This window comes from Antennarius striatus, chromosome 16, assembly GCF_040054535.1.
Source record: "Antennarius striatus isolate MH-2024 chromosome 16, ASM4005453v1, whole genome shotgun sequence".
NCBI lineage: Eukaryota > Metazoa > Chordata > Actinopteri > Lophiiformes > Antennariidae > Antennarius > Antennarius striatus.
Window position 1 is genome coordinate 13,640,642 of NC_090791.1, and position 72,089 is coordinate 13,712,730.

General features: G+C 40.4%; 3 protein-coding genes across 5 annotated transcripts in view; all 3 read left to right on the forward strand.

Moving 5' to 3' along the window:
- The window catches only part of usp36 (ubiquitin specific peptidase 36), a 17,574-nt gene extending 17,176 nt beyond the window's left edge, over nt 1-398 (forward strand). Inside the window, exon 19 of the mRNA XM_068337451.1 lies at nt 1-398. This exon is cut by the window's left edge and continues 322 nt beyond it. The gene's annotated coding sequence lies outside the window, so the exon portion shown is untranslated.
- Nucleotides 399-6,120: 5,722 nt separating this feature from the next.
- On the forward strand, nt 6,121-37,482 carry cyth1a (cytohesin 1a). 3 transcript variants are annotated; one of them, XM_068336153.1, is made up of 13 exons: nt 6,121-6,387; nt 24,734-24,816; nt 26,665-26,729; nt 27,729-27,795; nt 27,874-27,992; nt 29,163-29,243; nt 29,373-29,485; nt 30,337-30,485; nt 30,603-30,714; nt 34,404-34,480; nt 34,580-34,648; nt 34,980-35,134; nt 35,659-37,482. In XM_068336153.1, the coding sequence occupies exons 1-13, from the start codon at nt 6,306-6,308 to the stop codon at nt 35,735-35,737; spliced, it is 1,251 nt and encodes a 416-aa protein (XP_068192254.1). In that variant the 5' UTR covers nt 6,121-6,305; the 3' UTR covers nt 35,738-37,482. The 3 variants fall into 3 exon arrangements, with proteins under 3 accessions (XP_068192254.1, XP_068192255.1, XP_068192256.1); XM_068336154.1 differs by lacking the exon at nt 6,121-6,387 and adding an exon at nt 12,767-12,990 and having other exon boundaries at nt 30,603-30,715; nt 34,402-34,480; XM_068336155.1 differs by lacking the exon at nt 6,121-6,387 and adding an exon at nt 18,089-18,259 and having other exon boundaries at nt 30,603-30,715; nt 34,402-34,480.
- An 11,987-nt stretch (nt 37,483-49,469) lies between these two features.
- On the forward strand, nt 49,470-52,057 carry LOC137609552 (suppressor of cytokine signaling 3-like). Its single transcript, XM_068336646.1, has 2 exons — nt 49,470-49,724; nt 50,287-52,057. The coding sequence occupies exon 2, from the start codon at nt 50,446-50,448 to the stop codon at nt 51,061-51,063; it is 618 nt and encodes a 205-aa protein (XP_068192747.1). The 5' UTR covers nt 49,470-49,724; nt 50,287-50,445; the 3' UTR covers nt 51,064-52,057.
- Nucleotides 52,058-72,089: the final 20,032 nt, after the last annotated feature.

A 72,089-nucleotide genomic window follows, 5' to 3' on the forward strand; every position in this document is an offset into this window, starting at 1 on the left:
TAGACTTAAATGTTATAAATACATAATTTAAGCAAGAAAAGACAGATATTGATGTGCTACAAATAATAGGATCGGTTGACAGATATCAACTGGAGAATTAATCTGAAAATGTGTGTGGTCATTTGTGTTTAAGAGAGTTGTCTGTTCATTCAAGACCCCTCCCTACGTCACTGTAACGTGTGAAGAGAGGCCAATTTCCATAGGGTGTGTTTGTCGACTGAAATCGGCTTAGGGTGTGACTCTCAAACATTTAAAAGTATGAATGGACAGTCTACATGTTTTCAATGATGGGTCTATATTGCACACCACCTGACCAGGGAAGGGACCTTTCATACTGAAAGGAGCTCTTACCACACTATAGAAACTATAAAGGTGCAATAAAGTTGTGATTTTTGTGAGCTGATTGTTTTGTCATTTATTATTTTGAATTGTGGTTAAAAGTAATGATTATAGTTGGAGCTCTATTTTAAAAAAAACAAACAAACAGGTAAATTGGTATTTAGAAGCATTGCAGCATCTGGTTTTGCTTTTACCAACCAGAAGTTATGTTGGTTGACCTGATTGTTTATCAGTATTACTGTGTAGAAAAATAATCAGCCTCAACAAAACTTAATTGAAAAATTAAATACAAAATTTAAATGTAAAGTTGATCCTTATCCTTAATTGGGTTAAAATTAAGCATTTATAAAAAGCTGGTGTACTGTTAGTATACGGATTCTTTCAGATTCATGTTGAATATTGACGTCTTGATGCATTCTTGTGTTTATAGAAGTGGCCGTTTTTTCTGCTGCTCTGCTTTGACAAAGGGTTTCAAACCTACAACTACCATTTGGGGTTTTTTAAAAGGGTGTGAAATGTTTGTGATTTTATATAAAATATTTTGCTTAGAAATCATTTAACTACCACTTGGCTCGTGAACATGTGGAGCAGTGAGAAGGATGGTCTAAATCTACTCACGTCCTGCTCATGAAGATATTGAGCTAAAAGTAGTGCAGACCATAATCTGCTAGTCCACATATGATAATGACGCTCAGTAACTACACATCTTTGCTGATAATGCAAAACGAAGTTTGCAAGTAGCTGACCGCTGCACCAAAGTAACTGAAAATCAGTTCAGACAAGCAAATGAAGTAGATATAAGTGGTGGTGGTGGCTGATGACGCTGTTGAGACTGACATGGTCAAATGTATGTGAAGCTGGGAAAATGTGGGTTTGATGAGTAGGTGGTGGTCAGAGAGGGTTAAACAATCACATTTTACAGCTCAAGGCAATGGTAGCTATATAAAATGGGTAGCTTAGTAGCTTTATTTAAAAAAAAAAATATATATATATATATAACTGAGGCTGTGTGGTGAGAATGACAGGAAGGAGAGAAATAAACTACAGGCCCATGTCGAACTTCATTTATTTCTTGATTTTTCTCTAAAGTTTTCTACATTATAGAGCAAAAATGTAGGAAACCATTACTGTAATTTGCAGCGTGACCCCCCCCCCCCCACACACACACACACACCTTTAATATAAAGTCTAGGCGGGTCCCACAAACCGCCACACTGTCGCAAACGACACAAGCGTTCAGTAAAGTTGTTGGCTGAAGTTAGAGTGTGATTTCATCCGGGGCGGGAGGAGCGGCCAGGCGCTCACCCGTCTCAGGATGCAAATCAGTAGACGGATCGGCCCACGCCAGGTTTAAAAGGCTGCCGGAGACGAACAGAACAAGAGACCGAAAAGTGCCGCTGTACGTGTGAGATATTTGGAGAACCTGCCACCAAGTTCAAACGTGGGAGGCGAGGGGAGAGGAGACGAGAAACGGAAGAAGGTATCCGGATCGCTGCGGGCGCACGGCGCGAGACAAGCCCAGATAGAGACACCCTCAGCAGCATCAGGACCACCGGGATGGACCGGGACACGTACGGTATGTCTCCATCTCTCTCCGTGATAAACTGTTGGCTTTTGTCGGACGTTTTGAGCCGACCTTCTAAATGCATCAGGGCACGCTTTGGTGTTGACGCTCTGTGGAAATAAGCATCCTGACATAGACAGTTTTTTGTGTGTGTGTGTGTGTGTGTCTGAGGGTACTGGATGCACGCAAGGTTTGTTCAAGTCAAAAAGGAACTAATGACACGCAAAAAGGAAGTAGCTGTTGGAATTCTATAGGCCTTCCTAGAAACAGGTGGCATCTGCAGCATGCACAGCTAAAATGGATTAAAACAAAGGAGCTGTATGATGAATAAGCATCACACTGTAGAAATTCACACATTTACACCTCTAAGTTTGTGCAATAAAAATATAAAATTGAATTCGCAAGATGCAAACTTATTTATGTAAACCAGCTTGGTTCAGATTCTACTTTTGTAAAACTGCCAAAACTTAAGTTGAGGGTTTTTTTTTATAGGATATTCAGCAAAGTGACATCAGGTAAGGTGATGATCTCAGGCATGAGCCAAAGTGGATGACTCAGTTTAAACCACGATAGCGGCTTCATCTCAATTATTTAGCAGTTCGGTTTTTCTGTTAGCTTAATGCATCTGAAAATAGAACGACCAGCAGTGGCCTCATTGCAGGATTTCAACTGATGCTCATTAAAAAAGAGGGAAGGCTGCATCCCTCAATTGACAATGAAGAGATCCTCTCCAAATTGAATTTTAACTTTTAAATGATTATTTTGCACCCTGGTGCAGATTTCTTGAAAATTACATCGAAGGAAGGCCAGACATTGAGCATTTCCTGCCTTTTGACAGGGTTGTCAACCCACACACTGTCCAGTTGGAATTTCTGCATAACCCATTTAGTGTTTTTGTTTCTAAGAAGGTTCATCTCATTTTTTTGCAGTCATCCTCCTTCACTTTTAGTAATTCTACCATTTGCAAGTCAGCTGAAACATTTCTCAACGATTATATAATTTTGTGTTAAAGCATAGAGCGCAACAGAAAGGATGTGACGAAGCCTCCAACGCACTCAAATAACACTGACTGTCCCTGACACCTCCTTCATCAGAACAGCTGCTAGTGGTCTTGAATGAGTAAGAGTCACATCATCTCTTCTGTCCCTCAGTACTGTGACTTTTAAGGATATCATAGAATAAAGTATGATGGGATAAAGTAATCAACATTACTTCGTTTTTATTTTCATCCAACAAAAATAGTCCATTTTGAAATGTGAGCTGAGCCCAAGAGTAATGATTGAACAATTTATTTTGCAGCTTTGCAGTGACCTAATTTGAGTTTCATTACAGGGTCACCAAAATGTTTTTTTGTGCTGTTTCTGTGACGTTGCTTGGTGCTGCTGCCGTACACAATCTATTTCAACATTCATTTGGTGCTTCTATGTCTCCAGACTTCAAAAGCTGCAGGTTGTCAAAATATCTTTGTTTTATTATTTTTTTACTGTGCTTTTTTCCCATCTACCTGTCAGTGCAGCTCAGTTTCCCTTTGCATATGAAGACTGCATAAAAAGGAAATGATGTGCTAGTTTACAGGCGTGGTGCACTGTATCATCAGACACATGTGGTTGCTGTGTATTTGGGTGCCCCCTCCCCCCTACCTGGGTGATTGATGGTAACATGCTGTTGTTCCTTCGACCCACTTGAAATTAGTTGTTTTTCTAGATGTGTGTGCAGCCACTCTCTGCTTGTGGGATAAGAGATAAGCTCCTCTTATGTGCCGTACATACTAAAAGAAAAACTGTCAAAGCAGCAGCAGAATCTCAGTGGACCTATGCAGACTTATTCCTTAAAAAATAAAAGATGAAAAGGCAGGAAGTTCAAATCTGGCACCCCAAAGTCACTCTAACTTGTACTGCAGCCAGTTTTCTTATTTAATCATGCAGAAGGTGATCCATGAAACAAGTTGTATCACCCTCATCGTCCTCACACAGCAGTGTGGAGCATACAAAAGGCAGGATAGTGAAGGGGACACTGGGCAGTGGTAATTTGGGTTATGTTGCATGCTAAGTGTGTTTTTCCACTTTTTAGCTTTGTTGTAGAAGAGATTCTTTATCTGCTGCTTCCCAGTCAGTTGCTGGAGGTGATCTTTGCTTTGTAAGAGATTCACCACCAGCCAGAATCAAGGTACTGTCAACATTCATAAAAATGATCAACATTCATGAAAATAATCATCATCATCATAATCATCATCATTATTAAAGACAACATATTTCTTAAAGAATGTTCCAACTTTTCTTTTTTTTTACAACTTAATTAAAGCTCTGTAAATCTTCATGTAGTGTGAGACTGAAAGCCCCTGGTTTGTTTAGTTCATTTAAAGACATAGGTGTTGTTCCGAGCTACGGCCACCTGGTGGCGTCTGTGCACAAGTTCAAGGCTAGAATCATATACAGGAGCACAAATCAAGGATGATCTGGAAACGAAATGATGATGTTAGTGTAATGGCAGGAACACATTTTTAATTACTTGCATGAATGTATTGGTTTTAGGGAATTTCTTCTTTCAGTGACTGAAAGAAGAGGCTGCAGGATCAGCTTCAGCAAACAAGACCTCCCATTAGAATGTGTGGTGGCTGTGTTTGAGGAGTTAGAGCGCTGATCCATTCTAATCCCCTGCTCCTACAGTCTTCTGGTCCTGAAACTGAGATGGAGAAAAGAAAACAACAAACTGAAAACTGCTCCATAACTCCACCAGGGGTCACAAACACCTCCTTTGTTGATGAGTTAGGTCTCTGTTACATTTCACATAGCGTAACCCTTAAAACATTATGAAACTATAATAAACATAATGAATTGAAATTTACTGCCAATGCCATGGATAATTTGCCTTTAACGCTTGCATTAGGACAGTTAACACTGCTATGTAGACTCCAGCTACCCACCAAACCAAACCCACTTAACAACCCACTCATCCGTCTCCACCTGTTTATGCTGCCGGCAGGTGCTCAGGGAATTGCTGACACATACTTATTCATGGAACCAGATTGAAAAATATGCATGATAAAAATGAGAAGAGAATCATTCCTGCTGACTTTACTGAGTGCTGCGCTATCGTTCCTGTTGTGACAGTCCTGCTCCCTTGGGGGATGTGCAGTTGCAGCATTTTAAAGTGGTCAGGACTGACTTTGCAGTTCATTCTAGGGTCATTCTGAGGCTCTCGGGCCCCTGGCGGTGAACTGGCCCATGACAGTTAAGGCAGAGTTGATGTTAAACTGAAGAAATGCAGCATGTGTCACATCTGTTTTGTTAAAATATGCCACCCTTGCTAAAGTGACCACAGTTGACAACAAACTGCAAGATAAGGTAGAGCTGAAAAACAAGTAAATGACCGACACTGAATGAGTGACAGGAAGGCTAATCCAGGGTGGCGTCGGCTCAATGGACAAGGTGAACAGTTTCACTTTGCTCCACAAGAGGAAGTGAGATCAGTTGATGCTCAATATGAGCATCCGGGGAAGAAGCAGGTGAGTTTATATTGTTGTGTTTTATATCACTCCAGGACCCCAAAATGTATCACCGTTCATCCGCCAAGTAAAAACAACCCAATCAAAACAAATGGCTCACGGCATTTTGCCCAGGAGCAGGTTGCCAAGCAACAATGAAATCTTGATATTTTTCTTTTAAAGTGGTGCTTTTGAAGCCAAAAATTATTAGTGATGAAATTATAGAATTAACAAAGTGTAGACACAAATGTCAGACTGTAGCCCACAATACAAAGTGGTTCACTGCTGATAATTAGGCATAATTCCACTGAAAAGTGACACCTCTTTGATCATATATGCAATTGATTTTTCCCTCTGATGATTTGTTTCTGCATTTTATGAGTTGCAGCAAAAGTAACAAAAAAACAGTCATCTGCCCCAAAGGCATGTAATATGATCTCCAAAACACAAACCGGCTTTCTCATTTGTGTGTGCAAATGTTCAGTCTAAGAATATCTGCTTGGATTAGAATGGAGAGTAACAAGAGAGTGCAAGTGGAAGAGAGAGAGAGAAAGAGAGAGAGAGAGGTAGCAAGGCAGATTTAAGGGAGGCTGAGACACCAGCCCGAAAAGAGGAACGGGGACAAAGCAGAAGTGATATCAGCATCTTAGCAAGATGCACATTCTAAAAAAGGGGGAAGAGAAAGTAGGTGAGTCCTTTTCAAAGGGAGGAGCCCAAAATATATCCAACTGGCGGGATTAGGAGGAGCACAGTGACACGAGGCGGACCTAACGGCTGGAGTCTCTTCATGGACTGAAGGACCGGCGACTCAGAGAAACTCGACAGCTCAGGTGGGAAGCCAAGGCCCTTCCCATCTTCCTCAGCGGCCACCGACGGACACACACCTTCACTCAGACTAACACAGTACGCTCTGATACAATGGGGACAGTGAACGAACTTTGCGTGTCCAGCCTCCAGACTTTCTTGTGTCCAGCTGTGAAGCCACTTGAAGAACCTCCAGGTAAAGTCACACTTGGGAGAGTCTTACAATGCGCTGTTGTAGCCTGATGACTTTGTTTATTAATCACATTAACTGATGTGACACTGAACTTTGTGACATTTTAATCATCATCATTTCTCTCAAAATAGATTTCATGTTTGGCAATGAAAAAACAAAAACTGTTTGTGTGTCTAAAAACACACGTCTCTACCAGAGATGATGACAGTCAGACAGGAATAAAGTGAGTGTCTCATGGCTAAGGAGGCTCTCTCAGTAAATACAAGTTAAAGCTCTGAGTATACACACACACACACATGCCACAAGAGGAAGCGAGCTAATGTTATTACTTACTGAGCAGATTTAATCTCCAGCAGGTCTCACATTCATTCGCCACTATAAGGAACCCTCAGGTGAAAACACAACCTGACAGTCACGGTGTGTTTCCATCTTGCTCATCCGCACAAGAATGCCTCTTCTTGTCCTTTAAATAATAGGATTTTATTTGTGTCCCTTCAAACCGTGATAAACAAACTCATTTCCTTGTTAAGTAGTAAGTAGAACAGGTACAGGCTTACTGTCACCAGCTGTCATAGTGTTCCCACGATTGTCCTCCCACGCTGGTCTTGTAACATGATGCGAATTGTAATGCAGTGGTTGTGTGTTGTGCAGGATTAAGCCTTGCAATTCTCTGCATTACACTATGTTTCGGGTCCATATGCACATGCACCTTCACATTTACACTGGGAATGTTAAAACACTGTCGACATGAGTGAAGCTCCTCTGCTGGGTCGTTCGGTTGTGGTGAATCAGCTGACAGCTGATGGTGTGGAAGGGGAAGCGGTGCTGTCTCAGTCATTTCAAAACACCTGAATCAGCATCCATGGACTGTGTGGGAAAAAAAGGGATGAAAGGGGGAAGTGGAGGTCATGCATAACTGCACTATGAATTAATTAGAGGTACAGAGACAATGCTATTTTAAAATATAGCACTGAGATGGCAGTGTAGCACACAACAGTAGTACAGTGTCTGTGAGCTATTGGATAGAGGTGACATCAGCCTCAACAATGACAGCAGGAAGGAGTTCGACTGAGTTTACTAAGAATTAATTTTCCTTACTGAATTAACAAAAAATTCTACTTAAATAGAAAATATGATAGTAGCTTGAGATAGGATGGTGTTCCTGTAGGAGTTAGTGCTTCTGTTTGTTTTTTATCCATGAATCATAAAAGTGATTCATGTGTGACTCAGCTAATGCTTGTCCAACAAGACTGTATCAGGAGAATATTGAGTTTCTTCCCAAAATATGACCAAATGCTTGTTGACATGAGTTACTGAGAAAAAAAAACACACAGTGCAAACACGAGTGAGAATCTTAAAATACCGGTTGACATCGTGTTGACTTTGTGTGTCCCTAAAGGCATATTATTTTTTAACAGTTTGCTTCATTAATATCATAGTTTCACTAATACTGTATCACGTGCTGCTATTTAGTTTCATGCATGGACTAGATCAGTTTGTCCTCTAGGGACAGCGCAGGACAGAGTGAAACCTTCAGAAACAAACAATCCCATCCAGGACTGGAGCGCCAATCCGGTTTGAGAACATTTGTTAAACTAGGTTGTTGTAAAAGTGCTCATGGTGCAGGACTGAGTCTGGATGAAGATGTTGTCATTATTGTTTTTATTCACATTCTTATGAGTCTTTCTAATACCAATTTATTGCTGACTTAGCATTGTTTATTCATCTTGACTCTAACTTTTGTATTCCAATTTTATGAACTTTGCACAAAAACATCATTTGTTTGGCATCTCAGACACCAAAGAATATTCATGTTCTCTTCATGCGTGATTGAAAGAGTTTGATCTTTTTTGTGGTTCCAAAATAAATAATTTTTATGTCCGACAGAGGTAAAACTACTCCACAGTATTTCCACATCAGCACTTGATTGGAGCTGATTAAAAAGCTGGAATGGATTGGACATTAAAATTTCTAACTCCTAACTTTAAATTAAACAATGAATTAAAGTATGCTGATTATATGGCTATACTATTGGTCAGCTCTTTTGCACTCTTACATGAAAGAAGATCCTGATGTCAGCATCTTATTGGACAAATTTTATGCCCTCTCCTGTTTGCAGTAAGACAGATCTTTATTCTAATGATTACAGACAGCTTGAAGTTTTTTTTTGCATATTGCATGAGACAAACTGCCAAAAAGCTCCTTCAAAGAGGAGCGCGTGGGAAACCAAACAGATCCAGATCAAATCCACATCGCGTTGTAAGCCAAATAATATCTTTCTGGTGGCATGGGCGGATTTGTTTTTGAGTTCTTTGTTTTTAGTTTGATAAAATAACATGAAATATAGAGAGGAGGTGGAAAGTATTTTTTTTAGGCCACCTCTGTTATACCACAGTGCTCATCCTGTTGCTTCAATGTAAATGTGGCGACGCTGTGGCTTCATTAAGCTTCTGTGCCCGCAGACAAAAATCAAGCGATGAGCAGCAGGGGTTTTATTTTCTCATTTCTTAAAATGAATAATTAATTATGGATGAACAAATGCTTTGTCAGACTGTAGTTTAAGACAGTAATGCCTGCATGATTAGGTTAGTAGCAGAAGTGTAGTGCAGTGCAGATATGTGTGATTTCAGCCTGGGGAAGAGTGACTTGTAGCTGCCCTATTTCACACACTACATTTCACATCCTGGTATTTTTCTAAAACTGTCACAGCTCTTGACACCACTATTTCTCAATGTCTATTTGTGGAAGTGCAGGTAAGTATTTTTCAAGATTAGAAAGTAAAACAGAGTCATTCTGAGTCTTTCTGCTCAGGATAAATTGAGAGCATTTTAATTGAAATAGACCTTTTTGTTTGCAACTGACCACCAATATATTACTTTTTGGCTCATATCCATATTATAAAAGCAACAGGAGAGCATGTCAGTAATTTGTCATTGGGGTCACCGCAGCCTCACCCCTGGAAAATTATACGATGGTTTGAAAGGTCTAATTACCGCTTCCTGGTCCTGTATCGAGTCACACATAAAGCGACAGAACTCCTTTCTGTCATGCATGCAGCAATCATCCCTCGTTTGTCATGGCTGGTGTTTTATTAGTTCAGACTGGGGTTAAAAAGAAATGTCCAGTTTCTCTTTAAATCTATTTTTTTTGGAAAGAATTGCAAAGAGGTGGGAAATAAATATTTAATTTAGCAGTAACGCAGCAGCTACAAACAGTGCATTTCCATGAAGCTAAATATGTACAAAGCATCTGAGACAATGTCTTGCCATGAGAGGTCATTTCTGTTTTAATAGTGTGTGTCTCATTTAGGGAACTTGGTTATACGTAGCTTAACTTAGCGCTCGAAGAAAGGACACCTCCTCTAAGACTTAAACCTAACGAAAGGGAGAAAAGATTCCATTTTCTCCTCGGAACCGAGCTATTCCTAAATTTAACTGAAATCTATTCAAAATATTTCCTAGTTTTCCTACTTATGAGCACACAAACACACAAATGCCATGAATTTTTTTTTTTTTAGAGAACGGTAATTACTTCTGATGATTATTAGCAAACGTCTCTTTTGGCATCACTTTTTATCGGATTAAATATAATTATCTCACTAAGAACAATTGCACCTTTCTATCAATAAGTCAGAAACCATGACTTATTGTTATTGAAGTCTGGATAATAATAGAGAGCCTTGTGGTTTATGGAGTAGTCCTGCATGCTGTGCAGTTACAGAGTTACAGACAATACATGACACAGCTGATATTAGAAAACACTGGGAGAGCACCACTGTACCTTCATCAATGCCTTTGTGACTAAAACCTGAACAACCAGTAACAACTATTTGTTAAAGTTATTGTCAGGGATTGAAAACCTGATGACCCTTGAAAGCATTATAGAATCACACGTTTGTTATCATTTATCAGAGATATAGTTTCCACATTGGTGGATCTGTGTCTGTTTTTCACCTAGACTTGAACAAATGAGGTCAAATTAGAGTTTCACCTACATCTGTTATGTTTACATTTAGAAAGATTTTGAAGTTTATCTGTAGTACACTTTGGGCCAGAGTTACAATAAAATGGACAGTTATTGCTGTTGTTAAGAGTGGCATGCATGAAATTGGAATGCATGAACCAAAACCAATAAATGCAAACAGAACTGCATGAATAAAACAGGGGGAAACTTTGCCCTTCTGAGGAATGTCTAGTCTCAATGAAATGAATAATGAGCTGCATGCTTAAACATGTAACAACAAAACCCTCGGTCTGCTAAATATCAGTATGACGCTGATGTTGTCTACGTAAACTCTACCCTAATGGCATGCGCACCAGATAATTACTTCTGAAAGTCTGCAGATCTGTGTTGCTATCTGTTCTTTTTTCTTCTTCTTTTTTTTTTAAGGTCAAATGGCTGCTTGGCCTCATTTGTTCTGGCCCTTTAGTACAGATTTACAGCAGTGCTTGAGGGCCTGTATGAACTCTTAAAGAATTGAAACTTTGTGAGCGAGCTTCACTTCACACAGGGCACATTGTCAGTTGTTGAGCTGGGCGGCACAACTGACCCATTCATGGGTGTCAGCTTGAAGAAGAGCCCCTCGAAAGAAGTGGATATGCAGTCTAGGAAGCCCATGAAGCCTTTAATGAGGAGAACATATTCACAATAAAAGAAAGCACAATGGGATTTGTGAGTGAATGTGGTCAAAGTTTCGTTATTTTACTGTTTAAATCACCTCTTTTTTGAACAGAAAAGGGGTGATTCCTAGTAATTGGTTTTGATTCCTGATTTACTGATTGCATTATATCACTGAGTTAAAATGCATCCTAGCATACAGCATTTTCCCCAGTTTCTCCTGTGTTCCTTTTTCCATGTTCCTCCATCAGAGACGATTCAAGTCGTGAAAACAGGAGGCGTTACTCTGAAAGCGCTGAGAGCAGCATTCCTTTCGGCCGTCTGTGTTCTTCAGCTGACAGGAACAGGCATGGACCTTTCCTATCTGACAGCAGCACAGTTGAACAGGTGCGATTCGAGCAGCGGGCTGTTATATTCACATTTGCGTTGAAAACTTGGTAGTTCCTCCGTCTGCCTTCACAGTTTTCCCTAAAATATGCAGCAAAGAAATATCTCCCTGCTGCAAGAAAGAGAACTCCACACACCTTTGATCAAAGGCAGTGGAATCAGTGGTGAGAACTGTTGTCATATGGTGGGAGGACAGTTCTCTGCAGCTGAATGTGAGAAATATAAAGGAGCTGCCTGTTGTTTTCAGCAGGAAACATCACTGGTGACCCACTTTCCATTCAGGAGATCAGTGTGAACACTGGGGACTGTAAGCTGGCGATAGATGGGGCAGTTCTAAGTACCTTGAAGCTCTGCAGGTCAGAGCGGTATCTAATTTCTGTGGGGATGATGATGCCAGTGTTCTCCTGTATTGGAAAAGGATGCTGTCTGAGTCCGTGATATCCTGCAAAACTCCCCCCCCAACCACTCTGCAACGTGCTAGACTCATTTCACCAGGATGAACCTCAGGAGGTCATTCCTGCCAGAGGCCACTACACTCTACGACTCTACGTTTAAAAAAAGAAAAATAGAAAAATGGCTATTATGTCATTTGTGTGTGTTTGTGTGTGTGTGATAGGGGGGTTGGTTTAAATGCTCAACAGGTGTTTGACATGATCCCTCTGCTGAGACAGAGAGGGGGAGGGGGGGAGGTGCAGTGACAGAGAGGGAAGAACGTCGTGTTTACGCAGACGGCAAAAACGAGTCTCAACGCCGCACCTTCTGAGCGACGTCAAACTGTCCCGGCTGGAGACTACCGGATATGGAGCAACTCTGGTTAAATATTAAGAGCATATTTTGATAACCCGAGGCTGATTTTAACTGAAGCTGCCTAAAGTGAAGTTGGAGGACAACGTTGTTGAGGACTTTAGTTCATGATTAACGCCATTAAAATTTTGCTTTAGTGTTTTCGCACTAATCTTTGTATACATTTATTTCATTTATATATGTAGGGTTACATATCCTCATCAAAATTTTGAGAAATATCGTTTTAATGTCCTACTTGGTGAAGGTGAACCAGTCACCCGTAGTTATGCAACTCCATTATTAATTACATGTAGTATATTAAAGGATGAAATCTGGGCATGTTATCTGACAAATGTATGTTTAAAGACGAGATTTAAAAGTAGAGAGACTCAGGTCGTTCTGTATTTTCTGGGATCCTTAAACAAACGCTGTGCCGCCCCTAAATTCCAAGATGGACTATGAGTTTGAGTATGATGTAAAACGCTTGTAAACATTATGCTTTTATTTTGGAATAGCATGACCGGAAACACTTTGTGTTTTCCGCTAACTTTGACGTAGGCTCGCGCCCCGTACAGATTGGTTAAAGTCTTCTGTCTCGAGCCAAACCACTCCCTGGAGCCGAGCCGGAGCCACCCTTCAGCCATCGACGTAACGATACCCGAGTGTATTCGAGAACTAAGAAAAGTTTTTGAAAGGGTGGAATAATTATTAATACTGTTATCTGGTCGACGTTTTGTCGCTTGGAAACAGCTTGAAACTTTCTGACCTGGGAGCCACAAAGCAGAGACAGCATGGTGTTAAAATCGGAAGACGGCGTAGGTGAGTGAAATAACCGAGAGGTGTTTTGAAACCGTATTAACTCTTTGATTGTCTGTACGGGACTGCTTCCAGTCCAACACACCGATATCAGAGGTTTGAGAAGAAACGGTCAGAAATTTTGGGTTTGTGAGAAAGTGCAAAGTTTTTACGGTAAACCGTCTGGCCGTGTTGAACTGTCGTGTTGACGCTGCCATTTGTTCCGAACGCTGCTGTTCATGAGCCAACAGGGTCAGCAGATGAACCCTAAACCAACCAGTCAGATATGAAAATAAATCCTCTTGTTAGGCTGGTTATCTGAAGTCTATCAATACAAACTGTTCCTTTTTGTTTTTTAGTTTTAATATCTGTCCCGCTAGTTGAAAAGAAAACTCTTCTACGTTGTGAATTAAGATTTAGTACTATGGATTTTATTCCCCTTCTACACTTGAGTAACATTTTTATGCCTCTGCCCTTCTTGACAGACATCATTTACCAGCTTTCTGCATTAAAGACGACAATGTTGTGCCATTTTTCAGCCTAGCTTTTAATAGGCTATCATTGTTAAAGTTGCTATGTCTCTAAATAACTCATTCCAAAACATTTACAATTGTTTAAAAGTTATAAAGCCCTTTTTCTGACTGAACATGATCTCTTCCTCGTTTTCTCTCATGAAGCCTTACAGCATTAATTGGGAGTCTGGACTTATGTCACAGTTAATCATGTTGAAGAACAGCTAAAGTCTGACTAACTTATCCTGTTATGTGTTACTGATTCTTTGTTCTGCTGATGGAGAGAGGAACTTGTACGCTCTTGAAGCCTGAATGGCTTGAGCCTGGCTGCACACAGCTGCATTGTTTTAAAGGATTGTGATGGAAACTGACAATAATCTTGGTGTTCAGTTTTCTCTGCCAGTTAGAGGTGCTGGGAAGTTACAGTAGTGTCATTAATGGATTTCTAATGAACAATGCTCAGAGCTCTAATGGACCCTTCAGAACAACATACCCTGCACTAATGCCTAGTGGTTTGATCATCATCGTCATCATTATCATCCCCTCCCATGATCATATTTTAGCCTTGTTATGCATTGATTGCAGCCTTCTTCCTGTATATTCATGCAAGTTTTCATCCTGCATAGTTGTTGCTATATGATGCAATTTCACCTGTGTATATACTGAACTATAGAGGTGTTGTAGGTGTCATGTTTCGTCTTGGCTTGGCAAAGCTCAATCGGTCACATTGCCCACATTTTTTAAGGTGGCATCATTTCCAGTCAAGGGAAGGAGAAAATCAATACCATAAAGCATCTTAACCTCCACAGGCTGTTCCAGTAGTGTTTAGTTACATTTGTAACTTATATCCGTTACTGTAAATGATTTTTGTTATTGAATAAAATAAGACAAACAACAATAATACAAGCATTTACATTTGTCAAAGTGTAAAACACCTTACAAGTTTAATGAATATTATAATCACAAGAATCAACATTTGTTTAGATTTGTCAAGATCACAATGCAATATGAAAATTGAGTCTAATGGTTGAAGCTCAACAGAAAATAATTTGTCAAAAGTTTTGATAATCAGGTGATCATTTAAAAATGTCATATATTTGCCAAGTTGAACTTTTTGATCATTAGCTATTCTGTTTGACATGACTGCACTTGATTTTCTTTAAACATAAGTTGGACAAAAACACATTTCTCTTCATCTATTTAGGCTTCTTGGAGCTTGTGATATTGTTTTTAATATTTTATCAATCAGTTACAATTATTTGTTACTTGATGCCCTGCAGTTGTCTTTCAATATGCTGAGGCCAAAGTTATTTTGCTCTTGTATGTCATAAAGTTTAACCTCTTCTCGTAATCAAAGTTGCATCAGAAATTACTTTTAAGTTTACTTTTTCTGTCAGTCTTTCAGAACTTTGAAGGGTTCTTCTCTCTACTTCTCCTGCCCTGATTTGAGGGACCTTTAGGTTAAGACACAGCTAGTCAATTTCTGCATATGCAATGTCTATCCTGTTGACATACACCCATCACCATAGCAAATGCATGAAGGAAAATTATATAAATCTCAAATCAGTTTTAGTCAGACTTCTCATATTTTTTTATTGTGATTGGAAAAATAAATTATGTTATTATTTTGTATTCCATTTTACAAATAATTACTTTGTTTATGTAAGGATAGGATCAGGAATGAGTAGATCAGAGGGACAGCACATGTTAGAGGTTTTGGAGATAGTCAGAGAGGCCAGACTAAGATGGTTTGGACATGTTCAGAGGAGAGATAGTGAATATATTGGTAGAAGGATGCTGAGCTTTGAACTGCCAGGCAGGAGGCCTAGAGGAAGACCAAAGAGAAGGTTTATGGATGCAGTGAAAGAGGACATGAAGGTAGTTGGTGTGAGAGAAGAGGATGCAGAAGACAGGGTTAGATGGAGGCAACTGATTCGCTGTGGTGACCCCTGAAGGGAAAAGCCGAAAGGAAAAAAAGAAGAAGAAGAAAATGTTTTTGAGAATGATTTAAGGTTTTGGCATGGCAGAAACTTTGTCAAAGATGTAAACAATACAGACATAGTTGTAAAGCTGCTTTGTTGGAGTGAGTTTGCCACCCCTGGCATGTATAGATCAGCTAAACATGCATGCCATCATGTGTCAGAGGTTACATAAATATGCTATGAAGTAGGCGATTTTATTGTGTTTCCCACAGGAAGGGTGCGGCTTTCTCTCCTCCCCGGAGAATAGCTCGCAAACAGGAAGTGGAGAGTTTGATATTAAGTTTGTGTGTGAGGTTTTTACTCTGCTGATTAAAAAGTAGCAGAGAAAGAAATGGAGACACAAAGAGGAGAATGATTGGGAGCTCCGTGTGTGTGTGTGTGTGTGTGTGTGTGTGTGTGTGTGTGTGTATGTGTGTGTGTGTGTGCGCGCGTGCGCGTGTGCGCATGCATGCTTTGCTGGAGAGGGAGGATGTTGATAGTAATATAGCCTGATAAGAATCAAGGCCAACAGCATGACAGAACAAAAGGGTTCATTTTGGCTAGAAATAGCACTTCCGCTTTTGAGGGAAAGCAAAGAGAATCCTCCTCTTTGGCCTTTCAAAACAATGAATGTTGATAAATGACAATGAAATGGAAAGGCGATTACTTAAGAAAGCAGATCTTTTGTGGTGGTAGTGATGTGTGTGTTTGTGCAGCTGAGGGATGTTTAGGTTGTGGGTCATCTGTATGTTTGCTTTACACTGAAGTTGTGTCCTGAGGCACGCAGAGCAATAAGTTGTCTAGATCCAGTTCTCACCCAGTCACATCCTGTGGTTCCAACATTCCTTCACAGCAGCCGTAACACAACTACAAGATGGACTGAACTGTTCGGGCAAGTTCATGTACTGTACTCAGATTAGTGTGATCATCCTTTGTCTGGTTTTTTTTTTCTTATGGTTCAGACTAGCTTCTGAAAGAAAGACACAAAGATGGATAATTTGATTTTATTTGATTTCTTAAAAATATTGCTTAAGGGTCTAACAATTCTATAATGTGAACAACCTGAGAAGGGAAAGTTCACATTTGCTTGTGCTCCTCACTACACCAATTCTTGCTAAGGCTCCACCTGTAATAAGTGCACTTTATTATTAAATGGTTATAAACCAAAAAAGTTGCTGTTCCAATTGTTCCATACCTTATTATTTAGTTTCTGTCAACCCTAATCTGCTTGGATTTTAAAAATAAAAATAAATAAAAAATAGAAAATAAAAAACTATTAATGAAACTCAGAGATGCAGTGTGTGATTCTTATCTATGGCACATTTTTTAGCTGATAATAATGTGATATTGATAGAATTATAGGATTTTCCTTTCATAAACATTTTGAGATGTTTGTTGAGAGAAAAAGATGTTGAATTATGATTGTTAGTTTATGATTATTAGAATGATGTGTATTATCATTATTAGTTAAATATATAATATTATAGGTTATCATCAGTTTCATCAATTACAGATTCCTCTCTTTGCTATTGCTACTTCTCAGCTCGATGTATAAATGAGTTATAACCCTGCTAACATGTGGATCCCATGCTGGGCTACTCACAGAGAGCCCTGTCCATGTGGGACTACACAGCAGAGGACTCTGTGTTGACTCATAAACACACACAGACATGAGGCAAGTGTATACTCATGCTGTAAAAATAGGCAGCTCAGGAGGAATGCTGGGAAGCCTTCACATGAAGCATTACAGCATTACAGCATCATCCGTGTTAGAATTATTCTCATGCACCAATACATGATTGTCTTCATAACAGCCTACATTGTTCAGCTGGGAGTGACTTAGCATGACTGGTCGGATTGCTTATCATGAGAGAGAAAACCAGGCTCCAGGTGCTGACTCATTAAAAGCTTCCTTGCTGGAATTTCTGATGTTCTGTCCCTGTGGGAGTTTACCACAAGAATAAGAACTTGCATCTACCATCAGATTCACTATTCTTTGCCCCTGTCTGACTTTGTATTGTCTTGGTGTTTGTCACTACAGAGATTTTCTGATATTAGCTGCATCTGCCTTAAAACAAACATAATCAGTTTTCATCACGAGGAAGCCATTATGTTTTTTCTGTTGGTTGCTGGGTCTGAGTCACGTGACAAATCAACTGAGCTACAACCCCTTTAAAGTTGTTTTGTGTCTGTGTGTAGCAGGACAGCTGAGCGTTTGTTACACATTATAATCTTCCAATACATTTTGAGTATGGTTCACGTTCGTATGTGTTATAATTTCATGACATGACACAAATCAAGTAAAGATTTTTAAATACTCGAAGTTGATCTGATGCAGAATAAAATCCTGTTTACCGTCTAAAGGTAGGCCTACATTTTCTTTTTCATAATTCCCAGCCTGTGTTTGAGAGGAGGAGGCAGTGAAGGGCTTGACCACTGGGTGGAGCCTCCTTGTTAATGGAAGGGACAGCAAAATAGAGAGAGGGCAAGTAAAGAGAAGGGGATGGAGTGAGATGATGAGTAAGGCTTCTTCCCGAAATGGACTGTGTGTGTGTGCCAGGAGCATGCTGGGAGTGGATAACTGTGCTGCATGGTTGAGAAAACTCGGCGATATCTTGGGTGGAGGAGCAGACTTATTTGCACCATGTGGATCTCCGGCTCGTCTGTGTTAAGCAACAGGAGATGACAGAAAAAGGGAATGCATTGCTTTTTTTTTTTAAATATACATATCTGTGGGGAGACATCAGGCAAAGTAGAAAAACAAGAGGACCTCTCTGCAAAGACAGGTATCCTGACACTTTGGGAGGATTTCCCACACAGGTTAGCGCTTCAGTTTGTTCATGAGCATGTTTTTAAGTTAATTTCTTGCCTGTGTTACTTGTTGTATTTATAGCTGTGCTTATAGCTTGGTCAGTTGTCATCAGCTCTGTATTCACTCCCAACCACAGTATTAAAGACTGAATCAGTGAAGTTGAGCTGTCCTGTCATTCTACAGTTTGGTTTGTTGTGATGTTGTTATGGCTGGTGACTAGTAGCCAACTTACTAACACAGGAATAATTGAGGACTAGAGCTGTTATTATTAACAAAGTGTATCTGAGTAAGAAAAGGGAGATGATATGAACAAGAAAAGGGTTGTTGCATTGGTTGTAGAAATGTGTGTTTACAATGTATCTCATAATGAAAGAGGGTATCAGAAAACTAGGACAACCAGCAGGTCAAGGTTGAGACTGGACATGAGTGAATCCAAGGATACTGAAGTCGGCAGTCCTCGTGCTGGACCTGGTTGAGGAATGTCTTGAGAGGTCCATTGTGGACACAAAGAAAGAGCTGTGATCGTCCCACTGCTCATCCCACCATCTCTGTGTAGTCCTGCCGTTCACCGTCCTACGTATCCCTGGGCAAACACAGGGCTCATTCTCCAGTAACCTCCTCCTTCTTAGTTACCCGTCACCTCCTCCTACTATTAGGTTGCATGTTTTCTATCTTTTTGATCTATAACTGGTGGTCCATTTTACGTGGTGGCAGTCATGGATCTGAAGGGCTTTGTTATAAACTACCTCCTTCAGAAGCTGAAGGAACACGTGTAAAAGTGTGGCTTCAAAATGTATGTGGGTGAGTCCCCTCAGGATTTACTTGAGTAATGAGATTCTTAGACTGAAGATCAGTGGGTGAGACATTTACTTTTTAAAATCATCTTTTTTTTCTCTTCCATAAGCAAAAAGCAGTTAAGACTAGAATGCATGGAGTCATTTTAATAGACACTGATGTATATCTTTGTGTCTTTTTTGCCCTCCCCAGCTCTCACAATCAATATCTCTAATGTGCATCTTTGGCGCTGAATGCATTAGATCTCATTGTGAAGTAGACTGCTTCTTGTTACAGCTTTACACTCTTATTGGTTTAGGCCAGGGCTGGATCGATTAGTGCCCGCAGGGACCTTGGGGGGATGGAGGGCACATTTGAGCAAGTGAACTGTCCATGTAGCTCACAAAGATTGTACAGCTCTACCGATGGCTGTAAGGGATGGGGGAAGGGTATTTATGCTGGAAAAAACTGACAGCAGAAAGGTAATCAGGCTTAATGGAATGTATGTTTGAGGATATAGCCAGTTATGCTTCCAAAATAATCTGGCTCAAAAAAACAACAAAACCACAACAGAAGAAGAACCTATGAGTAATCCTGAATTTCATTATGGATTCAAATACAGGTATAAATACAGTATATGCTGATTATAAAATGGAGGTGTAAATTCGTACTTAAATCATCAAATGGTTGTCAAGATCAGAATTTTCATCCTGGGTTCAATGTCTCAAAGGAGAAATTCCTTTCAAAGGTGGAGTCTGTGATTCTGGAGACTGTTTTATTAGTTTTTGAGTCTTAGTGCCAGCTTGTCAGATATCATTAATTAATCACTTCATGGAGACTGAACAGTCAACTTATCTTTCTAGATTTCTTCAGAATTATTTACTTCACCTTGACTATTGTTTTCATAGATATCTTCACGGCTTTAGTGTTGTGGACTCCTCACCGTCGTCATTCTTCCTGATTTAACTTGTCTGATCTGTCTTCCCTCAATTTAAATAGACTAGACTTACAAGACTTTTGGGCCACTTCTGCTGAAAAAAACAAAACAAAAACATTTGACTTTGGTCACGCGAAATGTTATTTCACAAAATGGTGAAATAACACTAAACTGTTATTTCACCATTTATATTATTGTGGATCGTAAATTTGCTTTTGAGACAACACTATTTATGCATCTGTCCACTGAGGGGAGCTGATTCAGCAATTTTTTTTCTATATGCACTGCACTGAGAGGAAATTCCTAAATTGGGTCACTTCTGCAGAGGTGAGAGGAAGAGCTCTACCCAGCACTTATAATTTTAATTTCCTTATCTTCCAAGGAGAGTTCTTTGGTGATCTGGGTGGAAATGAGACATTTTCCTCTCCTCCTGTAATGGCAATCAGGATGTGTATTTGTGGGCTCCTGTGCTCAGGGAGAGGGAACTATTAATGCTAGTTCCCTTGAGGTCACCTCCCTTATGCAATCTGATGACCCAGCCCTGTTTAGAAAGTGCTTCGTCCATCTAGAAACTAGGAACTCTGCCATTGCTATTAGAAGCAAAACGAGTCAAACTGTCAAAAATATTGATGTTACATGAGATTCAGGAGTGATTTTTAAGATGCAAGAGATTTCTCCTGTATGTGCTTAGTTAAAAATGCTCAAGGAACACAAGTTATAAAGACAAGTTTGTGTTTTGTCAGTGAAGCTTGAACCAGGATGTAATTCATTGATCAGTGTCCTAGGTTTAGATTTAGCAAGGCAAACAAAACTGTACCAGCCCCCAAGTGTTGGTGTATGGGTTTTAAGTCATGTGTAAGGTGCATGTGACTGTACTCCTGTCTATACATTACTGCATACCTCCATGTCCATATGATTCTCCTGAATGACCTGTTTCCAAGAAGCACCAGTGTCTTCTGGAGTGACAGCTGGGCGAACCTGTGGAAATCACTCCATTAAAATTCTTCCCAATCAGATTTCTGCAGTGGCACTTTGTGAGAGATTCCTGAAGTTGCGTATAGACTGCTGAGTTCATTTCACCTCAAGAACATAGTGCATCCTTGGGATGCCCTTCAAGAAAAATGTGTGCATCCCAACATAATGTTTATGAATCCCAAAAGTAATAACAGAAAATAAAGTAGAAGCTTATGCATGGATTGAGTTTTGCCAATAGTACAATATAAAAACTAAACAAACTGTTGATTTTAATGTGTTATTAATAACATAACTGTAAAAAAGTAAAATTAAATATTTTATCAAAATGTTAGTCATTAAAAAAACAGTTTTAGAATTAAAGAAAGATTTTTCACTTTTGCTTTTCCAGTCATTCAATCTCCATTCGTCTGGCCAGTTTGTTGGTACTTTGAGGTCCTGCATACTTTTTGATTATGTCCACCTAAGTAAGTGTGGTGTATCCTTTTGACTGATGCCCATGGGTCGGTTCCCACAGCACCAATTTTCTGGCAGGCAGCTCTTGATGCCTTTTTTAGTGTCCTGCGAGTCTCATTCTTCTTACAGCAGTCTTCTCACTCGACCCTTAGCATTCCCAAATTCTATGGATATGGCAAACATTTTGGATGTATGAGTCTGTCTGGTTCACCCATGTTGGATCGTATAGGTCGTTTGATGTGAACTGTGAGAGGTCAAGCTTGAGTTCAGTTTCAGCTTAACAAAAACAAAACTGAGGTGATTGGAGCCAAAGAGAAACAAATGCAGGTTGCCATAGAGATTCAGTCTGTACGTCTTCAAACCACTGCCTAGGCCAGAGATCTGGGTCTAGTTATAGACTCAGACCTAAACTTTGAGAATCACATTAAAGCAATTACTAAATTAGCCTATTATCACCTGAAGAACATCTCAAGGATAAAATATGTGATGTCTCTGCAAGTGTGGAAAAACTAATCAATGCATTCATCTTCACTCAGCTTGATTATTGTAATAATATTTTTACTGCCTAACAAATCAGTTAGACTCCTGCAACTCATTCAGAACTCTGCTGCTCGAGTTCTCACTAAGTCCAGAAAAGTGGACCACATTAGTCCAGTTCTGAGGTCCTTGCACTGGCTGCCTGCCCGTCGGAGGATAGACTTTAAAGTTATGTTGCTGCTCCATAAAGCTTTGAATGTTTTAGGACTGAAATACTTCAGTGATCTCCTTCCCTAGGATGAACCCACCAGACTCCTCAGGTCATCTGGATCCAGTCTTCTATCAGTTCCCGGAGTCAGAACCAGACATGGAGAAGCTGCGTTCAGCTTCTATGCACCACATGTCTGGAACAAACTACCAGAAAGTCTGTCTCAGATCAGCTGAAATGATCAGTTCATTTAATTCTGGGTAAAAGATCATTAGATTCTAGTCAAAATCCGCATGTGCCCTCTTTGCTTTTAATTTTATATCATGCCTTTATTCTTTTGCTTTTACATTTTTTCTTTTATTCTAATATGAAGCAATTTTGATCGTTGTGTACATGAAATGTGTTGTACAAATACACCTTTCTTGCCTTGGCTTACACTCCTGGGAAAAAAAAAAAAAGATAGGAAGACAGTATGGCTTTGTCTGGAGCTCTTTAAAGGCCATTATAAGGCTTTTGTTTCAGACTTTCATTGTCTATTATCTCTGTATTCAATATTAGGAGACATTTCTGTCAGTGTCATGAGTGTTAACTATTTACAGAAATCAGCCACAACATTAAAACCGCCTACTTGGAGTTATGGGCCTGCACTGTACTTTTTTCAGTATATACTGAAATCTGGGGATTTACAGGCCAGTCAGCATTTCAGACTTGTGATTTTGGTCGTCAAACCGTTTTCAAGTGGACTTCGTAGTGTGGCTCTGCATATTATTTGCATGGGCAAGCCTCATCATGGAGTGGAGGGTCGTCATCACGGTGTTGTGTGTTTGGTCTATGATGCCTTGATGGTGATGCTTGTCAGGGTTACATACACATAAAAGCCAGAATGCATTGATCCCCAAATTGTGCTGTGAAAAAAGGATAAAGTTATTCACTTCATATGTCAGTAGCTTTAATGCTTTGATTGACCTGTCTGTGTCTGTCTCGAGGACAATGAAGCTTGTAATTTCTGACTGAATGACCATGTATTGTACATGGATGATGGGTGTGTCTGATGTCTTTGTATTATTGTTGTTGTTTTTTGAGTTGTATATCTCAATATTTTGCTGCAAGACCACAATGTCCATGGTTTTATTACTCCCAGTTAATCATGAACTTTACCTCTGCAGTATCAGAATATTGTCTTGGACCAATATTGAATTAATGCTTTCAATTATGCGTGTTCAGGAAGAGTTGGAAGAATATGTTCGTGTATTCATGGTGTCATAAAGGGTAATCAAATGGATTATAAGAGACCCTCCTTTTTCTTCGGCTTACACCATTACCCTTTTAACTGCTTAAAGAGATTCACGTGTCGGCTACAGCCTCCATTAACCTTTTGAACTCTGTTGCTGACGAAGACAGAGGAGAAGAGTTCACTGGTAGGAGCTCATAGTTTGCTACTGGGGGAAGAACACTCACGTCTTTCAGGCAGGCATTGTACAAGAGCGCTGACACAAATTCCCTTTACTGTAACCCATTTGGTTTGTTCAAGCAGGTCTAACCCAAGGTTTCGTAAAGCCGCTTCTGTGTGCGCTGATAGCCGAGTGGTAGCATTGTGTTTACAGTCATCAGTCATGTAAGGGTCTGACTGCTGCGCTCATAACACCTTCATTGTGTTTATATAGACCGTCGAGGCAGAAAAGAGACGCATCATGCAGGATGCAGGATGATACTGTCACAATTCAGATGTCCTCATTAACACTCATGCTAATAGCTTTAACTTTGTGAAACACCTACCAGCAAGTACTTTGTGTCAGTTATTGTGGCTGCAGAGAGCAGGATAATGGTTTGTGGCTTACGCCTCAGAGGGTCTCACTTTGTAGCTCATAGCCCAGAAACATTGTTAATGAGTTTCTGAACTGACTGTCACAATTAGATGACTGTCAGCTACTCAGAACTCATCTATTTGATAAGTAACATATTCGTTTATCAGAAATATTTTTGGTTAAGATCAAGACATTGTGGGCTGGAAGTATCAGCAGTCAAGTAAAGGATAGACCCAAAACTTCAGCAAATGAGACCTGAAAGTTTTTCTGTTAATGTTGCACATTGAGTATGTTCTAAAGTTGCTTTGACCCTTGTTATTGAGACAAACAAGACAGCATTGTTTTAATTTTTTTTTGGTAGGTGGGGATTCTAATGCCATGTCAATTGTAAATGCTGGTGTGGGGGCTAGTCACCAACTCTCGTGGTGGTCACAGGCTGTAGTAGCAGTGACAGAAGGATGGCCAGCACATTGAGATCTGCCATCCATCTTCAACTTTGTCCCAGTGTTCTTTCATTTAATCAGGTAGACGCATGAAAATTAGATCATCTTCAGTGTTCATGTAGATTTCGTGCGAAAAAGTGAGGGGAGCCAGTACTGATCTGTTCCCTTCTGTTGCCGTCAGTTGCTGCTGAGGAAAAAAAAAAAAGCATGTTAATTGTTTGTCTCTCATCTTTCTATCTTTTTAAATTGCCTTCTTTTAACAAGGAAGCCTCAGGAGCTGAAAGTTATTTCTGTGCATTGAGACCTACCTCATGGGATAGATATACTGTACATAGAGTATAGAGGTGCATCATGCTCGGGGAGCCTTTGCAGACGTGTCCCTTATCTCTCTATCTCTCTTCTCTTCACAGTGCCAGACGACCTCACCCCGGAAGAGCAGCAGGAGCTAGAGAATATTCGCCGGCGCAAACAGGAGCTGCTGGAGGATATTCAGGTAAAGCTGGAGCAAAATATGGGGAGGTTGAAATGCTGTGGAATAGCTCCACTGACAGTTGGTTTGTCTGGGAAAACAAACTTTGAGTAAATCCGTTAAAAATATTCAAAAATTGGTTGTTCCAGGATTTCATATTGAAAACATGCTGATAAAGAAACTATTTTCTCTGCAAGGAAATTATTTTTTCTCTCGGTTGTAACAGATTTTACAATATTATCACTTTGACTAAAAAAACTCTGATTAAGTATGTGTCTTGGATCCTATTAAACTTTCTACTACAGCCAGCTATTCTTGATAATATGAAATGACCATTCCATCAACATGAGCAGGCTTGATGGTTTGAGGCTCAAGGGGCAAAAGGATTTTCATATTTGGTTCCCTTCCTCTTCCTTTAGCTAAAGCTGGGACAGCTTTGCTTTTTGATTAAATATTTAGCTTATATCCAGTTATACATGTTTCTCTTTTCCAAGGAATCCTTAGAACGTATCACCCCAAGTGGAATTTGACATATTTCCTTTCTGGTGCAAAACAACTCTGGTCATGATTAGAATTTTCAACAAAATTCTCAACGTATGGATTCAAGTTATTTTTTCAGTCATTTCTGTTAAATTGTAGCTTTGAATATAACTTCAGAATAAACATAAGACGAGATGAAGTAGGAAAAACCTATTTTAAGGGGAATCCTCGTGCAACTGGTTGAATATCCGTCATTACCTTTATGAGCCACGATTCAAGTCAGCTCAGCTGAATTTCGCTGAAGTGGTTTGTTTGATTGTGGTCCATGGCTTATAATAATAGTCTGGACTGTTGCCTTGACCCAGAGCCTGGAGCGCAGCTGATGATCAGAGCTGATGATCAGAGCTGATCATCAGATTTGTCCTCCTCTAACCAGCACCGTAAGTGAATGACGTGAAAGTCTCATGTCCTGGAGGAGAGTTGGCCTCCAAATATTCCCGTGGGTTCAACGTGCTTCCTTTTAAAAGACCACCATTGCTGCCCTTCCCCCTGTCCCTGGCCTCTGCTCACCCCACCCATCCTCCTCTACTCCTGTCTGGTCTGCACACTGACTCCTCTCCAACTCCCACACCCTCCTCTACTGGTGTATGAGCAGTCTTTGTTTTTGAAAGCAAGCATCTGAAGAATGTGTTGCGATTTCCCGGGCCTTGAAAACACAGATGTTCTCTTTGTGGTTTGGCCTATGGTGATTTGGTATTTCACAAATACTAATGCCAAAGTATCCATTATAACTGCAGCTGGGCAAGAATAAAGAGGTTTGATGATTTCAGCCCTCACTTGTTACTTTGAATATCTGTGTGTATGCTGACATCCCTTATGAAGCATGTCTGGAACTGGCAGGTCTGGCTTGATCAACTAAATCTGCTTCTAAAGCTGTTAATCAGTAAATCGCCACACAAAACATAATCCACTTCTACACTTTCTCTGTTTGTATTGAGGTCATTCTCCAACACTCCCTGCCAGAATAATAGTAAGAGGATTGCCTAGAAGAGCTGATATGAGATATTGAGAATTCTGTTTTTCGATTGAAGAACTGGGGAGAGTTGGAGGAGCATTGTATGAAGAGCTGACGACTGATTTGAGTATTTACTGTACTTTTTTTGACATATGTCATTTTAAAACACATTTGAAGTTAAGCTGATTTAATTTTTGTCTTCATTTTGGTCACATTTGGTTTCAGAAAGCAGGGGCACCTCTGCCATGTGTTCCAAATCTGGTAGATTGCATTTGTTTATGAGGGTCACAAACAAATGCACTCTTCCACTAGGGGGACAAGTGATGAATTAAGTCTCTGATGGCTTTTTAATCCAGATATGTTTGTCTTCTCTGCAGCGGTTAAAGGATGAGATAGCAGAAGTAACAAGTGAGATTGAGAACCTGGGCTCCACTGAGGAGAGGTAAGAAAATTAATCCTCACCTTTTTCATCCACTCGCCCACAGTTTCCACTTTGCTTAAATTGACTTGATGTTTGCTGTCTATTAACTTGGGAAATATTTTCAGTTATTCATTTTTGACGTACAAGTCAGGCCATGCCATCACGCAAATACATGCCGCTAATTGGCTTTGCTTTTAAGGTAGTTTAAATGTTTCATCAGGTAACCCCTCCCCCTCCAATATGAACCTCCTCCCTGAATAATGCAGTGGGTGTTTTGGCAAAAGCAGACAATGTGTTGTCCCAAGGGAGAGAGTGCTGTGTTTGGTCTACTCATGTGGATAGGGAGCCTATCAGCTACCACATAATCATGAAGCACTCTCCTGGATTTAAAAGCCATTAATGGTTACAGCATCTTATTGTGATCTAAGTTTCCTGCAGTCCATTTATTGAAGAAAGTCCATGATAGTCTGCATTAGCATTCATGTCTGTTGAGTTGAATGCTGGACTTTGGTGAAAAGAAACTGAAAGATTGTTGGAGTAGACCAAATGTAACCACAGCGACAGCACACACTTTTGGTGCACTTTGACCCACTAGGCCTGAGGATTATTGAGAATTAAGAAAAGTCAAAGTTTTGCAAAATATACCAAAATTGTTAATGGAAGAGATATTTTAGAAACTAATACAATATACTAATTTTAATGAACAACACATAAATACAACAACCAAGAAGGAAGCAGGCCTGACTAAAATGAATCATTCTGGTGTCAAAACACAAATTTACCTGAATTACGGATTTGTCTGATTTTTTTTATTTGAGTTATTTGAGAAATTGAAGGTCTTTTGGAATTAACAACCAATTTCATTTGATATTAGCGCAGGTTATCAGAATTATGGTTGCATTACTTTTAACATTATGTGACATTTTATAAAATGAAGATTTTGTATGCATCACAGTCTCTCCATATACACTGAAATGCTCATTTTAGGATAAACTAACAACCCTCAATCTGATGTTTCAGGAAAAATATGCAAAGAAATAAACAGGTGGCCATGGGCCGAAAGAAATTCAACATGGATCCCAAAAAGGTAGGTGAATGGAACTGCTATGGTTTGTTTCAGGTTTGCTTGTGCAAGATGTGACTTAGGGCTTTGTCTCTGTTGTAGGGGATCCAGTTTCTGATTGAGAATGACTTGCTGAAGAATACCAGTGATGACATTGCTCAATTCCTCTACAAGGGCGAGGGCCTCAACAAAACAGCCATTGGAGATTATCTTGGAGAAAGGTCAGGAGGACGATTGACTCCTTCTGTCGCACCATGTCCATATTGTGTTCCCAGTCTCTCATCCATACTGTTGAAGAAAGCCTCAAATAGCAAAAGCATACATTCCATAGTTTGAGTGTCCTCTTGGTCAGACACATACCTCTACTTTCCAACACATTTTATTGGCCCCACTTTTATGTCATCCATTCAGGACTGTTGCTCAATAGTGTACAGCTGTCTTTGGTTATGTTACTCACTGGTGAGTCATGTGATCAAGAGGCTCACAGCGCACAAATGCAGTTTTAAACCTTCCTTCACACCGCCCTCTGGTCATCTTAGTTAGCGTGAAAGCATAAACCCAACTTTAATGGGACCTTATGGTATGCCACTCAGAGACTAGGAGGGTATACTATGTTACAGTCAGGGTGTGGCCCAGAGGTGGAGCCTCGGAAGCTGATGAATGCTCTCCATTTGGTTATCATCCCTCTCTGAATGTCTGTTCTCCTGGAACTCCTGCTGGTGACCCTGGAAGGAGGGTTGGGACGGGTTGGGCCTTTGAGATGCGATAAAGTCATTCATCTAGTGAGATCAGTGATGACGGGATATGACTCAGTCTATGAGAGCTGTCTAGGTCCTTTCCATTATCCCACAGGGCAGATCAATTACCGTGAGAAGCATGAAGGTTGGAAATGATAAATGAGAGGGAGGGTGGAGGATGGTTTTGTTTATATGATATGCAACACATTGCATAGCACAATAAGCCCATCAGACCAAGATTACGCCCCAAGCTGATAGAATTCAAAGACCAGAGGTTTAAGATGGTGTCGTCCCTGTCATCGTTCTAATAGTGTTAGGGCGGCAGCAGCTCTGTGGAAAAACAATTTCCGCTATGGAGGATGGAGGAAGGGTTGATTATTATTAGTTATTATAGAATGTTCCTCAAAATGCTAAATAGTTCAGATTTCAGTTTCTCATTGTGAGGATCACATGCTTTTCTTTCTTTTGTAAAAGGTATTTGACTATAGAGTTTTGGTCTGGGGCCCTGCAAAGCTAGACACAATAATAATTAAACATAACAACGTTCTTGAGTTTTAGCCCTAATATGTTATCATTCTTGCTATCCTGTTTGTATTTTGTTTGTATTTTATAATGCAAACCAGTAAGATTTGTGCCATGTTTTGTTTCCTGTAGAGATGATTTCAATATCGAAGTCCTCCATGCCTTTGTGGAGCTTCATGAGTTCACAGACCTCAACCTGGTTCAGGCCCTCAGGTAAGACGGCGTAATGTGGGCATTACCTGATCTTCTTAGCTGTGTGCAATACAGGTCTTATTGTCTGGAAAAACTATTCTGCAAATTGTGGAGTCTGTTGCTGAATTGTAAAGGTGTGTTCCCTGACAGACAGTTCCTGTGGAGCTTCCGTTTACCCGGAGAAGCACAGAAGATCGACCGCATGATGGAAGCTTTTGCCCAGCGTTACTGTAAATGCAACCCTGGCGTTTTCCAGTCCACAGGTGAGTACCGTCGTGCCATGCAGCAGTGTCAGTGATGCCTCAAAAACAAATCTGTTTAGTTGAAATTTTGTCACACTAAAAAGTTTACAGAAACTGTATTAAAAGTTTCATTGTTCAAGATGTGAACTGCGTTTAGAGTTTATTTTTATTGATTGTATTTTGTAGTGCTTGACTTCAGTTCAAGATGTAGCCATTTGTCAGCAACGTATTTTAAAATCTCTCGTTATTAATTTATAATCATGTAGACCCTGTAGCTGTAAAATAAAAACTGTTGCCTGCCTAAAGTGTTTCTTTTTCTGTATGACTGAGATCTAATTGCATGTCAGTGGAACTCCTCTCTACTTTATTGAGCAGACACAAAGTCTGGAGAAGGGAAAAGTGTGATGGAACACTGTCTTGTCTTTTGGGAAGTAATGGACATAGCAGACAGCCGATTGCCTCTAACATGAATGCAGATGGATGTGAATAATATATGGGACTTCTCAGCAGGCCAGATAAAGTGCTGCTGTGTCAGCTGTGTGCTGACCACGTTGTCTTTTAGCAAACACACACGTCAGAGGGTGCATCCACAAACACACGAGCATACTGTACTTGGCTATCCACGCACAGCCTTTCACTCCCACTCCTGCTCCTCGCTAACAAAGCTTTGGCTCCATGTTCCTCTTTGTTTGGCTGTGATTCTCTAAATGCTGTCCTTTCAGCTCAGCTACTTTACACTCATATTTAAATACCACATTGAATACTGGACACAATAATATGATTGGATGGATGATGAAAAACAAGGCTAGCTTTTGCTATTTCATGAAGTTGATCCCTTTTTCATGATGTTGTCACATGCATTTGTGTTGCAGACACCTGTTACATCCTGTCATTCGCCATCATCATGCTTAACACAAGCCTCCACAACCCAAATGTAAAGGACAAGCCTTCAGTGGAACGATTCATCTCTATGAACAGAGGAATCAATGATGGTGGAGATTTACCCGAAGACCTCCTAAGGGTTAGGATGGCTTTAAAACACCCTTGCGGTGTTATGTTTCCCTCTTTCTGAGTGATTTCACACACGGTCCTGTTTCAAATCTGCTTCATAATTCACGATTAGTTTCCTTTATTTTAGAATTTGTACGAGAGCATCAAGAACGAGCCTTTCAAAATTCCAGAGGATGACGGAAATGACCTCACACACACTTTCTTCAACCCTGACAGAGAGGGCTGGCTGCTAAAATTGGGTGAGTGACTCTGAAAACCAACGCATAGACTTTCTCCAACACAGGAATTGTCTGAATAATGTAACTCTCATTATTAAGTGCTTAAATTATGTTATCTCAGTTTATCAAGGAATCAGGGCTGAAATCTGCTTCTACAAGGTGCTAACCAATACCTCCCCAGAGATTGGTGTGTGTGCATGTGTGTTCTTTGAGCATGTGCAGATAGGTGTGTTCACACTTGACCCAAAACATCAAAAGACATCTCTGCCTGCCTTAATGCATTATGAATGTGGCTTTGAGATCAGACTATGGCGAATAGAGGACCATGAATTATTGAAGACTGTTCATATTCATACTCTGGCATGAAAGTTCAGTTTTATAACATGTAAATCTTTCTGTGGATATACAAAGAGCACATTTACAACTTACATGTATGCTTTGGTCCACTTGGATATTTAAAGTTCATAGCAAACGGCTAAGATACCTTTTTTCAGTAAATAAAGGATGTGTATTGGTGTTTCTTCATTGTATTTAAATTCTTTTGCACTGCAATCCGATTTTACACATGTTTTATGACAGGTTCAAAATCAGTCTATACGCTGAAAGACACAACCCTGGACCCTGAACTGTTTTACCTCTGTCTTTCTGAGATTTCTCTCTTGTACAGATTCACAAAAAACTGAATTTAAAAAAAAACATTAATGTGAAAGTTGAATTGTTGTGAATCTCTACAATCAGCCACTCAAAGGGAGTGGAGAATTTCTGTTTCTGACAGTATTTCAAAAGAGCAGAAAACGTTTCAGGTGGAAGGTACATTCCTGGGTACAAGGAAATGACCAAGTGGAGGGGATTTACATGCAATGCTTTACAGTTGAGAGCCCCCTTGTGGGTGGATGTAATAACAGCAGATGTGTGCAGTAAAATAATAAAATTCTAAAATTTGAAATTTGAAGCTGTAAAGCAATGCACTAAACCTCCCCTGGAATCCAATTATCACAACTATGGTGCAATGATTTCTTATCATTTAATTTGATTTTTTTTTTCTTCTTTTGTTTGTTTGTTTGTTCCCATGATTTTGGCTGTTGTCTTTCCTCAGGAGGTATGTACACCTGCTCTCTCCAAATGCTAGTTCATCTCTCAGCTCTCAGGTGCTTTTGGTGGTCGGCCATGCTTTTGTTCTCTTTCTCATTTTTTTATACGTTTGCACAGGGTAGTTTTTTGGGGGCGGGTTTCTTTCCATTGACTCATTTTAACTTCAAATGTTTGTCTGTTCAGTCCCTCATTGAGCTGGTAGTTTGTTTGCATTATTTTTTTCACTGTTGGCGGTTGACAGGCGGTCATTGGGTTGATTTGCGTCCCTACTGATCCGTCTCGGGGAGCTGATGCTTTGTGACCGGTCTACCAATCAGTGTGATCTTCTTTCTATGTATGCTGTGGTGGTCACTCTGATCCTTTTTTTTTTGTTCTTGGAAGCTGTATTATTCCTTTTTTCCATACAATGACCACAAAAAGGATTTTTGTTTGTACCTCACCAAAGTTAGCCTGAATCCATTTACTCTATACCTATGCATTACAGTTATCATAGCTCTGTGGCTGTATGGAAAAGGAATACTGCACCTTTTCAACAATATGGCTCTGCTCTTACCATCGTCTACTGTAAATGTGTCTGAAGGGTAACGGTGTGGCTGCGGTGGTGGTGCTGGACTGGACTGGACCTGACTGTGGGAGACGGGTGTGGGCAGAAGAGAGGGCCATTGCCATGCATGATTCATTTAAACCAACAGTGTACATGCTCAGTGTATTGTTAGAATTCAAGCGGATAATTCAGAAATGTTTCACTGCAATAATCCACTGATTTTATGCGATCAACATCAATTGCTAATTTAGATGTGCTGAATCAGAGGATTCATGAAGGTTTCTGCCACAATATAGGATTTCTAAGAAATCCTGTTCCCACGTAACTTCTGTCCTCCCATCGTCCCATGTGGCATGGGTACCTCCCTCCACTCAGCTCCACTCCAAGCAACGTTCTTGCAGCAGTAGGAGGCCATCTCTTTCTTGGCCTGGCAGGAACTGACATGAACCAATCACATCCTCCAGCCCAGCCCAGTCAGATCTCCGGCCGTCAGCTGTGCAACTCTGCTGTCGCGTCTGTGTTCTATGTCCGCTGTTTTTTGTTTTTTTTTTGTTGTACTGAAATGTCATGTTGTGATGAGACGCTCTCGATATTGAGACAAGTATTTTCTTGACATCTGTAGACAATAACAAACATAGACTGAAGTGTTTGACCTATCATGTGCCTGCAATGTGATGGGAGATCATATACAGCTCTGATGCTGTTATATGACTATACAAGTGTGTTCTATATATCTACCGTATATGTAAACACCTTAATAGGCTAGATGGGGCTTCTTACTAACATTGGTGGTGGGACAGCCAGGGCTAGACGAGGGTTAAGTCTTCACAGAATAGGAAATTCAAGTCTGAGATGCCTGTAGAGGCCGAGCATGAAGCCAGACACTGCAGTCTGTTGTTATTCCACCGTTCCAGAGCAACACTGCCATCTGCTACAGTGATCAGGTTCCCCCTCACAGGAAGTAGGTGTCAAACAGGGTCAAAGATTAGCAATAGATCAGCAAGTACAGAGTTAACCAAAGAGCCCCCACCGGGCGTGAAACACAACTTAATCCTGTGTCACTTGAGAGTTTCAGTAGTTTTCCTGATTGCAGTGAGTTCGACGTTTACAACAGACATTGTTTTGTGTGCTAAACTGCCAAGGTTTTCAGCCTTATTCCTTCGCGGAGAAGGGTTTCTACACTTGAACATAAAACTGTGTCTGACACATTAACTCCAGTTAACCTTAATATGGCATTTATTAACCTTTTAAATGTTAAGTGGCCAGTTGCTGTTTTAGAGGAGAAGTAGATGGTTTTCTCTCCTCTGCTGGTTCCCAGTGGTATTTTTTCACCATGGTTATCAAGACAACTGAATTACTCTCAATTTTCCTGAATTTATTCATTCATAAAGACAGGTAGCTGGAGGTAGCAGAGATGAAGATACTGAGGTACTCTCTGGGAGTGACCAGGAAGGATAGGATCAGGAATGAGTACATCAGAGGGACAGCACATGTTAGAGGTTTTTGAGATAAAGTCAGAGAGGCCAGACTGAGATAGTTTGGACATGTCCAGAGGAAAGATAGTGAATATATTGGTAGAAGATGCTGAGTTTTGAACTGCCAGGCAGGAGGCCTAGAGGAATACCAAAGAGGAGGTTTATGGATGTAGTGAAAGAGGACATGAAGGTAGTTGGTGTGAGAGAAGAGGATGCAAAGGACAGGGCTAGATGGAGGAAATTGATTCGCTGTGGCGACCCCTGAAGGGAAAAGCCGAAAGGAAAAGAAGATAAAGGCTGTGAAGGAGACTAAAGACATTCACTTCATTCTAGTAACTGAAATTGAAACTTGAATGTAGATTTGACATGAAATAATAGCAGACAAGCTAATAAAATGGTGGATCAGGGTGAATATTAGGATTTCCTCTGGAGCCGTCATCTGTCTGTGTGTTCATACATCCGTCTGTCTGTCTGCTGCTCGACCCGGTGCTTTGGTGCTCGTTACGCTCTCTATCTCTTTCTCTCACTGTCTCACTCTCTCTCTGTCTTTCGCTTTCACTCTTTCTGTGCTTGTCTAACACAGGTTGTTTATTCCACAGGGGGACGAGTTAAAACCTGGAAGAGGAGGTGGTTCATCCTAACGGACAACTGTCTATACTACTTTGAGTACACCACAGTGAGTATAATTTAGGTTCTCACAGTGAAGACGCGTCTTTCTCGGCTCCTTTTGTGCATTTGGTCCATTGTCTACAACACTTTATTTTTTACTGTCCAGGACAAAGAGCCAAGGGGAATCATCCCACTGGAAAACCTGAGCATTAAAGAGGTGGAGGATAAAAAGCCTGTGAGTGTAGCATCCTCTGCTGGTTTATTGTGAGATTACAGCAAGGCTGGGATGTGGACTGAAGACAGTCTTTTAGAAATTACATAACTGGGATTATTTCAGATGGATCTCCTCACTTCAGTCATTTCAAATACTTTAATTGAAAAGCTGTTTTAAAGTTAGTTTTATTTACATTGACCAACTGTTTTCACCTGCAGTCACATCCTCAGGGCTTTATATGACATAAGAAGAACTATTTATAGCATTTTTATTTTGCTTTTTGTGTTTTATTTAGTTGTCCTGGAGTCATCACACTTGTCTCTAACTTCTCTATCTGCTTTATCCTCTACAGAACTGCTTTGAGCTTTTCATCCCGGACAACAAGGACCAGGTGATAAAAGCTTGTAAGACCGAGGCAGACGGACGGGTTGTGGAGGGCAACCACACCTTCTACCGTATCTCCGCCCCCACTGCTGAGGAGAAAGAGGAATGGATGAACAGTATTAAGTAAATATTTGCTCACTTTTAACGGGGGTGTTTGTAGGTTGGGGGGGATAAGCCTCACACTGTCGAACAGATATAGTACATACTGCAGGTTTAAAAAGTGTTGCCTCTCGGGTGACGTCTGGAGTCCCACCTGTCCTATCATGAATTGGCAGCTGTGTTGTATCAGAGATTGTGACATGCTCAGGAATTGTGAGCCGTGCTCAGTCTAAAAATGTGTTTCATACCTATATATTCAGGTTTGACTGTGTTATGGCTACAAAAAGACATTTTTATACTAAGTTTCTCTCTCTGCCCCTCTACTTCATTGTTTCTGCCGATATCAATCCATATAATGTACAGTAAGGAGGTCAGCCGGGGATCAACACTTTTGTGGCTATAGAAAGCCAATAAAATAAAGGCTGACACATCCATATAGAACTGTCCTGAGATAAAAAGGGGTAAACTTTGGTTTACTTTCATGCAAAAGCTCTGTTTCAATTCTTATCCTTCTTTCACTTTCATTTCCCCGTTTTGTGTTTCCACAGAGCCGCCATTAGCAGGGACCCCTTTTACGAGATGTTGGCAGCCCGGAAGAAGAAGGTGTCGTCCATGAAGAGGCACTAGAGCTGCTCAGCACTTCTGATGTTGCACTTGATGGAGCAGGGGGCCCGGGGAATCTACCTGCCCTGTCGGGGGCGGTGCAAAGGCCATGGTTGCAGTCTGCCTCCGACTTCTCCAGGACTTTTCTCTGGAATGTATGCTAGCTGTGGCTTTGCCACCCAGTAGTCCAGAAAAAACAGGAAGCATTCTGGGGGTTGTAGATAAGAGTCAGGTCCTCCTCTAACCTCTTGTCTGAATGTCTGTCTTTCTCAGCTATGTATGCGCTCTCTGTCTGTGTGGCTGAACCGGAATCTCTTCATTAAACTCTGCAGAATTCCCTCTAAAGATACTTTTAAAAAAAAAAGAAAATCTTCAGAATTCCTGCGTACATTGCACATGTACAAAACATGCATGTCCTCATGCAGCCCACGACAGGACGCATCATTCAAATTCAGCAGGTCTGACTATGTGTGGCATCCCAACCAAAATATTATGAAAAACTTTTCTGATATGCTTTAATATTTTAGGGTTAAATGTGTCTATTTTTACAGCTTTTTTTGATTTCTCCAGCCTGTTAGTTTTTTTGTTAAAAAAAAAAAAAGTCATCGGAAGGTGCAGGGCAGAGGGACTTGGCCTACTCTTAGTGTTTTTTATAGAAAAGAAAAATATATAAAAACAACAAAGTTGCCACTCAGGAGATTGTTACTAAGTCTGTGTTCACAACACAGCAGCCACTTGTGGAGAGAAAGCCTCAGCCGTGTCCCAGACTAACCATCTTTTCCCTTTTGGAATCGTCAAGCTGCAGGACGAGGAACATTCTGCACATGAAAGTTTCTGTTTGTCCGGACCGGGCGTCAGTGTTGGATCTGGATCTCACTGTTCATTCCTGAATAGCCATTGTTGTGGGGGAGGGATTTGGGGGGTGCTTTGGAAATTGACAGAATTTTTCTCTCGCCCTATCTTGCAAACGAGCACTTCCTTTCTTATGTCATTAAAGAAAAGCAATGTAATTGTTGGAAGTGTTTGGTGCTGCTCTGTGCCTGGCGCTGTAGATAAAATGTGATTAGAGAAGCTGCTGGTTAGCGACAGTAATTTTTTTTCCCTCTCTGAACATTGTTTTACTATTTCTTTACCAAATGACATGCCATTTTCATCCTTCTGCCCAACCTCAGTGATCATTGTAAAATACAGTGCTTTACTTTTTTGTATGAACGAAACACAATATTTGACATATTGTTGTACAGGCTTTAAAGCAGCACAAATGAACTTGAGGTTCATCAAAGCTTCACCTGGAGCAGAATGGGTTGTCCCTATGTCCAGGTCCAAAGTGAGACACAATACATGAACAGTTGTGTGAGGAATGTGCTGCCGTGAATCAGAAGACTGAGGGAAGGGGTTTGCCATGCTGCGTCTCTGGAGTCAAGGTCTAGTTTTACATCGAGCAGTTTTCATACCACACTGGCGTACGTTCATCTCCATTTTCATTTACACCTGCTGGTTTTTATCCTCATTTAGTTCCTTGGCTTTTCTGATTCTCTTCCTGTTTGCTCATGAATCTTGGAGAAATAAGGAAAAATGCAACGCAAGAATCTAAACAGTATTGTTTTTATTTATCAGAGTTGTACATACTTTAATGTATAGTGGGTATTTTGTTTTCATTTTAGTTTATGATTAGTGGTGATATTTACTTTTTTTATTCTCTTCATGTAATGTTTAGTTTAAAATTCTATCGACATTTAACCAAGATGAAATAAAGATGGATTTCTCAACTCTGGCGCTGAGCGTCTTTAATTAACACGTGTGAATGTAGCAGCAGCTTATCTCCAGCAGGGGGCAGTATTACATAAGGACTGAAGCTGGGCGAGGTTTAACGTTTTTTTCCCCCTTAGCTTACTTAAATGTCAACACTTTTTAGTCTTACCAGTTCAGTAATTAAACAGTAATTAAATTATTGACAGACTTTTTCCCCAGCCTAGAAACGTTTCATGTCTATTCACAAGATTACCTTTAAAGTATTTATGACTCAAACGTCTGGGCATCAGAGAAAAGTCAATTTTCAAGCCAGTGGGTTTTATTTAATGATGCCTGGTAAAGAAATTCAATAGAAATGACTGTCAATGGGGCTGGTGTACAGGAAGCAATAGGACTTGATCGTAGTTACCAAAATGAAGAAATACAAAGAACACACGGAACTTAACGTGTGTCTTCATGTCTGTTCAGCATGACTGGGATCACACGGGTCAAGAGTTGTGTCATCTAGAGTTGTAATGTTTGTCCAATAACGATGAGGGACGAACCAATGGATATATACTGTAGATGACAGCATGAAGACAAATGGGAAACCTTTGTCATGGACCTTTATACCACCGAGTTCCCCAGTTTTTATCTGCGCAACAAAAGGACAAAAAAATGTCAACTTTTTTTCTTTCAGGCTTTCTGATCTAACAGAAATTAAAGTCAGCTAAACCAAAAAAATTAAAAACATTTCCAGGCTAAATGAATAGGAGCCTATTTGTATATTTTCCTGAGACATAGCCTACAGTGTTTTGGAGGATGAAGCAATTTAATCCAGATGTGCAATGAAAAAACATAAAAGTGAGACATTTTAACAAAATACATTTCCTGCAAGGCAGGAAGTGTTATTTCTTACAAAGCAAAGAAATCTCTTCATAAGAAATTAAGAGATTTTTTGAAACTAAAAAAAGAAACAAAGTTGCAATCATCTTTGCACAGCCGCAATTAATTCTATGCACATATGGAACAAGATGATAATGATGTTTTTGTGAATAATAATGCAGGGCCAAGGAGGTAAGGGCAGCTGATGGGAAATGACACGCACGTTGCCTTGGTGAGGGGAAGAAAAGCTGAGAAAAACACTTTGACGATGTGTTTTGGTTGTGTAGTAGCAGAAGCAAAAGGGAAGTTTGTCGTGGTTCTTTTTTTTTTTCACCATCTGTGTAGTTCTTCAACTCTCAGATTTCTCACTGCAAGAATCAAGAATCTATAAAGGCAACGTGCAGACGACTCATTCCTGTGATGTTGATTTTGTGCAGGAAGGGAATGCAATCTGCTGCTGTGTTTGTGTGTGTGTGTGTGTGGGGGTGGGGGGGGGCATCTCTCACTCCCTGAGGGGAACAATAGGAGGTGGTTGAACGTACTGTACACACCACGGTAAGAAGATTCCAGGAACAAAATGTATTGAGAGGGATTTATCAAGGTCAAATATTCCATCCAACAACACAATATGAGGTGACTCAACGTGCCACCTGACCCCTCTGCACTGAATCACGTCATGCTCTCTTGTCAGGTCTGCTTGGCAAATGCACTTCTTAGTGGTTATGCTGATGAAGTGGGAAAGGCCTGGCGCTCACAGCTGCTCTCATTGGCCAGGCAGCGGGATCCTCTGTCTTCTCCAGTAAGTAGAGACATGTGAGACCAGTCAGCCTCCAATTAGGCCCAGACTGCTTCCCAGAAATACTGGAGGGCCTCTCCCTGCCTCTCAGCCTGTCATGGTGGGTGAAGGGTGCACCCCACAGTGTCGGCACTGACCTCAGCTGGCATCAGAAGCACCTTTTCTCGTATGGGTTCATGCAGGCAGAAGAATGTTATATGAGGAGAGGAGTGCAGACAGTCTTGCAACGCAGCCTGGTGGATATTTATTACTTAGCTGTTCACAGCTGCACAGAATTTGCCTCAGCAGTTTTTAGTTCTGGATAGATATGTGGAGCTTTGAAGCTGGCATGTGGAGGTTAGAATCTGTCAGTCGAGGATTTCATCACAGCCTTTTGAAAACAACAAGAAAGAACCCTTAAAGGTGGTGCAGAAGTCATCTGAGCCCTGATAAAATCATCCTGTTTATGAATACACACACACACACACACACACACACACACACACACACACACACACACACACACACACACACACACACACACACAAAAGCCATGTACACACAATGCGGTGCAGCTCACACTCATACCTAGTCTTCTGACACATATTTGCACAAAAAGAGCCATGTTGATAGATGTACTTTTGTTTTACTGGAAGAACAAATCCATTATGAAACCCTTCAGGAATGTCATGTTCTGTGTTCTGTTCTTCTTCCATCCTCAGGGCAAAATTTCTGAGAAAAGGGTTGTAAAAACAGCTACAACAAAATCTTTTCCTTTGCTGTCCACTTTCTGTCCCTATCTCTCACTCTCCACCTGTAACACACTCATGTAAGTATGTAAATAACATGTTTACTGCGTCCCAGTAATGTGTGCGCACTTTATAATGGTTGCACTTTACAGTGCAACCATTATAAAGTGCATAGAGTAAAATACAGGTGGGATATGGGACTTATGACATAACATTTGTGAGTTTAAAAATCTGTAAAACATCTGTTCAGAAAAAGCAGGAAAGAATAAAGACCTGTGTTTAACTTGCTTTTACATGGATCAATGTGACTGGATCTTATCTGAGTAATAAAATGGTTAACAAAATGAGCAGACTGTTTGTACGTTAACAGTTTAATGGGCTATATTTGAAATCACATGCCTGATCTCTCCTCCTATCTGGAGCCATTTTCCCAAAGGCTTTTCTTTCCTGTAACTGCCGCAGTTCTTCTTTCTTGAGATTGTAAGAGGAGATAAAGGGTGTGAAAGCAAACAGGCTGGGTCACATCTTCAGGTACGATCGACCTACTGCAGCGACACAGAACGTAACTTTATCACACTGCAATAAACGATTACAGATCATCTATAGCTAATAACACTTTAAACGGTGAACTACTGTTATTGGATTGCAAACTTTAACTTTGAATCAAAGTACTGTATTTGTTCCTGAAAATTATCCGTTCAAGGAATTGAATTTGAACAGACAGAATCCAGTTGAGGACTAGACACCGTCTGAGCGCCACTTCAATTTGATTTACTGGAAAGGAGAATCAGCTGTTCTTTTTCTCGTATGCGTAACATTTTTGGTAGGGATCTTGCTGATGCAGGGTCTCAAGAATAACTATGTATAAAGAGGACAAAGGCTTGTTTGTCCCTGCGGAAAAATGGCATTGTGGGATGTTGAAGCACATTCATTGAACTGTGGGTGGGAAAGGTTTTCTGGGAAATGGTTTTTTAATGTGGTGTGAAAAGAATCACAATTTTTTTCTTGTTGATTTTCACCATTTCTCACATGCCTTCACGAAGCATGCTCCATGATGATTGTAGTCTACTGTAATGTAATAATTACACCCATGCAGCATTACAGAAATCTCAAATGAGGGATGCTGGAAGCTCAATAAGCTGATTAGCTTTCTGGAACAGGCAGATTGTTTGTTTACATGCCGGTCAGAGGTTGGGACAGGCTGTACCCTCTTTTTTTTTCTCCAAGATTTGTAGCCTAAAACCGGGAAAGAAGAGGAAAAAGGAGGCTGTGGTTTGGAGCATATCCAGAAGAATTTCCTGTCTACAGGGAGTGCCCAGCTACAAGGGAAATGAAATGCCTTGAAAAAGAGTGAGAAGGAGGCCTATATAGCTCCTATATGAACTCAGATCCTGGAATAGCATACTACAGAACTCTATTTTTAAGAATTGGCATAATTACCTTTTTTATTTGTGGAAAATAATGAATAGATGCCTGAGCCACCCGGCCCCGGATAAGTGGTTGAAGATGGATGGATAGATGGATGGATGGATGGAAAATAATGAAAAGCTGCATGGGTCTGAAACACTGGAGTCCAACTGAGATCCTCCATGTGACACTTGGTATAATAGTACGTACCTGATGTATCAGAGAGGCTGAGCATAGAGAGGCTACCTTGGGGAGGCTTCACTGAGACACTGAGTCATAAATCTACAAAGAATATCCACAATGAGGGTCTGATAGAGAAAACAAATGGATTATGGCAGCCAGCTAGTTTAGACAAGACAGTAATGGAGCTATGAAAGAGATACCATTGTGTACTGACCAATGTTGAAGCTGCTATTTTGCAGGAAACTAAAACCTTGAAATGGTTGAAAATGATGGTTAGAAAGATGAAAGAGCACTCAGAACAAAAAATACACCTGCAGCAGTAACAACGGCCTCTCAGTGATCCTGATCGCTGGGCATTTTATGACTTATATGACTTCATTGTTTCTGCCATGAAGGTGTTATATGCAAGGTCATACAGGGCCAAGTCATAAACACACATGGACTCATTTACAGATGGGGGGGAAATAGCTGGGATCAAAGGCGACATCTGTTTGACTCCTGGGGCAATATCGTCAAACATCTGCAGCTGGATTCGGCCCCGTCGATATCATCGGGCACACAGTATGCTTTCAGAAGAATAACAGGACAAATTCCATTCCGTAAATCCCTTTCTGTCCTCTGCCTGGCACATATCTCTGACATCCATCTCTTATCTGGACAGTAACCACAAAGCTGGTTTGTGAAGATTGCACACACGCACTAAATCCACCTGGAAATATCAGGCTTACCGGCACAGCTCAGTATCGAGTTACCACAACTGTGTTCTGGAGGAAGTGATAGCATGTGGTCATGTGTGCCACGAATACAGCTGACATATCATCCTGTGTGCATGTGTGTATTGTGCATGCATGCGCCTCATGAAAGGGGAATATGTGATGTTTCAAATCTTTTTCTTTTTTTTCTGGTTTTATTTGCATATGTGCATTCTTTTATATTTGTCTTCACCATTTTACCATTGTTTTGTTTTACATGCTTTTAGGTGGAATTATATTTTGTGCTGCAGATAAAGTCATATGGAACTAAATGACCAGCAGCTCTGTGACAGACACCATATAAGATAATGAGTGAGACTTCACCCATGTAATGTTGCCACAGCACTGACCTGGCCCATAAAGCAGAGAAGAGTCTTTTCTGGGCATGGCTGGTTACTGCAGAGATACTTCTGGCGGTTCACTAAAGTTGATGCTCCCTGAACCAGATATTAATGGTCATCATCTCATGAAGAGTCCCACAATCATGGTCTCCAGCGTGCCAGGTCCTCCAAACCAGAACTTCTCATCATCATAATGGAGACCTTTGATACAATCTGCACTACTGCTCATCTCCAGACGGCGGAAAAGCTGCAGCAATGGTGTGTATCAATAAATAGGGAATTCCTTGGCAAAACATGTTGGTTCTCACACCCTAATTCAACCAATAACATGCAAAAATGTGATTTAAGCATCTATTTCTTGCTTTTTGTTTATATACACCCAACACATTTAGGCTATATGTACCCTGGCCTTAGTGGAATTAAATGAGGTGTCTCAGTTAACAGCGTCTCCCAGCCAACCTGCTATTATGGTGTAGACAGATTTATTACCATCTGCCTTATGACATCAGTCGGCTATTCCTGGGTTTTGTGGGAATCAAAGTCCATTTAGAGGTTCCCGATTATGTCATTGGCTCCCTTAGTCTCCAAGCATTTGATACTGATAAACGGATGGTGGCGGCAGCGGCAGTCATGCTGAGATAAGTGGCGGCATCAGATCAGATCAGTCTTATTATCTGCTTCAAGGAAATCTGAATGTTTGAAGCAGCAGCCGACCACAATCTGGATACTGGCCATTTCAGGAGGGAGGGAGGACGCACATGATAGATGTTCATTCTCCAGATGAAATGTACAATGGTGGGATGACCTCATATATTGGTTTTGGTCAGAGATCAAAGATTTGCAGAATGCAACCTTGCACAATATTGTTCCATTCAGGTTGTTAATTCTTGGTTGTGCATGACTGACACGTTGTAAGTGATACCAAAAAGAAACAGCTAGCAGTTGATTAGCTCATAATAGCACAGATTACTGTACAAACATTGGGAAAGTGCTAGGCTAATAAAAACAACAACTGTTCATTTCTTCAAGACACTAGCTGTTTTGTTGTGACCAAATACAGAAATATTGTTGAATGGCCATAAATTAAATTACAGTATTTTCCGCACTATAAGGCGCACCTAAAAGCCTTTAATTTTCTGAAAAAACCGAGAGTGCGTCTTATAATCCAGTGCGCCTTATATATATATAAAGGTATTTTTAAAAAAGGCCATTCGCTGAAGAAAATAAGAAGGGAGGCCAAACATCTTCCCACATGTCCAGTAAGCATTATTCCACAGCTAGCTACAGTAAGCTAAACTAAAATACACCAAGCTAAGATACACAAAGTGCAGTGGGTTCTGTTGGCAGTCTCTCAACTATTTTATGTGACATTCTATTGGCTGTCATTTCTAAATAAATGTAAGGTTGTCACCAAATAAACCAGAAAAAAAGCAGAACATAAAACAAATCACCTTCTGCTTTTTTTTTTTTGCTTTTTTTTTTTTGCCTAAATATCGCTACATATACTCATATTTAGGGAATGATGAGGTCATAGCCTCAATCCCAAACTCAAGTTATGTTCTGGAACACACATTCCATTCATGAGATGTGTTGCTGTGACTCAGTTCAGCTTGTTTTTCCATGATGTCAAAGTCATTCTCAGGCATTTCATACTTTTAAATGTTTGTATTTTATGTAGATATTATGTAATTAATGAATAAAATGATATCATTCTCTCTGGAACAGCTGATTTGCGCAGTATAATGTCAAACATTTGATCTTCACCCTTCCAGTAAATGTTAGTTGCCATGTGTTCAGTAACCACATCTGGCACAATGTGACTAGCGGTGGGAAATAATGACACACCGGGTGCCCTGATGACGTTTGTGACATTCACTTCTTTCTTTTCCTTCTTCCTCAACACCATGTCTGTGTAGTCAAACTGACCCGTATGTTCCCACTTTACATTTCCTGTATCCATTTCCACAAGTTAGCACTAAATGTCAAAATCATCGCGGTCACATTGTGTCAGCTATACGCGATTTGGAAAGAGGGGGTTATGAAATTCCAGCGCTTGTCTTTCAGGAATTAGTCTTATGATGTCTGTCTCAATAATAGCCCCAGATGAAGCGCCAGCTTACTGTCACAAGGCTGCAATATTGGCAGCTGACCCATATGCCCTCCCAGAGGCAATTTATCACAACAGCACCAAACATTGCAATTATTGTCTCATTGACTTATGCCAGGAAAAAAAAAAACAGACTTAGTAAAATGACCAAATTTATCACAGCACTGGCGCTATTATACCAGAAGTTCTCCTCCTCTCCTCCTGCTGCTTTTATCTGAGCGGGGCAGAGCTGGCACCGACCTCATCAGTGGGACAGTGTGGCGCTATGTAAATATTGGCACCAGGCCCGGAGCTGTGAAGTCTGCAGGTCATTTTCTGGCAGGGCAGACATAAAACAATGCCAGAAAGTGTGTCATAAAATGAGAAATCAAATCATTCTCAACAGACATGATTGGAAGTTTAATAGGCAGCTGTTAAATGGAGACTACGGCTGTGAGAGAAATGGACAGATCTTTGAGAGATAATTATCTAGACTAATAGTGGAAAGTGAAGATTTATTAAAACAACTGCATTTTACGGCTTTTTAATTTCCCTTTCTCTTTCCTTAAGCTATAACATATTCTACTTTCTTCTTCTTTGCATGTACTGTAAAAGATGGATCTCAAGTCTGCTTACTATCCACATATACTGTATATACTAATAAAAAAACCTCAGATCACCTCATAATACAAACCATTATTACAGGTCAAAGTAACCAGCATTATGCTAAGTAAGAATTATTTCCATAGTAAAACATCACTGATAACAATCCCATGGAAATAATATAAATGTGACAGAGATAATGACAACATTTATTGTAGAAACTTCCAGTATGTCAAGCTATTATTATCGCTCTAACTTCCCTTCAGTGAACTTTAAATTCAGGCCTTTTATGGTGTGAGGTTGCGTCTTCTTTGTCCCACATTTATTTGACTAGTAAAATAAGAATAAATATTAACGGACATATGGTGCAATAGGACATGTATTCACAAGAACAGCTGTGAATGTCAGACATCATTGTCGTGAACTTAAAGGGTTTGCAAAGAAGAAGCTGATAGACTCGTGAGCCGCTTTCAGCTCTTCCCAGAAGGCAGCTGTGACAGTAAGGATACACGCTATAAATAGACTTGTGTGTGTGTGTGTGTGTGTGTGTGATATGCGGAGAGGAATGCTGAGAGCAGCATGTACTCGGTATGTTACGCTGTCTACTGACAATCAGGTGCCAACAATTGTTTTGTTTTTATCAGCAACCAACATCAGCGCTTGTATATGTGTGACACTTAACTGTCCGCTAACTTTTGGCCACATAATGAACTAAAGTGTAATCTTTTCACATTTTAAAACAATCCATATCAAAGGTGTGTTCAATTAATACTGATATTGACAAAGTTAAAGTTTGCCAGCAATGCGTTGGGGTTTCACAAGCATGGATGGATATTGTGCTCTTTCCTGAATTCCTGTTACTGGCGGAAAGAAAACACGTCAATAGCAAAAAGGACAAAGTAGAAAACACATTGTGAAAAACAGTGGCTTTTCATCTGTGGTGGACACGCATGACACTTCCCATAAATCACAGACTGACACAAAGAATGGCATTCACAGCACACACACACACACAGAGAGAGAGAGAGAGAGAGAGAGAGAGAGAGAGAGAGAGAGAGAGAGAGAGAGAGAGTACAAGTGAACAAGTGAGACAGTGAGACAGTGTTACCAGGAAATCACTATAAATGGCTGTTGATCAAACAGTAATAATCTTTCTCAACTGACAAGGAAGTTTTAGAGTTTTACAACCGTGAACGTCACCGCTCTGAACGATGACTGTAAAACAAGGAAGACACACAGGTAGAGCCAGGAAGTGAAATTATTGTGCATGATCATGAAACAGGGTAACAGGAATTGGACCAACTAATGTGCCGGTAACCCTCCAGCCGGTCTCAGGTCATCAGGCAGAAACACCACGTCTAAATTTGACAACCCCAGAAATCACTTGATGGCAGTTTAAAGGATGCCAGGGACACAAGACATAAATGCTACTGCTACACAAAAAAATACTGTTACATATATATATATATATATATATATATATATATATATATATATATATATATATATATATATATATATATATATACACACACTGTTATATATATGTTATATATACTGTTAGTATATATATATACTATATATATGTGTGTGTGTGTGTGTGTGTATATATATATATATATATATATATATATATATATATAGCTGTACAAACAATAAGCCTTTGTAGTTTCCAAAACCGCATAAAGTTGACATACCTAACAATTTGACAAAAAATGCAACGCTTTTGAAGCTCTGCCTTTTGAGTCAAATTCTGCTTGACAAAGCAGCTCCAAAAATATTTGGACAAATAACATTCTTCTGCTTTTGCTGCTTTTCACCCCTCTTCCCAGTCCTCTTTTTTTCCCCTTACATCCATCGGGTTTTTACGGGAACAGTGAGCTTGAGTAAATTTCTGAGTCAGAGTGGGGAAACCTAAAAAGATGGCGTTCCCACTAAATAGCGCTACAACAATTTATCATGAAGCTCTTCTCCTGTCCGCAAAATAAAGGGACACATTTATGAACTTTGGATGTGAGCTGAGATCCTTTTTAGGGCAATCTGGGGAGGTTAACTCAGCTGACCCTAGATATATATTTAGAAACATGGATGGTGTATGTATGTGAAGAATATTTGCAATTAATATTAGACATCTGCGTCACAGGTCAGATCACTTCAGCTGACCAACCATCAGAGCGCTGACCTCAAAAATGAACTTTCTGGTTTATTAATGTGCTTTAATACACATATACAGATGCCTTACGTCACTTGCAGGTCCTCTCTTTCTATTCCACTCTATCATAAAGTAACTCTAACCCTAACCAACCTGGCAAATTACAGTATATATGCTAAAAAGCCAAGTCAGCATGCTGTAATGATGTACATAGTGGTTTCCATGCAGACACACAGAGCTGAAACATAATGTGGGGGTTTCTTGCTCCCAGCTTCAGTCAGCTGCTGATCCTTTTCCTTTGCTTTGACTCCTCTCGTGGTCTCAGGGGAGGCTCTGGATTTTGAGTAGATGTCTCACGATGATGACACAACAGATTTTCTGGAAAGAAGAGAACTCTTACGAGGTTATCCCAGTAATTTCCCTCCCCTTATCCTGCTGGCAGTCTGAATCAGTCAGCACCTGACTCACCTCTGTGGACGTGGCTGGCTTTTACCAAAGCCCATCAGGCTTGTGGCATTAGCCACCCTCCCCAACCATGTGCAGCCAGTCTGGTGAGGCACCAATGCAGAAACAGCCGCTCCGTGCAGCTGTCTCTGAGCTTATTTTCGGACTTTTATTTACCATCTGCTGATGAGTAAAATTAATGCAAGGAAGGAAAGGTGTCACTTGACTCCGTTACCTGAGGTGAATGTACCATACAACACCACCTGAAGCTGATGGTGCTCATCGCTGACTCAGCAGGGATGGAGCCGATCAGCATGATGACCACCCTGTAAGTCACATGCATGTTACAAAAGATTAGAAACACACACACACACTTCCTTCCTTCAGACAGTGTGATGCAGGCGCAACCGTCATTAGAAAGAGATGATAAATTTTACACTGTGGGTGAGGTCAGAGGTTTGGGTCACCAGAGTGGGAGGAAGACAAAGAAACCTTTTCGTGGTTTAAACTTATATGTTCAATTTTTAGTTAAATATCATTTTTGTCTTATTCTGGCAAAATTATTGTAATCACCATGAATTTAATAAATCATTATAACACATTCTAATGTAGCTGTGAACAGGCATAGGGACATTTTGAGGCTTGAATAATGTGTCGTACTTCTGTGAAGACATAAATGTTTTTACCCATTCTTTCTTTTAGTATTTACTTTAAATACCAGCTTCCATTCCCTCAGTTATATTTGACAAACATAAAGACTAGTATTTGTTTCCAGCTATATTTTGCTATAGTGTGTTTTTGTATATACTTTGTATTTACTTTATTATACAGTACTTATATAGTACTCAAAAAGGTAACATTTATGCCTTTGTTTGTTTGTTTCTTGTGTTGTCAACAGGATTACACACAAAGAAACACATCCGTTTTCATGGGGGGGGGGGCGGTCTACCATGTAAATTATGGCAATGAGGTCATGTTTAGGAGGCTTGACTGAATTAAAAGGGATTACTGGGCTTTATGTGCTCTGCTGAGTGACACTTTAATTTCACAGTCAGTGGAACACACACACACACACGCACGCACACACGCACGCACGCACACACACACACACACACACAAAAGAAACTCAAACATTCATCAAACATGTTTATTAACAGCCAAAACCAGTTTTTTGTTTTTTTTTTTAAAGCGAGAATGTTATGGGCCGTTGCCCTTGGATACCAGCTGTTCGTGTTGGAACATAAAGTTTATGAACTTCAAAGAGAGGAACTGGGGTCCCGGAGAAAACCTGCTGCGAATACGAGTTTCTAAGAAAATGACTTCACACGCTGAATCATGTCCTCACGCTGAAGAGGAACCTCTTCTAAAAAAGGAAAAGACCCAGAAACATTTACCAGTTTGTCTCATTTAATAGCATAGGCTATTCTGACCCCCCCCCCCCCCACACACACACACACACACACAAACACAAACACTACTTAAACTATTTGAGCGACGCCTAAGAAGCCACCTCAGGTTAAGACAGAGTACTGCTTGGAACTCCTCTTTAACTTCATTTTGGAGGAGCAGAGGGAGGAGGGGAGGGCCCGTCTCATAGCAGGAATCTTTTGGGGAAAAAAATAAATACATGGTTCCTGACAATCCGCCAAGAGAGAGAGAGGCTTTCCTGGAAAAGAGAGGAGGAGGGGTGTCCTCAGAGCCAGACTATAAGCCCTCCTCCGCTCCTCCTGCTCCACTAGTAACCCACGGCTCAGAGCGGAGAGCGCGCAGGCTGAGCGCACAACGAGGAAACTACCCAAAGACTTTTTCTAAACTACTTTCATTCTAGTAGACAACTGACCTCTGATTAAACATCTACTGGGATTTATTTAAAAGAAACAGTGAATCAGGAGGAACTTTGAAGGTGAGAATCAGATTTTCTTTTCTCACAAGCCGTATTTTCTGCGTAAAAGCTGGACGCGTTTGTTAATTTGATTTAATGATCTAATGGAAGTATGTCTGGGGGGCTTGGAAGTCCTTCTTGGCATCAGACAAATGTAAATTGCGTAATGAGGACTACAGCGTCCTTACTGGAACTGACCGTATAGTGATGAGTCCCGAGTGCAGATTACACAAAAAATTCCCCGGAAAGGCTGGAAGTTAAATGAAAGCGTTCCTAGTTAGAACCGCAAATTATCACCCACAGAGAAGCAAAAAAAAAAAGAAAAAAAAAGTTTTCTCTTCTCTAGAGGGATTTAAAAAAAAAGTGGTGGATCTCTCGGGATCATTTCCCACTCATCATCATTATCATCATCATCACCACCAGAGTCTGTTAAAGGCATGATGTACAGCACATCCGGGAAATGAGTTTCCAGTAGAGCTGCAGGAGTTGAAGAGTATTACAGCTGACCCAAAGAGGCAGGCTGTAACTGCATGTCATGCGGTTTTATAATTATACTAATACTATTTTATTTTTTTCTCCTCAGGTGATTCTTTTCCACACAGTCTGCCCTCCTACAGACCTCAGCAACCCCCCACAAACCTCAGTTTTACCTCCATCTCTTCTTTCATCTGCTGGTTCCAAGAGCCCCCCCCCCACACACACACACACACACCAAGACTGCCTAGAGAGCGGGCACAGCGCCATGGTAACTCACAGCAAGTTTGACAGCGCAATGAGCAGCGGCCTGGTGGACTCCAACATGCGGCTGTCTCACCGTTACAAGACTTTCACCTCAAAGCAGCAGTATCAAATGGTCCTCACCACGCTCCACAAGCTGCAGGAGAGCGGCTTCTACCTGGGCGCCATCACCGGGAAGGAGGCCAACTCCATGCTGGCTGCAGAAGCCACCGGGACCTTCCTGATCCGGGACAGCTCTGATAATCGGCACCTGTTTGCACTCAGTGTCAAAACACCATCAGGCACCAAGAATCTGCGCATCCAGTGTGATGCATCCTCGTTTTACCTGCAGACAGACCCTAAAAACATTCACGCTGTTCCCCAGTTTGATTGCGTTCTCAAGCTGGTCAGTTTCTACATGTCTCAGAGCAAAGGGAACAGTCGCAGTGGGAGCACTTACTACATTCACTCTGGAGGGGAGAAGATCCCCCTGGAGCTCATCAAACCTCTGACATGCAGTTTATCCACCCTGCAGCACCTGTGCAGGAAAACTGTCAATGGACATTTGGACATTTCATCTAAAAGAGACCAACTCCCTCATCCCCTTAAGGAGTTCCTGCAGGAGTACGACGCACCTATCTAGAGGTGTTTCTGCACATGATCCAAGAAAGTCGAGGAACCCAAAGGGAGCTGTTAAGTATACTGACAAGATGCTCTCTCAGAAAAGGACTTCTTAAAGTCAAGATGTCAGGAAATAAAAGTTGCATTGAGGACTCATGCACAAAGAGGACGCTGCTGTAATCTGGTGGCACGAAAGCGTGAGAACCTCTGCAGATGACGTACAGCTTACGGAAAGCTGAATGAGGCTCACAGTCAGCTGTCTCCAGTCTGATGACACACAGGTTCCCTCTGCTGCTAACCAGTGAGCTGCGAGATGGTCAAGCACACACACACCTCTTCCTGCTCGGATGATGATCTCACATGATCCACGTTAGTCCAGCCTCCGGGCAACTTTGACCAAGTTGTCATTGGAAATTCAAAGACAATGAAACGTAGAGTACCAATGAGTGGACACTGATTGCCTTATTAATGCATATTTTGTACCAGCCATAATGGGAAAAGGACTAAACCTTGTTTTTGTTTTTGTTTTATTTCATACGTTAAGACCAGAAAATGTGGAAAGGAGCAATGTTTTTATGATATTTTATTCTAAGAAAGGGCTTATGCCAAACTTGCCTGAACTAGACAACAGTCTAGAGCACCAACATGACTGAATCCTGCAAAATCTCACGTCAGTCGCATTTATATACATAATGTATACTGTATATGCAAGCAATGGAAGTATTGCCTTTGCCTGGAAGTGAATGTATTAATGATGATATCTGTCTTTTCCTAGTGAGGAGAAGAGCCCGCAGTGTGTCTTATTTTCATGAGTTTACATGAGCGTAAATGAAGTGTGTTTCTGTGCTGTCTTTTATAAAGATGTATTCTGTGCCAGCCGATACTTGGGCTCTGGATACTTGAAGATTAATGAGAAATTTGACAAAGCGGACAGACGGATATGAATTTGCACTTATTTATATTCGTATGAACATTGCATTAACTTATAATAAAAGAGCACTATTTTTTCTATGAAATGAAGTCTCAGTTTTTGAATTTATGATGTCTAAAAACTTATTTCCATCAGCAGTTTCGGGAGTTTAGTTATTAGGGACTGACATGCGCAACTAACTTTTATTTAATTTTGATTAATATCATAGTTTGTTCCATTTTTCTTGGTTTCCTTTTACATTTCTCGCTCTCCTTCAGTCATTGATGGGAATCCATCTGTCTGACACTAAATATGTCATCAAAGAATACAAGAGAGTTCTAGTTTAATTCCTAGGGATATAACTACGCAATAATTTGTTTGTGTTCAGTTGAAGAGCATCGTCTTCAGACAAAATACACTGGAACTTTGAAGCCAATCTTCCACAGAACTAGTTGGTTAACAATGTCTCATTCATTAGATTCTCAGTAGGTAACTATGTTGTAACACAAGCTCACAATGAGACACATTATGATGCAGCTGTTTGCTTAAAACATGTACAGCAACTATACAGATGATCAGAAACATCCCACGCTCTCCACCCACTACACAGACACAAAGAAAAAACAACAACAAACACACTGAAGCTCTGTAGGTATTGAGAGTCATTCAATACACATTGTGATACTCGCCCAATAATCAGGCCAGCTGGCTGTGACATGTTCTTCAGTTTGACAAATTTTCACATTATGTCATGGAATACCTTTATTCAAACATGGACAAAACCTCTAATCAGTCGAGGTGTTTAAGATTAACATCATATTTCTGTATGGTATGGTATAGAGTTTATACCGTTCATTATTTTAGTATTATTTGCATGAGAACGCCTCCTGTGCTCCATGTTGATCATTGGTATAACAATAAAGATCACTTGAATTTTTTGATACTTTATGACTTTGTTCAGGATCAGACTCAAAAGGAATATGATGCTTAAGTCTATTTGGATTTGTTCATGTGAGTCAGTGTTTGTTCAGGTGAGTTCCAACCAACCTCTAATCGTGACCTTATGTAGCATGAAGTATTATTTGATGACCGTTTATAAAACCTAATTCCCCATTCTTGAGTCCAGTGTTTTATTGTCCATTGTGTCTCTTGTCTCTCTGCCTGCCTGTGTGTGTGTGTGTGTGTGTGTGTGTGTGTGTGTTTAGCAGGGCGTGGCCAACCGGTCACTCTCCACCCACCTGAGGCTTCCCGCCACATAACAGCACACCTGAAATCAACCCGGGTTACCTCGCCTGACTGCTGCAGCACATGAACCCTGGCTCCTCGCTCCTGCCTTCACCATTTGCTCTGCTGACATTTAAGTGTGTTACGGCTGTTTTTTGGGTTTGTTTTTGTGACATAGCTGAAGCTGCTCACGGACTGTTTCCTGGCTGTGTCAGATCCATTCATCTCCCTCTTGCTCCTACTGCATCCTGGTGACCCTTCAAGTTCTAACCTGAACACTCTGGCATTGATGGAGTGTTGCCTGCCTACTGCCAGAGGTTTTTGTGTTGAATGTTTGTACTTTCTTCTGTATGTGGGCTACTTTTTACTCCATGCCCAAGTCAGAGTTCTGTACCTCACATAATAAATTCTTGATAATTATAATACATGGGGTTTATTACCTCAATATTTACATACATATTGGAATTTGATGAGGCTGGAAGAAAAGAAAAATATATTTGATGTAGCATTGAATATTTTTGTACGCATTAGTTGGGAATGTGGAATCTGAAATAATGAGGCAACAAAGACATCTAATAATAAGAAAAGATTTACACGTTAAGTTAAAAATACCTTCACAATAACAATCCTATATCTTATATGGAAGAAACAATCCTAAATGTCACAGTGTAGCTGACCTTAAAACTGGGGCCTGGAGCACACGCACATTTACTACGAAAGGCTAAGGTGATGGATGACGGAGATTCTGCAATAACCTCCACATCCAAGATAATTCCATGAAGGGGCTTCAGCTCTACCTGCCTCCACAGCAATTTACTGGCTCCTCCATTCCAGTGGGCTCAGAGAGAGATGAGTAGTCTCTAGGCGGATCTGTGCTCCGCTCACCAACACGGCTCTACAATTTTAAAATGGGGTTTTTCATCTCAGAGAAAAAGCTTCAACAATGGTTTAGAAATCCACCCCTGTCGTGACTTTGTCCTAAACAATAACAGGATGCAGGATGCATTGCATGCATTGACAAAATATTGTCAATGCATGCAAACTATTAATAACACGTGAACTCATTCTGCACTAAAAGCATTTCTGTCAGTGCTCCCTACTATATATGCCACTTGTGGGATCCTGCTGCTGCATTACATAAGCTGCTGTTGTTGAGCTGATTCCCTTATATACAGTTATCTTCCTGTTTTTCATGTCACTGTCCTGTGAGAACCATGCATCTCTGAAGAAACCCCACTCAGGACACAGCCCCAGCCTTTTCGTTTCCAGCATATTGGATGTTTTCTGTTTGTATTGGGATGGAACACGTGTGTGCTGCAAGCTGACAGCACGGCGCGACGCGTGGTGGAGGATCAGCAGCTTGTCTCTCCTGTCTCTCTGTCTGTTGACAATTCCACAACTACAGGTTTCCATGGAGTCACTGTCAATAAGCTCCAGTTGCCAACCAGGGATCAAGGATGAGTCACAGTGACCCACAAGTCCCTCCCTCGTCGGTTTCCTCCGGGCACGCTCCTCCCGTTCCTCCACGTTTACTGTCAGCGCTGCGCTTCCCTTTTGCTTGGCTTCAATGGCAAAACTCAGCACTTCAATTGTGACATTATTTTATCACCTCTGCACCTTCAGCTGCAATATGTCTTACATATTTCCTTTGTCTTTTTTTATTTTATTTATTGTGCCAGAATGATGTCATCCAAGCTGTTATTTATAGCTTCTTTGTGTGATTGATCATGGTTGTAGTTCAACTTGCCAAACTGACAACCTGATCCGTGTTTTAGGTATGGAGCTAATGAAGTCCACTATACAGAAGATGTAATTTTTCTAAATGAGTGATTTTTTTTCCACTGCTCCAACACACAGTTTCACTGGAAAACGTGACACGCAGGTTGTGTGGTTCCCATGTTATTTAAATGTGTCACAACATTTTGATAAAAATGCACTGAGTCACCGAGAGCTTTATTATTAGGACATTTAATCACTCTCTGCACACAGATTAACCAAAAGGTATCACTTTAATGTCTCATTCAAAACACTTTTGATTGGTCGATGGGCAAAAGGAAATCATTGAATTGGAAAATCTGCGTTTTGCAGCTGTTCGTTTTACTTTTCTTTCAAGAAGAAGTTGTGAATTTACAGGAATATCTCCACTTCAGGTAAACCACTGGTGGGTTTCATTTCTCAGTGACAGAGTAGCCGTGATTGTGACTTGCCAGATATGAACCAGTTAAACTGAAGAGAATCCCTGCCGGTCCTGCCGGGAATCACCCTGAGTCACTGCCGCAAAAAACGCGCCTGGCGCGCTGGCCTGGAATGAACTGACGTGTTTGTAGGGGCGCTGCACAAAGTTAAATGTAATGTGTTGAGTAAACAAAGCCTTAGTTACTACATGGACAAAACAAAACGGACTCTCTCACACACACACACACACACTCCAGAACAATTGGTACAAGAAAACATACATGCAGCTGTTATTACATTAGGATCTATTTTCTGTCCGTGTGATCAGACTTCTAAATGACACTGCGCGCTGCGGGAACACCTTTCTGTCCCTTTCCGTCTGTAAAACCAGCTGGAAACCCTTTCCTTGTGAATCATTAACCTTTCCTTTGAACAAGTGCATTCTTTTCGTCTGACGGGAGTATGTACTGATAAAAGTAGGCGCAAACCTCTAAACGATTTACGCATTGTTATGACTTGTCTCGTACACGCCGTCTTTTATTGGAACAGGGTGTGTTTCTGTTGCACAAGGAAGCCTGATCTGTGACGTAGATGGGCTCTGACGCTTCTCAAGCCCAGGTCATTCCATAATAAAGGTTGACATCACCATGGAAACCAAATAATAAAGTATTCGTACTATATGCAAGCCATGCGTATTGACGACGCGCGGGTACCAGTGTTCTTTTAATTTTAAAATTAAAATAAAAGTCACAGCATTTTTGCCCTGGATTTCAAAAAGTCATCGGTAGAGGAGCCAAGAACTTCAAGGTCCAATAGCCCCCCCCTCTCTCTCTCTCTGCGTGTGTGTGCGTGTGCGTGCGTGTGTGTATGCGCGCGTATCACACCGCCCCTTTCTAATGAACCCTGTCTGTGGCTGTGACACCCAGAAAAGGGGACATGTAGTGACTGTTTTTTAGAAGTTGTGTCACTTTAATGGGAAAACGCTAAAAACTGAATACATTTCAAAAAATAAACACACACGCACACACAGACACACACACACACACACACACACACACACACACACACACACACACACACACAGACACACACACACACACACTGAACAAAAATATAAGCGCAGCACTTTTTTTTTCTTCCTGTTTTGGCTCCCATTTTTATGAGATGAACTCAGAGATCTAAAACTATTTCTACACACACACACACACACACACACACACACACACACACACACACACACACACACACACACACACACACACACACACACACACACACACACACACACACACACACACACACACACACACACACAAAATAATCACTTGTCTCAAACATTGTTCACGAATCTGTCTAAATCTGTGATAGTGAACGCTTCCCCTGTGCCGAGATACACACATGTGGCATCTTTTATGCCACATGTGTGGCATAAAAGATGCTGATCAGACAGCATGATTATTGCACAGGTGTAGACTTAGACTGGCAATAATAAAAGCCTGCTCTGAACTGTTCAGTTCTTTCACACAGCACAATGCCACAGATGTCAAAGGTTTTGAGGGAGCGTGCAATTGGCTTGCTGACAGCAGGAATGTCCACCAGAGCTGTTGCTCGTGAATCGTTTCTCTACCATCAGCCGTCTCCAAAGGTTTTGTCAGAAAATTTTGCAGTGAATCCAACCAGCCTCACAGCCGCAGACCACGTTTCAAAGAGAAAACAATTCAATCCACTCAGGGCTATTATCTGTGTGACTGATAATCATGATTCACAGCCAATCCATAAAAATAAACCCCGACATATTTTACAAACATTCATTGGTTTGTAATTCAGGAAGAGGAGGAACCAGTGGGCTTGAAGTTGAAGAACACAATAACAAAATAGTAAAAGCAGCCTTATTCTTTAACATTCGTTTACATTGTGTTACTCTTGGCTGCTAAAAACATGATATCCTCATGATATCCTCATGATATCCTCATGATATCCTCGTATCCTCCAGGTCCACAACCTACACTTTTGTAGTTCACACAGAATCATTGTTACAACATAATCCTTAAATGAACATTCTCAACTAAAAGTGACATTTAAAAGAAAATAAAACAGATTATATATACAGTATAATATATACATTTAGTGTTATTGACAACTTGTCAACCTAAATTAATTTTCCTGCTTTAAGTTAAAATCTTTGTTATGTGTTTGCAGCTCATATTTGAATGAGCCAGGAAATAGATGCAACTAATTTGAAAGTAAACCTAATTTAAAACAACTTCTCCCTCAAACAGGATTTCATACGGAAATCTGTTTTGTGTTCACGAATGAGCAAAACTCCTGATCGTCCGTATAGAGAGAAAAGTGATGTAAGATAACATCATGTGGTCCATTTGACATAAAAAATAACATATTCCAGATCCACATGTCAGCTCGTATGTGGGTTTTAAGCCAGCAGTCAGTTGAGCCACAGTTGATCCATTCTTACACAATGAGAGCTGTGTGTGTGTGCGTGTGTGTGTGTGTGTGTGTGTGTGTGTGTGTGTAGGTGTGTGTGTGTGTGCGTGTGTGTGTCTGCGTGTGAAAGATAGACACGGAGAGGTCTTGTCACTATGTGTGTTTTCTACACAATATTTGTACTGTGTGTGTGTGTGTACAACTTTTTGATAGCAGAACAGACAAAGGCTTACACAGGTGTAGTTAGCAGGTCTTTCCCGTAACAGAAGCCATCAGGTGACCAGAAATGACCCAGAAAGCCCTTGAGCAGTGCCAAGATGGCGTGTCAGTAAACAATCTATCTGATCACTACACTAGCAAAAAAAAAAACCTATTTCTTTTGCCGAGAAGTCTCACTAACGATGCTACTAATAAAACATGATTTAATAGTTTTATTATTGAATTTGTACAGAAGTGTAGAGGAAGTTCTCAGAACATTTAAAAGTAAAAACACGTTCACAGCTGTGTTTGCGTCACATTAAAGGTGCAGCTTTTAAAGGTGGGATCATCTTGTCTTGGTGGGTTTCTGCATTCATTAGCATACACGTAAAGGGAATATTTTTAAAATCAATCTTCAAACCCAGACCTGTATACACCACCAGGAACCTTGTAGTGATGCTTCTCACTGCTGATGTACATTAGGACTATGTCTTTTCTGTTTATTTTATACATAGATGGGTGCTTTAATATAGAAGTAAAGGGCTGTGGCAATTAGAGTGGTTTCACAAGCCTCCTTCAGTCTCCTTCAGGGGGTGGAAGTGTAGAGGGAATGTCATTAATGACTCCAGATCCACTGGAGACAACTTCATTGACTCAGCAGGTTCCATCAGACCACAGACATCCTCACAACCAGATACAGAAGAATCACCTTCATAAATGTCAGACCAGCGTGACCTATACGCTTAATATCCATGTGACTGTCATCACATCCTGCCTCACAACAACAAATACTTACTGTGGAGTTACACACTGTAACTTTTTATTCCCACGCAACTTGTACATTAAATATCTTCAAGGCAATATATAAATATATAATCTGTATATTGTTGTTCTACTTTGTTGTGAACAGGCAGTCCTGTATGTAGCTCTTGTAAATAGTGTGGACACCATGTTACAGTGTATGTGGTTCTAGAGGGATGCACAGTGAGAGACAGATAATTCCGTGTGTGTGTGTGTGTGTGTATGTGTGGGAACACACCGTTTCTGGTTCTGAAAAGCTCTGAACATCTGGAATCCTGCAGGCTTTCATCTCCTACTTTCCAGATGACCTTTTGGCCATCAAATCACTTCTTTTAATTCTTCTCAATTAGTCTTTTTTTTTTTTTAAATATAGAGCAGCCAACAAATATCTGAGATCACTTCTAGTTTCCAGATAAATTGAACCTTTACCATAAGTGATAAATTGCTCGTTTCAACAGAAGAATATTTTAAGTTCCTTCTGGGGCTGAGGAGAGACAGTGACATTGACAGTTCCTGTATTTTATTTTAGTAAAAAAGTCCTGTTAGATCGTGAACGGTGTCCCAAAAATAAGTGGCTCCATGGAAAAGGCATCAGAGACCTCTAACGTCACAGGAAACCGCAACTCATGGAGTGTGGTCTTGAAACGGTTCCTATAGCGCTCATGGAACTTTGAGCAGGGGAACAATCTGATACTGTACACTGTGTCCCAGCAGGCCTGACGCAGCCAACGCTTTCAAGCACACTTTGCCGCATGCTGACACACATAACACAACAAATCTCCACTTCAAATGTCACTTCCATGGTCATAAAGAGTACTATTATGAGCCTCCAGGAGAAAAAAGGAAGTCAGAAGTCAAAGTCAAAGTTGCTTTATGGGAAAATGGCCCTGGTACATTACTCTCCAATGAAAAGGGTGTTAATTAATATAATTTTCACATCAAAAGCAATGCTTTATGTTTTTAATAACTTGCTATGAAAAGGTCACCGTAGTCAGGGCTCTGCATGTTTCTATGTCTGCGTATGAATGTTAAAATAGTTTTTCTCTTCTAGTCGTTTGAGTGTGGATTTAGAGCAGAGATTTATTCCATGAAGGTTTAAATTAAGCCACACACATACAGTAGATACTTGACCCCATTTGAAATGCTACCTTGAAAAATGGATTAATAAAAACAAAATGCAAACAAAGACAACAAACAAAACAAAAGACTGTTTTAGTTGCAACAAACTGCACTTGACACAAGCCTGACACAAAGTCAAGATGTCAGAAAGTGTATTTTTCTTCCACTGGCCAACTTGAAGCCATTTCAACACAGCTGAGCGTCATTTCGATGAGATCCCATAACTGAACATCAATGCCGACCGGGTGCAGGTAGGTTTGATCAATGACCTGAGCTGAGACTGGACAGAACTTTTCAGAGGATGTCTGGTTCCTTTTTTTCTCCAGGGGCCAATTAACTCACCAAGTACCAGTGCAGCACAGACTTTACAGCTGAATATGAATGAGATCATTTTAGTGTAACTGTGCAGCTGGATGGAAGTTGTGAAGAATAATACTGAGAGCTAGGAACATGTACATGAATATGTAATTAAAGTGGCATTGAAGTAAGTAAGGGAAATCTAGGATGGAAACACTCCTCTGAACAACTCCAATATGGGCAGGATAAGTCTCGCACCTGGAAATATCCCAAAATGTTTGGGTAAAAAATAGAAAGGATGGAACTTCTTTCCATGTGTTAAATATTTCAGCTCTGTTGTATGACATTTCCATAACTGTGATGGTAAGCAAACACACACTGTAGAAAAATGAGCTCACAGGTCAACAGAGGACAACGCTCTGATGAACAAAATCTGTTTTGACAAATGTGTTCAAGTGCAACAATCCTTTTCTGCATTTTATCACAAGACTCATAACTAAAAATTAAAAATTCTGATTGCATAAGACTTTTCCTCGCCTTGCTGCTGATTTTTTTGTGATACTGGTGGTATTTTCAGTTGGGTCACCAGTATTTCACAAGGGAAGAGTCCCCTAAACTAAACTACTTTACAGGAAACCAACACAAAACACCAGAGCCCTCCTAGTGTGAGCGATACTTAATAATTATTGTTATCCAACTTTCTGAGAGCTGGATAACAAGGCTTCTAATGGATCTACTGAATACACTTGATCAGTATGAGGAAATGTCAAGTGAAGTAAAAGCTTTGAAAGAATAAAGGTGATTATTAAAGTCGGTTTCAGCAGGCTGACTCACAAAGTACATTCTGTGACACTGATGGATCACTATTCCCATCATCTACACACTCACACACTAATAAACATCCTGCTTGGATACGTATCATCTAAATAAATGTGTCATGTTTGTTCGTCTCCATACACAGATGTGAGCGCTCTGCCGTCATAAAAAATGCTCAGTCACACTCACTTATAGTTCATGGGAAGTAATGAATATGTAATTTACTCCAATGGAAAGAAAAAGAGCAGAACAGAAATACTGGAACTAATGTCATAAAGACATGATTGGTCAAAACAGGAAAAAGAACTTGCCACACGAAAGCGTGTGCATTCAATCCCAGCACAAAGACGTGATTAAGTACATTACAATCTTGCAAAATATACTTGCTCAATTAACACACTAGAGGAAGTGCTGAAATAACACAGTGTGAAATAGTGCATGTGGCTGCTTGCGCAGGTGCACCTGTGAGAAGATAAGATGATACGCTGCCCTAGAGAAGTGAACAAATTACTTAGAAAAATGGCTGCTGGAGGGGGGATGAGTTCATTTGAGAACCATCAGCCTGCTGAAAGTGTTTTCAACAACCCATGCACAGACAGTGAGCTGCGTGTGTGTGTGTGTGTGTGTGTGTGTGTGTGTGTGTGTGTGTGTGTGTGTGTGTGTGTCTGTCTGTCTGTATTTGTGTGTGTACGTGCGTTGTGCTTTTTGAACATCTTAACCAGAAAGAAGAAGTGTCATTTTTTTCAGCATAATAGCAGACTGCACAGGATATTCCACCGTGGTTACAAAGTGTTGGTGTTCCAGTTATTGCCTGAAAACAGTTTTTGTTCTGGTGAACCCAACTCACTTCACTCCCAGTTTGATAAATGCTGCACATTCAACCATGTCTCAATGTTTTCCTTGGCAACATTGTGTTTTTGTGCTGTTTTACTATAATCTGACGTCATGATCCACGAGGGCAGAATTTTGACCTTTCCTGTAGTGATGGGACATGCACTCAAATTACTTGAGCAAAGCTAGAAAAACCATAATAACAAGAGCTCCTCATGCACAATATCAGGACCACTTTACAGAAAGATGAAGTACATTATTAGGCGTAAATTATTGATTCATGTTTGTTATGTTACAGAAATAGTGAAATAGTTTGGTTATTTACATACTGGTACATTGTTTAATCTACTTCCATGTATCTTTTTTTTATTTTCATTGATTATATCTTTAAAATGCTGAATCTGTCAAAGAAGATTTGACTGAAGAGTTAAAATAAATGCAATTTGTCTTCATAGTATGAAGACAAAGTTAGATTAGATTAGATTCAACTTTATTGTCATTGCTTGTTGCAGGTTAGTTAGAAGTTAGTTAGTGAGTGAGTTAGAGTTTGTCCCCAGTAGTTACATTAAAAGAAAAAAAATCTCTATTTACTCAGTTTTTAAATTTAAATTAATGGAAAAATAATCCTCTTCACAAGAAGTACAAACACACACACACACACACACACACACACACACACACACACACACACACACACACACACACACACACACACACACACACACACACACACACACACACACACACACACACACACACACACACACACACACACACACACACACATCCTTGATGTGATCAAACACCAGGTTGTCCATTCTGTGTCACTTGATTGGCTGACTGCTATCAGAACAGTCTGACACGCTGGACTTGAATGGGTAAATGACTACCATAGAAGAATGGGAGGAGCTCGCTCAGTAACAATTCAAGGAATTGATTTCGGCCTCTGAGAAGTATGACTCACGCTGTGGTGTATCAGGAAACCCTTCACATGTTGCTCACCAGCTGCGTGCATTAAGCAAATCGGACCACAATTTATGCAAAATGTTCGTCTAGTTTGTTCTCTTTCTTGAACTCCATTCACATTTTCAAAAATCACATTAAGTACGTCATTGTGTCATTAGCAGACACTCCTTTCTGCCCCCAACCTGCCTGTGATTGGAAGTGCCATCACAGAAACAACATCTATACAGGCGTAAAGCTCAAAAGTTCCACAGTATATCGCCAACTTTTCTTCTAATTTTCACTTCTCGTATTAGGCACTGTAGTCAGCCATGAATAAGAGCTGTGCATTATTTACAACCAATGAGACTCATACCAGCGATTTAAGGATTGCTCAACCAAAAGAGAAAGAGACATTTTTTGGAAAGACCAGTGAATGAGGAATCATTAACTCCAGTAAACATGTGAATAACCCCTCTGGAATTTATGTGAGTAAGCCCCCTGTGAGGTTTTTACGAAGTTTCAGTCCATTATTTCAAAGAAATCAAACTTTATTCTTTAAAACACGTTTCATCAGTGGCGAACGAGAGAGAAACCTCCCCCAGTTTTCTCTCCCTACCACGGTGGGTGACATCAGGTCGAGAGAAATGACCCCCCCCCCCCTCCACCCACCCCCCTGCTGTAGTCCGCAGCAGTGACAGGAAGTGACTCTGTTTGGATCCCTGTGTTTAAACGTTGGTGATGATGCGTTCCTCTAACCTCATCTTTACTGCAGATGTGACTGTCTGTATTTAGCCAGATAAATGTAGAAGCATCCAGTAAGAGGGACTCCTTCAGTTGCTTTTTTGTTGGGTGGGGGAAGGAAGTCTGAACGCTTACAGTTCCCCAAAAGATTTTATAGAACCCTTCTGTGGTATTTGCAGATGTGACACACAAGAGGCCCTGAAAGAAATAATTCAACTAATTTGACATTTTTGTGATTCACCACATTCTTTCCCAAGCTGGTTTCTGTTTCTTGAGAACATTTTAATGTGCACCATGCCTTCACTACAAATCTTTTTGTACTGGCCAGGATTCAGAATCTTAGATTTGGAAACACACGATTCATTATCTTTTTTTTAGAAGTATCTATACATTTCTTTCTTTCTTCTTTTACCACCGTTTTTTTTTTTTTACCTGACTTTTGTCTTCACATACGGACATTTAAAATGAGTATCATCACAAACTTGAAGATTTAACTTGCTTACAGTAATAAAGAAGATGCACTAACAGTAGTGCATAGTAACAGAAGGTACGCTTCTTCATCTGGTGTGAGTGTGTGTTTGTGTGTGTGTGGATATGTGTGTGTGTGTGTGTGCGTGTGTGTGTATTTGCGCTTTGGGGTGAGCAGAGGAAAAGAGACATGATGAAGGGAAACAGAGAAATGCACCAGATGAAGTTACCCAGTGAGAGTGAAACCCTTCTCGTATCTCTACACTAATCTGACCCAGGTGAGCCGTGTCATAGAGGCCCTCACCCGGCTTCCTGGAAAATCATTTGCTAAACAAACTTGCTCAACATATCAGGTAACCAGAAAGCTGACTGTTTCACTTGAAAAAAAAAAACCCAACTGACTTGCAACATCAGGAAAAAAATGTTTCTCATGAAAAGAAAAAGGGCGACGTTTTAATGGCCAATAGAAGAAACATTTAAATTTGAATACCTTGAGGGTATGTCAGCAGGCAGCTCTCCCTGGCTGCGCCTCTCAGAACGTCAAACAGATATTTTCGATTAGAAGCCAAATAACAATGATCTCCTTCAAACAACCATCTATATTCCAGTAACTCAGATACTGACTTACTGCGCTCTGAGTTCCAGTATTCAGTGTTTCCCATCATTCATTAGGTTTGATATTTAAATGTTTTCCATTATAGGCCTCCCTTATCATTAAGTTTATGTGGCATGCCAGACAATGAATAGATTGAGAAAAGGAGAGAAGGAAAGCTGTCATGAAATCAGGTACTGGTCAGCTTTACCGTCTGGTGACTTGCAGACAGACGGAGCAGCTGCTTGTTTAATCGAATGCAGCAAAGACCACATCCGGAAGTGTGTGCAGAAGCTGAATAACCATCTACAGTACATGAGGGCCTGTTCTCATGACACAAGTTTTCTTTTGATTCACACGTTGAAAGGTGTTTCAACTTGAATCCCCTGTACAGGCGTGGTTTCACTTGAATCCCCTGTACAGGCGTGGTTTCCTTTTCTTACTCTGTGTGTGTGTGTGTGTGTGTGTGTGTGTGTGTGTGTGTGTGTGTGTGTGTGTGTGTGTGTGTGTGTGTGTGTGTAAACACCGCAATGCTGCTCAAATCCTTTTGATTTGACCCCTCAGATGTTCTTAGTTCACATTCAAAGAAAAGATGGATTCATTTGTTTATGTCAGAACCAATAAAGTGTGTATTTCAGCAGATAAACCCAATATAGTTTAGTAGTATGAGTATGAGTATGTTCTGCTAATTTGATACAAATTTGTAAGAAACACAGTTTTTATTATTTCCATTGGAACATGTTTTGGCTTGAAAAGCCAAAAACATGTCATTTGATTACATTTCCCTGGGAATTTAGAGGTGGTGTTGAACTAATGCTGCTATGTGCAACTTATGCAGTTGGTGAAATTGTATTGCTACAAATACAAACATGCAGGTGATTGCATACAGCAGTGGATTTCAGTAATCAGACTCAATGGCCAGTGTGTGTGTGGGAAAAAAGACCCAGAACTTTTGTGGAATTTAAGATGAAGAGACAAGATGTAACAATCGATCATTTCTTCTTGGTTAACAAAGGGGAACTTGTAGATAAGACACCACTCTCACCTGTTCCTTTGAATGTCATCACTGGTTTTGGCAAAGCATGACAACATACTAAAGCCAATAAAACGGCATTATAAAATTCCCATTTAATTTTTCTTTAACAGCTTCCTCATTCATTGGAAGCAATGTCAAAAGCTTCCGTGTCTGTTGTTTGTCTATGTGCCAGAAGAGGACATCAACCAGGCTCACATGCAAAAAAAAAAAAAAAAAAAAGAAGAAGAAAAAAAGCAAGTGGTGTTTACCGTCAACCCAGCCTGTCAGGACACAAAACGACATCTGTTCATGGAAATCATCTCGCTGAAATGAACTGAAAGCAGACGCTCAATAGAAAAGACATTGTGAGGATATAATTATATGCACACAACGAAGAAGAACTGGCTGAACACAAACATATAGAGGAAGGAATTCCCAGATAAATTGACTATTTCTAGAGCAGGAATTGGACCTGTCACCTCAGGAAAAGGTAGACCACACTGTTTCTATGGCAAACAGATAAAGTGACACACAGTGCCCTTCTTTGACGAGCAAACAGGACAGCCATTGTGACTGAAGCTAACTCACCTTCACTGAATCAGTATGGCACTTGTAAGTGAAGTAAGCATGGATAAAATCATACACATTTATATAGAAAAGCAACAAACAAAAACAGATGTACAAAGTTGGCACCCAGCAGTGTTTGATAAAAGGTGTCACACACAGATTATCTGTGCAGCAGAACAGACTCCCATAGCGCCATCTAGTGCTCCTAATGTTATTTGTTACAGGACACCACTGAATCCAAACCACCAATCAGAACGTGGAGAGTGTATAACAGATGATTGGACAAGTTACTAATTATGACTGAGTGTAACCTGTACTCTTCCTCTAATTGGTAGAGAGCCCATAAGCGGTTTTTCAAATTACACATATGGCTGTGAGGAAAGACTGATAGTTGTAGAGAATATGGCACATTTTTATAAGCTGTATTTTATCAAAATTATCTACTAAAGCTGGAAGGTGAGACCAAAAACAAAATTGCTGTTCTTCTGAGTTTTCCATTTTAAAAACAAAATTGAGTGTACGATGCAATTTTGTTCATACGAAATTTTCCTACAGGCACCCAATTACCTGAAACCTGCAACTCGGAAGGTGTGTTAAATCATCCTTCTTTGTCTAGTTCACAATGCATAGATAATAAGAATTATAATGCTCACGGGAAGATGTTCATTTCGTGTGTGCTGGCGTTATTACAGTTTGGTGAAAAAGCAGATGCAGGTAAAATGGTTAAACCTTAGTTCCAAAAGAACAGGATAGCAGAATAATAATGAAAAAAATGTTAAGATAGACATGCTCTACGTTTTAAATTATTACTGTGCACAAAGAATTGTCCAGACTCCATGAATCCTGCATCTACTGCGAGAAACCCAAGCTCCTCCAGTCTGAGGTGGAGTGTGTGTGCAGACAGATGCATGGGTGGATCAGATGGCAGCAGGAACACAAGACACAATCCATTTTTAATCACCTTCCTGACATAGACACACCTCGCTGTCTGTTATATTTACACACAGTTTCATGCTTGCTTATTGTGCTGAAAAGTATCAGTCTGTTTCTGCAGGATGACAGCTCCAAGCAGATGAATTACTGCTTTATTGTTTCTGTGAAACCTTTCAAAGAAGTTGAGTGCTTCGCTGCAGTGGTGCGATGAGGGGAATTCATTAATAACAAAGTGAAGAACTGAAGACACATAAGGTCTTCAGCAGGCAGACTCTCCATTAGGTCCAGTACGCTACTGCAGATAAGGGCGAATGAGAAATCATTACACAATACCTCTGCTAATAAACTCTTGCCTCCCTGGCCTTGCTTGCTAACTTTTGCCAGCGATCTACCTGGATCTTAGAGGTTATTCTGAAATTTACAGGGCCTTCTAACACATCCAAGTCACCATACTGCTCCAATCAGTGAAAAGAGCACTGCAGTTGACTGTCATGTCTGCAAATGTATTTGAATCAATTTAACCCAGGAGACCTAATACCTCATTTGCTTCTTCAAGGGTACAACCCTGTCAATAATTAAAAAAAAATATGAAATAACAGGCAAGTTGTGAAACCTGACCCAAATTCCAGCAGTCTCGATTTTCCCGAATGTTCCCATGTACAGTACATATTTACATTGTCCGTTCATTCCCTGCTCAGAAGTTCTCAGAGATGTGGATAAAAGAAGGACAAAACGCTGTGGAAGACGCGCCAACAGGAAAGCCAAACATGCCTACATCAGAGCAAACTCTTCATTTAATCTGACATTTGCTGAGTTATTTTGACAATACATGTGAAATCTTAATCTGTGGGGTGTTAATGTTACGTTTTGCAGACTGATTGTATTAGGCAAAATCCACTTGAAGTGTTAATGCGATCAGCCCTTATCCATGGTCCTGAAGCCTAATCAGACCGTCTTCCACGTCATGCCGGTTCAGAAAATTAAATATTTCATGTCTTTTTAAGTTGGTATTAAATATGAATGTTAAACTGTTCGAACCTTAGGTTCATGGGGCCTACCATTGACATTGAAAAGAATTAGGCCTGTTGATTGCTTATTTTTACATGATTAAAAAAAGATCCTCCCTCTGCTTTTTTGACAAGTTATACCCTGCTCATAATCATAATCATAATAATAAAAATAAAATTATAAAAATAAAAATAAATTATACAAATAATCAATATTTGTTCAGTAGTATTTTTTATAAACTGTTCTAATTCCCGAAGGGAAATTAAGAATGCACACTCTAGTATGTTAGTCAAATCAATCACATGCATGCATATTAGTATGTACAGGCCCCTGTAATACACATAACCACGCACATGGGGGCCTGTTAGCATGCAATGGGAGGTAGTGGCGGGCAGCCCCTTTGTGGAGCGCCCAAATGAGCAGCTTGTGAGGGAGCGACGCCTTGCTCAAGGGCACCTCGGCAGTACTGACAACTCCCACTGTCAGCTCACACTCCGGATATTTTTGGACGGGGGCGGGAATCGAACTGCTGATCTTGGAACATTGGACGACCTGCTCTACCACCCGCTCTACCACTGAGCCACTGCCTTGAGATGTGGTTTTCATTCATTATGTGATTGAGCTTGTAAGTCAATCAATTCATATCTCAAACAAATATTTTCCATTTGAAATAAATAAAACTTTACACTAACTTTACACTGATCACATCACCTATTTGGGGACAGGAATTTTGGGACACACCTGTTCTCCAGTGGATGCTAAATCCTGGACCACTTGAAAAAGATGCAGTTGGTAATGTTCACAGTTTTGTGACTGACTCAAAATTCAGAGGTGACTAAGGGAGTACAGAAGGCATTAAGACTAAGACAATGAGAGACAACCCTCCTTCATATTGGCTTAAAGAATACTTCATAATTCTACTTGGGCCAAATCCCTTTAGAAGTTAGGATTTGATATGGTATTTTGGAGGACAAGATGATTCCGTACGTTTGGAGCATCATACTGGGACCAGACAACATATTCCAGTGTCATAGCTAGTCATGGTATTTATGCCTTTGTTATCAATAATAAAATCAAAATGAAAAAAAAAAAGACAACTTAAAAAAGACAAATACAGACATTCAGGGAAATTACATGGCACATTACTGAAATGAAGAAAAAAAAGCTCCCATTTCATCTGAGTTGAGCACTATCCTGTTTACAACACTCTTGTGTTAATGGATTCTTCAGAAAAACCTGTTTTGTCGTAGAACTGATATTCAAAAGAAATGTCATCAGCTGCACTTCTTCTGAACTGGAGATTAGACAGTGTGCTAAATTGTGGCAACAATTTATGCGAGATATTTGTTATTTTCATAGGAATCATGCTTATCCAGTAAGCTATCTCTAATGCTTGGAGTTTCACAACATAAATGATTCCCTTTTTCTCATTAACGAAACAAGAATTGAAAATTTGGTGACTCATCTGCAGTGTTGCTTGATGAAAGACTTTTTTCATCAGGATGATAGAATAGAAGTACAGATGTTTCAATCTGCATTCATTAGCTAGATTAGGACTTAAAGTTACTGAACTTGTGTATACTCTAAGCCTTAAAATGTACATACAGTGAAGCTCATTCTAATATTGTAATAAGCTTCACTGTCCTAAAAGACTGGTGAAAGGATACAGCACAAACAACAAGCTGTCTCTATTCTGTCCTTCTTGTAACTCCATCTGGCTGTTGTGATATCTTGCTGCCAAAAATTATTGCTCCAAAGCAAATCAGGTCAAGCTTACTCTGTTTCCTAGAAGAGGGAGAGGGAAAGGGGATCAGAGAAGAAAAATATGAGCAGAGAGAAAATTCGGACAGATGTGATGACAAGGAGAAGAAAACAGAACAAAAGCCTAGGCTGCAGCAATTGGTGCACTTGAATCAAGTCCGTAAGCACTTCATGTAACCAGTAGCCATCCTGATTACTTTCTTTTTATTTTAATTGTAATTGAAATGAGTGTAAAGTGTGCACTGGAGACTGGTGTATGTACTGTAGATGGCAGGAGACTTGAGTTCATCGATGAATTCATCACCATTCGGGCTTGAAGTTTGCTTCAATAGCAGTTCAGCAGTAGTCTAAGCTTCATGGTGAGACTCCGCTGTTTAATCACAGTGTCACTGAGATTGAATTGCTAGTGGAGGGCAAGATTAGGGGTTGATTAAGGTGTTAAGTGGCATACACAGCACTCATATTCCTTAGGAGCGTGCTTTGGCACACATATTAGCTGCAAAAATTGGGAAAAGGCAGATATTGTAATCTGGAGATATTAGCTGTGGAAATGGGAGGATATGAATTGGCTACATGGCCCATCGTCAGAAAAGCTTTGAGAGCTTTGAGCGAGACATGCTCTAGTCTACATAGAGAGACCATTATGTCAGCCTTTTGCTCTGTAACCACAGGGAGCCAAACAGGCATTCATAACAAACATGACAAAGGCATTTTTCAAATAAAAATCATACAATATATTGCCAAAAGTATTCCCTCCCCTGCCTTTGCGCACATTTGAACCTGAGTATCGTGTCATTCTTTAACCACAGGATTTAATATGATGACCCACCCTTTGCAGCTATAATAGAAAAACAACAAACACTCATACAGGAAACAGTATCCTGGCAACCACCGAACCCAGACTCATCCATCAGATTTCCAGATGGATAAGTGTCATTGGTCACTCCAGACAACATGTCTCCACCGTTAGTCCAGTGATGATGTCCTTTTTACCGACACTTTGCATTGTGCTTGGACAAAGCTGCTAGGCCACAGAAACCCATTCCATGAAGCTCTCTGCGTACTGCTCTTGAACTAATCTGAAGATGACATGAAGATTATATGTCTGTAGCTATTGACTGACAGGAAGTTGGCGACTTCTGCACACTTTGTTCGTCAGCATCAGCTGACCCTGGTCTGAGGTTTTAGGTGGGTTACCACTTCGTGGCTGAATTGCTGTTGTTTCAAATCACCTCAACTTTCTTATGGAATTACTAACAGCTGATTGAGGAATATTTGGGAGGGAGGAAATTTCATGACTTATTGCACAGGTAGCATCCTACTACTGAACCACACTGGAATTCACTGAGCTCCTGAGACTCATTCTGTGACAGATTTGTAAAAGTGGTCTGCATGCCTAGGGGCTTGATTTTATACATCTGTACCCATGGAAGTGGAACACCTGAATTCAATGCTTTGGACAGCTAAGCAAATATGTTTGGCAATATGGTGTACCACATATTTTATAATGGAAAAAAGGAATAGAAATGGCAATAGCCTTAACAACACAGTTGTTGAATGGAACAGAAAATTAGAATGCCCCATTTGAACACCTATGTTACATTCACAACAGCTTAATTATGGATTCCCAGCACTATTTCCAAGCCTATATCCAGTAGAATAACCTTCATCTTCATTGAACCAGCTGTAATTGCAGTTCAAACTGCATCACCCCAAGCCCACTAGAAACAGTGGCAACTTACTGCACAGATAGACTGAAATGAAGGGAGAAGTGCCACTACCATGGGATAACACAAAGATGATATGTATTTGGGAGAACAAAAGCATGTGAGAATGGGCCATTGGTGACACCCGGTGGATTACACCTAATGACAGTGATTCCTGTGGGGGTGGGGGTGGGGTGGGGAGTTGATTGGAGCTCCTGCATACATTGTGATCCATCTGGATGATTAATTGGTTGCCTACAGTCAGGCTGTACATATAATGAGTTTTTAATAAAGCTTGGGTAAGCTCCTGTTTGTCACAAAGAAGCCATATTTATCATTTTAATTTTTAAGGGTTTGTTACATCCCACGAAACAGTGATGTATTGTAATTACATCCCGTAAAGCGATGTATTGTAACTGTCAGTGTTTGTGTGTTTGGCCGTTCGTCCGTCCATCCGTCCACCAAATATCTTCACAACCATTACAGATAGAAAGATGAA

What these genes read in the sequence shown, in the direction of transcription:
- LOC137609552 (XM_068336646.1), top strand. Translation starts at nt 50,446, where the DNA reads ATGGTAACTCACAGCAAGTTTGACAGCGCAATGAGCAGCGGCCTGGTG.
- cyth1a (XM_068336153.1), top strand. Translation starts at nt 6,306, where the DNA reads ATGGGGACAGTGAACGAACTTTGCGTGTCCAGCCTCCAGACTTTCTTG. An exon ending in AACCTGGTTCAGGCCCTCAG is followed by an intron (nt 29,244 to 29,372) that starts GTAAGACGGCGT and finishes GTTCCCTGACAG; the next exon opens with ACAGTTCCTGTGGAGCTTCC. An exon ending in GGGCTGGCTGCTAAAATTGG is followed by an intron (nt 30,715 to 34,403) that starts GTGAGTGACTCT and finishes TTTATTCCACAG; the next exon opens with GGGGACGAGTTAAAACCTGG.